Source organism: Arachis stenosperma, chromosome 1 (assembly GCF_014773155.1).
Source record: "Arachis stenosperma cultivar V10309 chromosome 1, arast.V10309.gnm1.PFL2, whole genome shotgun sequence".
In the NCBI taxonomy this organism is placed as follows: Eukaryota; Viridiplantae; Streptophyta; class Magnoliopsida; order Fabales; family Fabaceae; genus Arachis; species Arachis stenosperma.
In genome coordinates this window covers 2252251-2324339 of record NC_080377.1, presented here as the reverse complement: position 1 = coordinate 2324339, position 72089 = coordinate 2252251, and the positions used below count along the sequence as shown (strand labels likewise).

General features: G+C 32.2%; 6 protein-coding genes across 8 annotated transcripts; 3 read left to right on the top strand and 3 right to left on the bottom strand.

Moving 5' to 3' along the window:
• Positions 1-4957: 4957 nt before the first annotated feature.
• On the bottom strand, positions 4958-8600 carry LOC130940129 (probable tetraacyldisaccharide 4'-kinase, mitochondrial). Its single transcript, XM_057868181.1, has 8 exons — positions 8411-8600; positions 8214-8337; positions 6756-6989; positions 6402-6551; positions 6069-6278; positions 5704-5763; positions 5418-5498; positions 4958-5339 (listed from the first exon to the last, which is right to left on the bottom strand). Exons 1-8 carry the CDS (start codon positions 8581-8583, stop codon positions 5178-5180), a joined length of 1194 nt encoding a protein of 397 aa, XP_057724164.1. The 5' UTR covers positions 8584-8600; the 3' UTR covers positions 4958-5177.
• A 7653-nt stretch (positions 8601-16253) lies between these two features.
• Positions 16254-22337, top strand: LOC130962700 (uncharacterized). The gene is made up of 9 exons (XM_057888879.1): positions 16254-16895; positions 17267-17312; positions 17513-17591; positions 17688-17733; positions 17824-17922; positions 19528-19596; positions 19692-20025; positions 20167-20312; positions 20397-22337. The coding sequence occupies exons 1-9, from the start codon at positions 16479-16481 to the stop codon at positions 21780-21782; spliced, it is 2622 nt and encodes an 873-aa protein (XP_057744862.1). The 5' UTR covers positions 16254-16478; the 3' UTR covers positions 21783-22337.
• A 5754-nt stretch (positions 22338-28091) lies between these two features.
• LOC130965479 (transcription factor MYB97-like) lies at positions 28092-30619 on the top strand. Its single transcript, XM_057890241.1, has 3 exons — positions 28092-28466; positions 28590-29481; positions 30336-30619. The coding sequence occupies exons 1-3, from the start codon at positions 28092-28094 to the stop codon at positions 30617-30619; spliced, it is 1551 nt and encodes a 516-aa protein (XP_057746224.1).
• Positions 30620-37273: 6654 nt separating this feature from the next.
• On the top strand, positions 37274-39896 carry LOC130965475 (transcription factor MYB97-like). The gene is made up of 3 exons (XM_057890236.1): positions 37274-37654; positions 38069-38966; positions 39601-39896. The coding sequence occupies exons 1-3, from the start codon at positions 37274-37276 to the stop codon at positions 39894-39896; spliced, it is 1575 nt and encodes a 524-aa protein (XP_057746219.1).
• A 5107-nt stretch (positions 39897-45003) lies between these two features.
• On the bottom strand, positions 45004-48554 carry LOC130935689 (protein disulfide-isomerase 5-2). The gene is made up of 5 exons (XM_057865924.1): positions 48210-48554; positions 47380-47483; positions 46916-47286; positions 45966-46267; positions 45004-45573 (listed from the first exon to the last, which is right to left on the bottom strand). The coding sequence occupies exons 1-5, from the start codon at positions 48417-48419 to the stop codon at positions 45250-45252; spliced, it is 1311 nt and encodes a 436-aa protein (XP_057721907.1). The 5' UTR covers positions 48420-48554; the 3' UTR covers positions 45004-45249.
• An 8752-nt stretch (positions 48555-57306) lies between these two features.
• Positions 57307-59745, bottom strand: LOC130936558 (uncharacterized). Of its 3 annotated transcripts, none has more exons than XM_057867191.1 (3): positions 59542-59745; positions 58736-59299; positions 57307-57338 (listed from the first exon to the last, which is right to left on the bottom strand). In XM_057867191.1, the coding sequence occupies exons 2-3, from the start codon at positions 59283-59285 to the stop codon at positions 57322-57324; spliced, it is 567 nt and encodes a 188-aa protein (XP_057723174.1). In that variant the 5' UTR covers positions 59286-59299; positions 59542-59745; the 3' UTR covers positions 57307-57321. The 3 variants fall into 3 exon arrangements, with proteins under 3 accessions (XP_057723174.1, XP_057722982.1, XP_057723093.1); XM_057866999.1 differs by lacking the exon at positions 57307-57338 and adding an exon at positions 57373-58015; XM_057867110.1 differs by lacking the exon at positions 57307-57338 and having other exon boundaries at positions 58248-59299.
• Positions 59746-72089: the final 12344 nt, after the last annotated feature.

The following is a 72089-nucleotide window of genomic DNA, read 5'->3' as shown; positions in this document are numbered from 1 at the left end:
TTTATTAAAAAGATTTTTAACTGTAGCTTAAATTTTTCAGATTGAAAATCCAACACCAAAACAAAATCAAAATAATAAGACATATATCTTTAAGAATCCAAAAAATAAAATAACATCTATCACATTACATTACATAAACACGTCAAAATAACAAATACTACCAAATATAACACAGTAGCTAATATGGGTTTACATACTCGTAAAGGAGAATCATCTCTATTGAATTAAGAACCTCATGGTTATCAAAAGAAGGTACAACCCAAAGTCTTAGAACCCTAACTTGCAACCTCCTCCATGCCTCTTTAGGAGAATACATCTTAAAAATCATATCAAATAGAAGAGGCATTGCACTAAAAAATTAGAGAATCAACTATATGTAATAGCTTAAGCTATAAACAAAAACAAATAGAAATAAACATAACTTAAAAGAAGAGAGAAGATACTGGAATGTTTGCATTGAGTGTGATTTTTTAACTATTCTTTTGTAGAAAAAATCATGGCACAACAGTTACTTATTTTGAATTCAAATTGAATATAGAAATAGAGGAAAAAGAAAAACTAAATACCTATTTTAGTCTCTGAGATTTACGTAATTATTCAATTTGGTCCTCAAAATTTAAAATTATCTATATTAATTTTTCAGATTCAAGTTCAGACACCAATATGACCCCTCGACTCTTTCCAGCGATGACTAGACAAATAGAGTGCTGATATAGCACCCTCTCTAATGAATGATGAGTAAACAAGTCAAACCTCCATTTCTATATTCAATGGATAACAATGTTAGCTTGAAAGGTTGAAAGATTGAAAGGTTGTGCTGTCATGTTAGCATGAAAGGTTGAATTTACTTCAAGATTCTGATGCTCTTTGATAATTTAGTGAAACTAATGTAAGGAAGTATAATAATTGCTTTAAACGCCAAAGAATCAGATAAGATAATAAGATTCAATCTTTTAATTCTAAACTTACTTGCCTTTTATTTTATATTTTTTGTCCCATTTTCCTAGTTTAGATATTGATAAATATGTTTAAGTAGCTTTTATGTAAATTAGTACTATCTTTTAGATTTTGTTATAGTCACAGTTTCATGTATTCACCAATTTGTTCACATATTGCATACTAATTCATAATTCATTGGGGTCTAGAATCCTCTGATATGCCTCTGGAATTCTCATGTGTCATATATTTGATAAGGTAGCATGTTAGGTACCTGAACCTATTTCAGGGCTAAGAGAATTTTGTAAATATAGTTGTACTCTCTAGTTACTTCTAGTGTGATTGTGTGACCATTTTTTATATCTTTTATACCTTATATGTTAGGTAGTATTGGCTGCTGTTTCTTTGAATTAGTTTGTGTTAATTTTAGTATGTTTGACACCGAATTTTGAGTTATGTATTTTGTTTTATATGTAGAGTAAGATGACTGAAAACAATAATATTGAAGCAGTAGGGATGTTCGCTAGCACTCAACCATCTTTTTCATTATCAGGTGTTCGTAAAAATCGGTCAGTTGTTTGGGATCATTTTGATGTAGAGAATGCTATCGAGAAGAAGACTAAATGCAAATATTGTGGTAGTTTAATACAATATGGGAACGGAACCAGTTCAATGGGTGGTCATTTGAGAAGATGCAAGCAAAATTCTAATAATGATTCGAACAAAAGAAGAAAAATAACTACCACACCGACTATAGATGAGTGTGATGTTTTAAATTCACCAAGTGCTTCCAAATTTGACCAAGAGGAGGCTCGAAAGGCACTTGTGAAAATGTTTATTGGGAAAGAGCTACGATTTTGCTTCGTTGAGAGCCCGAAATTCCGAAGATTTGTGCATGCCCTACAAGCAAGATTCAAAGTTCCTTCACGGACTACATTAGCACGTGACATTGGAGCTCTTTATGCTGAAGAGAAGATGAAGTTGCAAGATTTTTTTCTCGGCAAATTGTGGTAGAGTATGTCTAACCACTGACACTTGGACTTCAATTCAAAATTTTACTTATATGAGTTTGACAGCACACTTTGTTGATTTGGATTGGAAATTACATAAAAAATATTTAATTTTTGTCAAGTGACAAGTCATTCAGGAGAGGTTATAGGAGCAACAATGGAATCTTGTTTAAATAATTAAAATTTGAATCGGGTATTTAGTGTGACAGTTGATAATGCATCGTCTAATGATGTTGCAATTAAATATCTGAAGTAGGGATTAAGTTCTTGGAATAACATTATTTTGAATGGTAAATTTATTCATATGAGGTGTTATGCACATATTATAAACTTAATTGTAAAAGAAGGGCTGGAAGAGATTGATAAATTAGTCTTGAGGATTCGTAATGCAGTAAAATATGTTAGATCTTTCCCATCTAGAGCTAGTAGGTTTCAAAAGTGTGTTGAACTAGAAAAAATCTAATATAAAGGCTTGCCTTGCATGGATGTTGAGACTAGGTGGAACTCTACCTATCAAATATTAGAGGTAGCTTTGAAGCATCGAAAGCATCTAAGTTGCTTGTTTTGAAAGATAATACCTATATAGGAGAGATGAATGGAGGAAAAGGGAGAGGTGTTCCTTCTAATTCAGATTGGGAGTATGCTGAGTCCATTGTACCATTTTTGTGAGTGTTCAGTGATGCTACTGTACATGTTTCTGGTATTTTATATGTTACCAGTGATATGTATATAAAGGAAGTATTTGCAATTGAACGATTTATTCGTCATTCTTGTGATTCTGTTGATTTTAGTACTATGTCAATGGCGAAAAGGATGAGAGTTAAGTATGAGAAATATTGGGGCAATCCTGATTCGATGAATATGTTGTTATTGATTGCTATCGTACTTAATCCAATGCAAAAGATTGAGTACGTCAATTATTTCTTGGATTACTTATTTGGAGAAGAAAAAGGGGCGAATTAAAGTCAAAGTTGTCCAGGTGCGTAAAGTTACTTTATCAGCAATACCAAAGTTTTGAGGAAGCAAGTGAAGCTGATACGCAAGATGTTCAAGCCAACAACATTATTACCGATATTCATGGCATGAACTTTTTTCTGCAAGTAACAAGTCGTATAACAAATACAAGATCTGAACTTAATAGATATTTACAAGAAGAATGCGAGCCATACTCCCATAAGTTCGATATCCTAAATTGGTGGAAGGTCAACTCAACCCGATTTCCAATTCTTGGAAATATGGCTTGTGAGGTATTGGCTATACCTGATTCTACTGTAGTTTCGGAGTCTGCATTTAGTACTGGAGGAAGAGTCCTCGATCCATATCGCAGTTCCTTAACACCTAGAATGGTAGAGGCCTTAGTCTGCACAGGAGATTGGCTTAAGGAAGATCTTTTCTCTGCTTTAGATGATGATGGTGAAGTTCTTCAACAAGTTGATCAAGGTATAGAATTTTTTTCATATTTCTTCTCATTTTATTTTATTTATGTTTTTGTCGTCTTGCTATTTTAGAATTTAGGTATTAGTTACCAATTAAAAGTTGTTGAATGTAGACTTGATAATTAATTTGATTCTCTTGGTATTTATTTTCCTCTAATGATGGTGCTTGTTCTCTGGCGACATCAATTGATAATCTTAATGATGACTAGGTATGCTTAGTATTCACATTTGGTTTAATACTTTCATTTAAAGATTTTTCTCAAAATGACAAAGGTATATTTTATTATTTGCAGATATATTTTTCTCAAAAGTTGTGGTTGTTTGATGATTTTGTTGGCAACTTGGCATCTTTTGATATTTTGTGGTTGTTGTTTTAGAGAGAATTTTTGGTGGTATCCTTGTGATGTTTTGAGAATGATTAAATGTTATATAGATTATCTATTGTCATTAGATTTATAAAGAATCAAATTCTAGTTGTAATGAACCTATACACTTTAAAATGACTTTAGTATTAATTTTAATGGTTTGAAAATTGAATTTTTCTAAAAACTGATTTTAAAAGTGAAATTTTTGTTAAAAAATTTGGTTTAAAAATTGAATTTTTAAAAACTAGTTTTAAAACTGGATTTTTGGTTGAAAAAACTGATTTTAAAACTGGATTTTCAAAAACTAGTTTTAATAAAAATTCGGTTTTAAAACTGGATCTAAAAAAACCGAATTTTAGATTTAAATAATAAAAAATCCAATTTAAACCGATTTATAAATAAAATCGAATTTAAATTTTAAAATCGGTTTAAAACCAATTTTTATTTTTTAAAACCGATTTTTTTCTTCAATCCAGCTCAGATTTGGTTTCATAAACAACAAAACTGGTTCTGAAATGGATCTAGTTTGGATTTTTAAAAATCCAAACCATCCCACCCCTAGTTCCCCATCAAAAACTCCAACAAGCACTTTTTCTTTTGCCTCTTGAATCTATTTCGAAAACACCATCATGCTTTGCTACCTTGTTAGTGACATTTCCTGTAGGCTGTAGCTTGTAGGAGTCACACGTCCATATTACACACATTTGAATTTTATACCTCATTTTTCGATTAATTTAAAATAATCACACCTAAAAATAAAATTATTACCATCCAAACTTAAAAAGCAAGTCCATTTTTTCTTTTTCTTTTTTTTTTTCTTTTTTGAAGTATTATAAAAACGCTTGCTTGCCTTTTTCAACTTATTTTCTAGATTTCAATCAAAGTATCAAACACACAATTAGAAACACGTGTTACATGCAATGGTACAAGATTCCTAATTTTACTATAATGTTATTTGAATATTTGTGAAAAACCATATGCCCATGTACTCTAATCTCTTATTAGATATTTAGTGGACCATGGTAGAATTGAGCAGGAAAAAAACTCTCAACTCTAAAGTGAAGAGAGTAGTTAAGTAATAAAAATATAAAATAAGAAATTAATCATCATTGAATTTGTAAGATCTATGTTCAATCTATCACATATGAACCGTATCATCTTAATGTTAGAGTGATTAATCAGTTAATTTTTCACTTTACCAATCCTTCACTTTAAAAAACCTTGGTTCGAATGGAGCCCATACCCCCCATCAAATGGTGGATGAAAATGTCAACATTTCAAAAAGTATCATGTAGAACTAACATTACTCATAATCAATGTAGTAATTTCGGGGACCAGTAACATGGCTGCAAAAGAGAGGGCCTATCAAATGATACTGGGATAGTTAACCATATGCATGCATGAAAAGCAGAGCTTACAACAACCTAGGACTAATTTTCTGCAGGAAATTTTAATCTCAAGTGGTCCTTTAGAAAATTCTTAAAGCTATCCTCTGTGCTTCCTTTATAGGACATAACCATCAATGCAGAACACAGAACAAAAGTTTTAAATGGATACAGCTGTTTGAGAATCTCCGGGTCCCTATCATAATCCTGCCAAGACAAAAGTTTAATTAAAAATAGGGGGTTATGAATATAGAAACAAACCTATACATAAAAATATGAGCATACCTTTTCAGTAATAACAACTATGGGCTTGGAACCAAACTTGCCCTCTAATTCTCTTAGCTTGGCTCTGATCAACTCAATATCCTAGATTAGTATGAGGAAAAAAAGAGTATCCTGGTAAATGTTTTTTTTTTAAATAAAATTAAGAAACAAGAGGAAATTTAAATGGTATGGCTTGGCAGCACAGGTGCAAAGAATGTATGACAGATTTAAATGGTGACTTGAAATAACAGTATTTAATCAGTCAGAAAAATATTTCTTTGAAATTCAGGAGATATATATAACGTACCTTGACATGGAATGCATGATGATCACTGAAATCTACTCGATCAACATAACGTGCACCCATCTGCATCAAGTTGTTTTCACTTTAGAGATAAAAAGAGCAAACAACAGGGACCTCGAAGCGAAAACCACTTAAAAGGTAAGTAAAAGTATAGCTAGAACCACTTAAAAGGTAATTAATTATTTTATTTATCTCTTGTTTAGTTATTTTACTTTTAGTAGAACCTTTTCATGATTAAGAATCATAGAATTTTATGATTCAAGCAAAATGAAAGACAAGTTTTAACAAGTGAAAATACAACTGGCCAGTTGATATGTTTATGTTTAGTTATGCTATTTAGAAGAGGAACGATTATTAAAGAGGAATACCTTCTGAATTTTCTTCACAAAAGATTCTGCGGAACCAATAGCCGAAACACATAATATAGTAGCTTTATGGAGACCTGTCAACGGTATATTGGCTTTGGTATTACCCACCTCAAATAAGTAAGTTGGATCCATTTTTGTTAAGAAAAGTGGAATCGACTCTTTGATTCCTCGGATTGTTGACTCAATATCCTTGAGAATATTCTCAGACACCTATGAACCACCCGAAGTACATTGTCAGTAAGCAAATCTATATGCCAACCAAATGACTAAATTCAAACTGATACAAAAACATTTGCAAATTATTTCCTTGAAGAAGGTATCGCTTTAGAATACCAGGTCTGCATGATGGATTACAACTGCATCTGCTCGTTTAAGTGCAGTCAAGGGTTCCCTCAAAGGTCCAAGTGGCAAAAGCTGAAGGTTGCCCCAAAGAGTCAATCCATTAACCATTACAATATCCAAATCACGCCACAAACTCCAGTGCTACCTTACATACAGAAGATAACATTTACAGCAACTTCTTGTCAAAAAAAATGAAGGTAATTAAGCAAGCCAAAAGCAGGGCTCAGTATTTCCAGTATCATACTTAACACTAAATCATAAACCATACCTCAATAAACAAAAAAAGGTTGCAAAGGAAATTACTTTTCTATATTGTTCTTTGGTGCGTGCAATAGTTGGCATTACCTGCATTGCATCATCAAGAACTACAGCACCAATATTTTCTGAATCAACAGAAATATTCAACTCATGACCCAGCTGCTGTTTCCTATACCATGAACTCTCTCTGGTATCAACATAGCCATATCTTTGGATAAATTGACTTGCAACCGCAGCTCGATTTGCGCCAACACCAAACTTAGTTGGTGTCCAAAGTAAATGCCTACGAAGCATGTTGACTTCATCACCACCTGCATAACCCTGCCAGAATAAGCAACATATGAAGCCAGATAGGCAAGTTAGAAATTAAACAGTATTGCTTCAGCTAGGATTTTGGCCTGAAGGGTCAAATGTATCTTCCATCAGTTATGATGCCAAAGGAGATAAGCCTTAAAATTTGATCATTAAATTATAATCCTATTTGCACAAAAAATAAAAAGTGTACTTTTTCCTTTGTAACACACACATCATGTATCAGACAAAATATGAATGCATAACACCATGAACTGCTGATATGTCAGGGACCGCTTAGTCCAATAATAGGGGCCACTTAGTCTAGTAACAAGAGCCGCTTAGACTAATTATTTGGATGGTTGGGAACTAGTTAGGAATTTTTGAATTGTGAAGGAGAGCTGTCTTTCGAGCAGATGGTCAGCGGTTGGCAAGATATTTACTCTCAAATTTATGTATAAAGAAAAGGAAGTGTATTGAAGTCAGTTCAGCTATTGGCCTTAGATAGTGTATAAAAGAAGTAGACCAAGTTGAAGAGAGCCTTCAAGATTGTTGTTGTTGTTGGTGGTGGTGGTGAGGTGTGGTGAGGGAGAGGTTGGGGACAAAATTCAGGTGGAGGTGACGGTGGGTGGGGTGGCAACGGGGTGAGGGAGGGGTGATGGTGATATTGAGGAGGAGATGATGATGTTGATGTTGATGTTGATGAAGCAGGTGAGGTGCTGGAGATGATGAGGGAGGGACCAGATGAGAGATAATATTAGGATGATTAAGAGGGGATTATCATAGGAGTAATTAGGAAAAAAGTTATTTTGACTAACTTTCACCACCAAAAATTTAAGGCTTTCTTTACTGATCTGCCACCATTTTGCAAATTTATCACCAAATTGACGCTGAATAAAATTAAAACTTATTTCATTTAAAATTGATTCAAAGAAAAGATACAGATATTTTTGATACTTTTCTAAATCATCACGAGAAAAAATATACTTTACCCTAATAATTAATCATATGCACATTGCTGCAGGGTATTGCTAGCCTACATCCTATACTTTTAATGTTCCATTACAGGATTTTTCTGGCAATACACCCGGGATGCAACCTGTAAGAATATGTGTAAATGCTAGTCTTCTACTGTGTCTCCACTCTCCAACAATGACGACTGAACCAATAATGATATAAGTATGGAAATTGCAAAATTCAGGTCCATTAATTAAACTAAAAAAGATGGAGAAGCAAGGAAGGAGAAGAGAGTACCCTTGAAAGAATGAGAGGTGAAATTCCAGAATGACACAACCAGCGAGCTATAAACTCAACCATGGGCGTCTTCCCATTTCCTCCCCAGCTCAAATTCCCAACGCTAACAACAGCAACTGGCAAACTAATCTTGCAATCAAAAACACAAAATTACAGCTCTGCCCTTTCGAAACAAAGTTAGGGAGAAGAAGGGTTACCGGTGGACTGGGAAGAAGCCGTGTCGGTAGAGAGAGTGGCGAAGTGAGAGAGCGAGTTTGTAGAGAGAGGAGGAAATGGAAAGGAGAGGGATGAGAGAGCGGTGAAGACGACAGAGCTTACGAGGATTGCGAGCGTAAGCTATCTCATTCGCTGCTCTCCTCACTTTTTCCATATCATTGCTCCCGCTTCTTTTCGACGGCGAAGGAAATGTATGGCCACGGCATTTTTTATTTAAATAAATTAAAAAATATTTTATTTACTAAAATAAATAATTTTAAAAATTATTACAGAAATACTAAAGATTACTGTAAGTTTACACATATTTTATTGGGAAAATTACTGTAAAGGACCATTAAGGAGATTTAATTATTAAAAAAGATCTTTAATACCAAAATTAGTAAGAAGGACCAAATTTTTTTATAATATTTAAGAAGAAGAATCAAATTTTTTTATAAGGAAATAAATATATCCTTAATTATTTTTTATAATCTTTAATATATGCTGTTTGATTCTCAACGTTATATAAATATGTATGAATATTCACTTGAGATTAATTAATTAATTAATTAAAAAAAATACTCTAAAAGAACGTTAGAAAGATTTAATTATTAAAATATTAATTTTTAACTATTTATTTATTTATTTTTTATAATTTTTATATTAACAATTTTTTTTCTAAAATTTTAATAATTTTTATTATTTATTTATTTTTTACTTTTATGATCTTTTGTCTTTTTTTTCTCTTTAGCTAAAGATCACAAAAATAAAAAAATAAATAAGTAATTAATAAAAAATAATCAAATAATAAATGTCTACCATTCAATTATTAGTAAGAGTATAAATGAATATTCAAATATCTTAATATTTTTTGAATTAATTTTGTCCGAAATTGTTTTATGTATACGCTATTGTTGTGCAGTGCACCTATATATAAACATGTTTAATATGTGCAAGATTCACCTGAAATACAAATTGCAGCACCATCCAATTTTTTTTCTCACTATAAAAGATCCATTCCCTAAGATTATATTGTCTAAATGGCTCTTAGATGGCTTGTTCACTCAACTTGTCATGTTTTAGGTACTACCTTATTGACAAAACTGTTGAAGAAGGATTGACCCAACAAGAGTATCCTACTACTTGTTCAAAATTTCATATGAAATCAAGGAGGAGTGGAAGGTGGATTTGCTTCTTCAGCAGTATGGGTTAAGCTTCAAGGGCACCTTTTATGACAAGAGAGTTTTTTATAAAAAAAATTTATCTCTTTATTATAAAAAGATTTGGTTCGTCTTCTTAAATAATATAAAAAGATTTGGTCCTTCTTACTAATTTTAGTATTAAAAGTCCTTTTTAATAATTAAATCTCTCTAACGATCCTTCAGAATAATTTTCCCTATTTTATTTACATTTTAAACGAGATAAGATAGTATGTGTGATACGTGTATATCTTGTTTATAGTATAAAAACGAGTATAAACAAGATACGTACAAGCTTATCTCATTTATACGTGTTAAATTATAACGTTTACAATGTAAACAAGATACAGTAAGACAAACTTTTAACAGTTATAAAAGAATGTGCAACCTTTGACATTTTCTACATACATTTCATATCTTCTTCTCCTCCGTTTTTTCTTCCTAAAAATAGGCAAAAATGTCTAGTAGTAGCGGATATGTGGTTGTCTATGTGTATCCCAATTGCCGTATGAGGAACAGTGACAATAGGGTGATATTTGAGTGTGATAATCCGTTGTTATTGTGCAGTCAGCAAGTAAGTTCGAGTTTGATATTGAGCAACCTTGGTGGTTTAGGGAAAAAAGAGATCGAAAGGGTGGGGTATTGTTGCTAGCACCATTGGGTAACGGAATTTTTCGGTTTCGCCTGTTTCGGCTACAAGGCGATGAGTATGTGCGACTCATGTTTGACATCCATAGGAGAATTATGGCGGAACAAGTGATGGAGCTTTCCGTAGAGGTTGGTGATGTTGGTGGCAGTAGATCTACCCACTCGACTTTTGTGAAGGATGACCTACCTCTTGCACCACCACCGATTCATGTTACTAGTCCAGTGAAAGGCATGGACGTCAGTGATGAAGACTCCGACGAAGATTACATTGCGGATAGCAACGATAGTGATTCGTCTGAAGATGATGATGAGTAGGAGTTTGTACCGAAGACGCCGGCTGAGCCAGCGATGCGCTATGTGTTGCCTCCCCCCTCCCCACCCCATTCTGGCGCTATCAGATGTACCAAGTCACTATCATGCATTGGATCTGCACGCGATGCATGATAAAACTCTTTTTTTGAATATCGAGGAAGACGATAATAACCTAGATGGTGAGGTGGAGTTTCGTGTCGGCCACAGATTCAAAAGCAGAGATGTAGTAATGCAGGGTGTGAAGAACTACAGCATCCGCAGAAGTGTTGACTATAGAGTAATCAAATCGGACCGATTGAAGTACCATGTGCATTGTCGCCAAGCTGCAACTGGATGTCCCTGGAGTCTCCGTGTAGCCCTCCGACAAAACCTCAGATACTGGTGAGGTCAAGTTTAATTGTGGCGTATTTACTCATTTATGATTGTTATATCTAGTGCAGTTTTCAACCATGAATGTTTTATTTCGTTACAAAGATCTGGAGGGTTGGTGGAGTGCATACGTGTTTAGCACCCACCATGTCCCAAGACCATCGACAATTGGACAGTAGCCTCATCTGCAAGGTCATCTTACCGTTGATACAGTCCAACCCATTTATCAGCATCCCTGTCTTGAAGGCTACAGTTCGACAAAGTTATCGCTTCAAACCCTCATATAGAAAGGTCTAGATGGCAAAGCAAAAGGCAATTGCGTAGATATATAGGGACTGGGAGGAGTCATACAACAAGGTGCCAAAGCTTCTACAAGCACTGCAGAGTTGTTGTTCCGGAATGATATGCGAGCTCAGGGTCGTACCTTACTATGATGGGCACCTTATGGTCCGCGACTGTAGCATATTCGACAAAGTATTTTGGGCGTTCATGTCCTGTGCTGAGTCTTTCAAGCATTGCAAGCCTTTTGTTTCTGTCGACGGCAGGCAGATAAGGTGGTGTGTTGCTTATTGCAATTGTAAAGTCCGAGAATACGGAGTCATGGTTTTTCTTCCTGACTAATCTGAGATGACATGTCACCCCCCACAGGACGGCCTGATGATTATTTCTGATAGATCTCAGGCAATCAAGGCTGCATTGAGAGCCAATGATAGTGGATGGCACCCTCCCAGGGAGTTCCATGCTTATTATGTAAGACACATGGCCGCAAACTTTATGTCTCGTTTCAAGTCCGACAAGGGCAAGCGATTCCTCATTAACGCTGCTTACAGTCCAAGCAAGGCTGGGTACGAGTGGTACATGGATGTCTTGAGAGGTTTGTCGCGAGAGATGGCGGACTAGGCTGGTAGATTCAACAAAAAATATGGCTATAACAGTGCGACGACGATTGCCGGTTTGGGAACATGACAACAAATCTGTCGGAGTGCATCAATGCAGTGCTGAAGGGTACACGGTACTTGCCGATTTCTGCCATCGTGCGCATCACGTACGAGAGGCTGCAGAAGTTGTTCGTCACGACGGGCAGGGAGGCACAGACATAGCTGGCGGCTGGAAATTGCTTCTCCCAGGGGCTGATGGCAGCTATTGAAAAGAACGGAGAGTGTATCCTAAAGATGTGTGTTACCCATTGTGACAGATGGGCTTCAGTGTTTGTCGTTGAGGAGTTAGAGCCGTTCGAGTATTGGTCACAAGATTCATTCCGTGTTCGGCTAACGGTGAATACGTGTGACTGTTGACTTTTCCAATTTCTCCACTTTCCATGTCTTAGGATGGCAACGGGTCCCCATGGGGGCAAGGGGCACCCGCCCCCCTCCAAAACCTGTCCCCGTCCCGTCCCCGTGACGGGTAATGGAGACCTCGTATCCGTCGAGTACCGGAGTCTCCGTGGATATCCACAGATTTTATAAAAAATAATAAAAATTGAAAAAATAAAAAATAGAAAAAATGAAGATAATTCCCAATTGTTATTACAAACATGTTTTTTATTGTCTCTAAATACTTAAACATCAATAAACAATAAACATCTCTACTAAATATATTTATAAAATATTAAAACAACCAAATATATTCAAAAACTAAAAAACATAATTCTCAAGCTTTCTTTCATCCTGTGATGGTAGTGATGGTAAATTTCAATTTATTTGAATCTTACATCGAACAAAAAATCACAAATAATAAGAATTATAAAATTTCAAAGAAATCACAAAAATTAGATGACATAAATCACAAAAATATAAATTGTAACGAAAAAAATCAAAATAAGGAATAATCAGAATCAGAAATAATATAATAGTTAACAAATTCTTCAAAATAAATTAAAATTAACAAGTTTTTCAAAGCATATTAAAATAAATCAGAACAAGTTCTTCAAAGCAAATTAATAAGTTCTTCAAAACAAATTAAAATTAACAAGTTTTTCAAACCAAATTAAGATAAATCAGAACAAGTTCTTCAAAGCAAAATAAAATTAACAAATTCTTTAAAGCAAATTAAAATAAATCTGTACAAGTTCTTTAAAGCAAATTAACAAGTTACAAATTAAAATTAATAAGTTCTTCAAAGCAAATTAAGATAAATCAGAACAAGTTCTTAAAAGCAAATTAACAAGTTCTTCAAAGGAAAATAAATTCACAAATTCTTCAAAGCAAATTAAAATAAATCAGTACAAATTCTGCAAAGCAAATTAAAATTATAGAGATAATACGATAGATGAACCCTAAAATCATAACTGAATGAATTTAAATGGTAGTTTACAAAACTTACCGGGAGGAAGAATAGCTGTGTTGACAGTGAAGATCGGCGACAAGGCGAATAGGCAAAGAGGCGAAGATGTGAAGATGAGAAGACGCGGAGAGGCGAAGACGCGAAGAGGTGAAGGTTGGCGAAGAGGCTATGAAGCGATGCTGCTGCCTCGGCTGGGTCAGGCGGCGACAGCATTGTTCTCCTCGGCTGGCCAGATGCGACGACGATGTTGCGATTGCAAACAGGATGACTGATGAGACTTAGGCGCCCGAGGAGAGGGTAGGAGCTTCGTGTTGGTGACGGTGATGGGATAGGAGATGGCAAACAACAGTGGTGATTGGTAGTGGTGAGAGGAGAGGAGAGGAGAGGGCGACCGAACTTCAGATTTCAGAGTGAGTGAATGCGAGTGACGACTAAGGTATATATATATATATATATATATATATATATATATATATATATATATATATATATATATATATATATGACAAGGATATTATTGCCTTTTTACATATACGGAGATTATAAAGATCCCCACGGGGCGGGAATATATATAATCAATGGGTCCCCGTCACTGCTGGTACAAAATTTCTCCCATATCCGCCCCTTAGCGGGTAAATCCCCGCGGTACCCACTTGCCGGGAGTTTTTGCCATCCCTACCTATGTCGATATGCACTGGCCACTTGTGCCACTGCAAGCATCGAGTGGGCTCCATATGTTCATCCAGTGTACATGCAGGGGGCTGTGTTCAAGGTATACGAGACAGAATTTTCACCGATATCCAACTAGGCGCTTTGGCCAGAGTGGTGTGGGACTCTGCTTCGTCCTAACCCACTCTATTTGGAGGATTATAATGAAAAAATCGAAATTTTAAGAACTACATTGAGTATTTATGCAAATTTCAAAGACTATTATGGAGATTTTCTCGAAGCACAGGAAAAGAGATTATCATTGGTTAGGGTTTGTAATAAAAAAAGGAGATATTTAAAATTTTAAAAAATAAATGAAGATAAAAAAGTCTAAAAAATTAATGTAAATCTATTTCCATCACTTAAAATCTGTGTCTCACTATTTTATTAATATATGAAATACACATATCTTATGTATGTTTGTGTGTAAATGTGTTATTCTCATTTTTTTTTCCAACAAACCAAACAATAGACACATTCTATCATATTTATATCTTGACTTGGCACACACATCAATCAAACAAGGTGTAAAAGTCTTCCAAGTCATATACAGGTGTTTTATCTTCTCACTACTATTTATTTTTTTAAAAGATAGGAGCGAGCTTAGAATGTTAGTGGAGCGTCTAAGAAGATGTCTCATGTCATTTTAAAAAAATAATTCATAAATATCACCCATCATTTTATATTGTTGTGGAGACTCATGTGATGTATGATAGAATGAATTTTTTTTTTGGAATGGTTTGGGATACTCTTCTGTTAGCATTTCTAAGGCTCAAGGCACAATGATAGAATTTGGTTTCTTTCCTCTGTTGATATTAATCCTTGCAAAGTCATTGAGATCATGAAACAATGCATTACTGTTGACATTTTGATGGGTAATAAGTCTTGGGTTTGCAGTGCAGTTTATGGAAATCCAAGATGTGGTTTGAAGAAGATTATTTGTAAGATAGATTCGTTTGATACTTATCTTGTCGTTTATGATTTCTTTAAGGAAAAGTATAGGTAGATAATGAAAATATTAAACAATATGAATAATAGATGTATCGGATGTTCATTTTATTAGGTGTACGAATAGTTATTCTAATATAAAGATTTAGGTAAATAATTTAGAAGTGTAGTGTATTTTTATTCTAATTTGATTTTCAAAATTTATGATTTATTGTGTCTTAACTGGGAAGTTCAATTTAACCTTTTTGTTGAGAGAGGCTTACACAATCGTTGACCTACTGTCAAAGAGGGGAGCTAGAAGGGAGGAAGATTAGTTGAATGGATATCACCTTGGCCAAAACTGAGTCTTTTTTCTCTTTTTTTTGTCTTTTATTTTCTTTTTTTTTAATGTTAAAAATAAATTAAAAAACTTATTTCAAACGTTAACAAATAAAAATATTCAAATTAAATATTAGTCATAAATTTAAAAAATTTTGAAAATTTTGAAAATTAAAATATAATTCCTATATATTAGCTAAATTCTAAAACAAATAAAAAATTAAGAAAAGAGTTATTAGATAATGAACAAAAATAAATTCTCTCAATTGTTATGTGTTTATTCATTTTCGTAAAACAATCAAGTAGATGGCAAATGCTATCATAATAGTTGTAATCTGAATTTAATTTTTAAAATCTTCTGTTATATATTAAGATTTTAGATAAGTGACCTCACTTTACAAAAATTTTTAATCAAATAAGGTTATAATTTAAGGTTAATTTTTTTTATATAGATTAATATGTGTGTAGTACTTTATTATTAAAAGTTTAGGTATTTTTTTCTTTATATGAAATTATTTTTTTAAAGTTGATATTAATCAAATTAAACCATTTGATTTGTTTAAAGAGAAAAAACGAACTATAAATCAAATGATTTGATTTTAAATTTTAAATCTTTTATTTTTAGTAACAAAATAATAGTATTTGATTTCAATGTAAATTTTTTTATTTTCAAAAACATAAATCAAACAATCCAAATTGTAATCTTTTGTTAAAAAATTAAACAATTTAAAAAAAATTAGAGGCGCCAATTCACATCAATATAAAACACGTCTTTTATCACATCCTTTTGTGATATACACTCCTGCGACCTAGAAAAATAAGGAGCGACAATTTAAATCTTATTGCAGTATTATATTTTATATATTTAATTATTTTTTGAATTCGTATAAAATATTAAAATATCGATTTTTTCTGTACTACTATCGGGAGAAAAATAAATGAAAATGACGGAAGTTGCGGGCAGAAGAAGGGACACGCAAGCCCTCCCGGGCAACGGGCAGCAGAAAGCGCCGTTTTATATACAGACTCCGATACAACAATAAAAAGGAAATCCTTCATCATTCACTTATTACTTATTAGTATTGCCCCCACTGATCCGAGCCTTAGGTTCGTGCCCTCGGCACCCAGGTTCGGACCCTAACAATACCGCACCCGAGCCTCTCTAAAGACGCCAAACCTGTGCCTCCGCGAAGAAAAAGCAAAGGAAATGGAAGACGACGAAGCAAAGCAAGAGAGAGAAAGCAGCACCTTCTAGAGAGAGAAACAAGAGAGAGAAATTGGTCTGATGGGTCAGATCGGGAGGAGGAAGAAGAAGGGAAGGCCATCGAAGGCGGATCTGGCACGGCGCTCCGGAGAGTCTCAAGCGGCGGAGAAATCCGATATCCGGCGAAGTCTCCGGCGCCGGAATGTGAGGTACAACATCATTGACTACGATGACGATTACCTTGACGAGGATGAGGACGAGAGGAGGCGCGAGAAGAAGAAGCTGAAGCTCGTTGACAAGCTCAACAGTGACGAAGAAGAAGAAGAAGAAGAAGAAGAAGCAGCTCGAGGGGAAGGTGAAGATGACGCAGAAGAAGAAGAGGACGCGCGTGCCGATTCGCGTGCTGAACACGCGCTTGAAGAAGATGAAGAAGGAGGTGACGTTGACGAAATTGAAGGAGGAGAAGAGAACGAGGACGCAGAAGACGAAGAAGAAATGGTGAGTGATGTGAGTCAAAGTTGAAATGGAAAACGAAATATGCAAAAAATTCCACAGTTGCACTGAGAACTCACTCAACTCAGCGTGTAGCTAGCTATAAATAATCAATTCTCTCTCTCTTTCTCTCTCTCTCTAGGTTTCTCTGTCTGTGTCGGGATTAAGGGGAGAGAGAGAGAAACTTACAAGTCAACTGTCAAAACTACCATCCACAACACCTGATTTCTCTCTCTCTCTCTCTCTCTCTCTCTCTCTCTCTAAATATATATAAGTTATGTCTGTCTCTGTCTTGTGAAAGCAGTGTATGTCTTTTGGTCCTTTGAATGGAGTTATTAATTGTGTTCGGTGTCTGTGTTTCTTTGTTATGATGACAGGTAAAAGGCAGAAAAGTGGATTTGAAAGGGCTCCACTGTGCTTCAGGTTTGTGTGATTTCAATTGGGTATTGTGGTTGTGGTTGTTGTTGGGGGTGCACTTGTTAATTCTCTCTTTTTCTTGTTTACAAGGGTGATTAGATTTGGGCACTGAAAAGGATACAATACACATGGTTCTGTTTCTGTCTAGTCCTTTGATTTTTTCCCCCTCCTCTTATTTTGCCTTGTTTTTCGGTCATTGGTGTTAGGAACTCCAACGAATCCTCCATCTGGGATTCCACTGCCGGATAAGAGGACTCTGGAATTGATCCTTGACAAGCTTCAAAAGTATGGGTTCTCAGTTCTCTCTCTCTCTCTCTCCCTCGTTTTGGTTTATCATATGACTGCGTAGTGATCCTTCATTTTGGGTCTGTATGATGGCAGGAAGGACACTTACGGTGTGTTCGCAGAACCAGTTGATCCAGAAGAGGTGTGTGAAATTTTCTTCCTTTGAATTGGTAATCTTGCTATTGGAAGACACCTGCTGAATTGGAAGCTCAAATTCTATTTTGACATGCAGCTTCCCGATTATCACGATGTAATTGAGCATCCCATGGACTTTGCCACGGTCAGGAAGAAGTTGGCAAATGGATCCTATCCCACTTTGGAGCAATTTGAGGTACGTTAAAAACAAAGTTTTCTTGATTGTTTATGAATTGTATTTGGAGGAGTTTTTGTCTTTTGTTTGAGGTTTTTATTATTTTGCAATTTGGGATGTGATCTTGAGCCTGCTTACAATTCCTGGAATTGGGAGTTGAGATTGAATTGTTTAAGGCACTGCTTTCTCTCTAGTTTTCTTTTTTTTATTTTTGTTACACTCTCCCCGTCTTTTCATTTGGTGGATTCTGTAAGATTGAGTTTGTCAGCAAATGTCAGTAAAAAAATATTAATTCTTTGAAATTAGAATGCAAACCCTTTAGAATGGCTTATTTGTCAATTTATTGAACTGGTAGTCAAGGTTTGTATGCATGTCAGAAAGATGAGCAGATTTTTATGTTCCAATATGTAATAAGTTTCTGCAGTATTAATTACCGGCAGCCATTGCAATATTATGTTATTATTGATGTTGAAGATGTTCAATGTGTTGTGCTATTTTATTTTCTTCTTTTTTGATGCATCATGCCATCTTCATCGGATGGAGAATCTTCTGCTAATACATGCTCAAGATGGCCTAAAGTTGGAAGTTGTGTGCATATCTAAGATGGGGAATATGTGATACATCACATGAGGTTTCTTGTATTATATAGTTGTGGTTTTTGCCTCAACATATGTGTGTTTCTGATTCGGGGATTATAAAATTACGAAGGATGTACTTTTTATGTTAACCTAGAAGGAGGAAAAAATCTTTTTATATTTGTTTGATTCTGTTCAGCAGTTAATTTGTTTGGCATCAAATTTTGATATCGTAACCTGGTGGTGAAATTGGAGATTTTTGTTTAGCGACTTTAACGCTAAAATATTGTATCCCCATAGTATGATAAGTGATGTCATTTTACCTATTTATTATACAGGCAAGGGTCATTTAATTTGTATGGCTAAACTCACCTAGTAAGAAAAGGCTTTATTGTCTTTGTTTTGCATATGGGGATGGAAAATATATACACTGGAATTCTAAAGAAAATCCCGCAGTTTTTAGCTTATGGTTTTTGTGTCTGGCTTCCATCTTTTCATGGATGCCACTCTATTTTTTATTTTTATTTTCGTACAACAGTTTCAGCATGATATGATAGCCTAGATCTTAGTTTCAAAAGCTTTATTTACTAGGACAGCAGAGGCATCTTCTTTACGGCAATGGTATACCAACCATATTATGCACTTCTTGGCCTCAAATATTTAGTTAGCTTTACAAAAATCTCCATTTAAAATTTGCCAGATAAAACGGTTTATGTTCCATGGACTATAATTTGATTGATGTTATTATCCAATGATCTCTAGTCACATGATGTTTACTACACACAGTCATGGGTGCACATTTATGATCGTAGTTTGTTTTTAACTTTGACTAACATGGATTTTCGTTGCTATAGAATTTGTAGAATTTTCATAATCAATTATAATTGTTATGCAATATCCATTATATTCAAGAAACGTGATAATGAACTTACTTTTCTACTAAGAGATCCCTCTGTTGCTTGAGTCTTATTTCCTGATTGAGTAAAAAATTGCAAGACAACAAAAAAATAGTGTAACTTCACTGATCTGCGAATGAAATTGTTGGATGCAGAGTGATGTATTTTTAATCTGCTCAAATGCAATGCAATACAATGCACCAGAGACTATTTACCACAAACAGGTAATGGCTCAATACATACCCTGTTTTTCCTACCAACATGTGGCATCGCTTATCATTTTTGTGTATTTACTTTTGGACCTGTATCTGTTTTGCAGGCACGATCAATACAGGAACAAGGGCGGAAAAAGTTCGAGAAGTTAAGGATAGACTTTGAACGCTCCCAGGCTGAACTGAAACTAGAACAGAAAACAAGGTCTATTTCTTTGGTTAAGAAACAAGGAAAGAAGCCACTGGGTCGAGCCTCACAGGAACCCATTGGCTCTGATTTTTCCTCAGGGGCAACTCTTGCTACCATTAATGATGTACAGCCAACTTCTTTTCCAATGCAAGGCGGTAGCTGTGAGAGACCTGGAATAATTGATGGCATTCTGGAGGCAAATGCTTTCATGATTGATGCAACTCAAGAGAAAGCTGAAGATATTTTGCCAGGTATCTCAAACAAGGGATTGCATTCTTGACTGTCTGTCCTTATACGATAGGGCTTCATTCTTCACTTCTATGCATCGTCGGAAAAGTAATAATCACAACGTCATCTTCTTTTGCTTCATTCCATTCCTCTACTTTTTTCAGGGCGAGGTCTTCTCTCCAAGATGGGAAGGAGGTCATTAGCTCTTGATGAAGATCGCCGTGCATCTTATAATATGGCAAATCAACCAAATACACGATCAGATTCAATATTTATGACTTTTGAGAGTGAACCTAAGCATCTGGTTACTGTAAGTATCCATAGTTCTGATTTCAAATTTTTTAATTAATTTCAACTCATCTTTTTCATATCATTCTTCTCTTTTTGGATTTAGGTTGGACTTCATGCGGAGTATTCCTATGCTAGGAGTTTGGCTCGATTTAGTGCAAGTCTAGGACCTGTTGCTTGGAAAGTTGCTTCCCATAAGATTCAGCAGGCGCTGCCAGCTGGATGTAAATTTGGTCGTGGTTGGGTTGGAGAGTATGAACCTCTTCCAACCCCAGTATTAATGTTTGGCAATCGTATGCAAAAGGATGATAGTTTGGTTACGAGGTTGCATTGTAGTAGTGCATCTATAAAGGGTGACAAAAATTGTAGAAATGTGGAACCCACCATTGAGCATCATGGTGATCGGAAAGTTTTTCAGGGGAAGCAGTTTCCAATTTGTCCTCCCAATGGGCTTGCATCAGAGGGAAAACCCTCATTGTTTGGTTCTGGTGGAATAAGACCCAATGCTCCTGTTGACCTCAATAATCAGCAGAAGAATGTTCCATCCAAGAATTTTGGTAAGTCTGAGAATCAGTTTTTGAAACAAGTGGAGTTGAACTCTGCACCTTCAATGAATGAAAATAATTCCACTTCAGTTGCAAAGTTTCCAAGTAACGCTTCTCCAACTTTGTCTAAGCCCAGAGAAATGGTATCAAGGAACATGAATACCATTCCATCTGTATCATTCAAGCAGCCAGATACTAATGGAGTGGTTAGTGGAGAATTGCCAAATGGAAAAGTAATGAATCCTAATTCGAATAGACAGGTGACTTATCCATCATCTGAGAGTACATCAAACCAAGCAGGGAGAGCACCTCCTCTTGTCCATGGCAAGGAGCAGAGTGTCAGTGACCCAGTTCAGTTAATGAGAATGTTTGCCGAAAGGACTAAAAAACAGCAGGTTTCTAATCATTCCCCAGGTAATACTCCGCCAGTGACACCATCAGATCGATCTGTACAGAGAGATGACTCGGCCAATGCTTCAGCAGCAGCAGCAGCCGCTCGGGCATGGATGTCTGTAGGGGCAGGAGGGTTTAAACAAGTACCAGACAATTCGAGCTCACCCAAAAGTCAGATATCTGCATATTCATTGTACAATCCGACAAGAGAGCTGCATCAGCATATGTCCCAAATTCGGGGGAACTTTCCTCCTGGAGCAGCACCTTTCCAGTCTGACAAGAACAATTTTCCATTCCAGGCATTTGTACCGCAAGCTGCTATTTCACCGTTTCCAAACAGACCTATGGTTATCCCTCAGTTAGCATCAGCTGATCTATCTAGATTTCAAATTCAGTCCCATTGGCGAGGTCCAAGCCCTCCTAGCCAACCAAGACAAAAACAGGAAACACTTCCTCCTGACTTGAATATTGGCTTCCAATCTCCGGGATCACCTGCGAAGCAGTCTTCAGGGGTCATTGACTCGCAGCAACCAGACCTAGCTTTGCAGCTATGATGTGGCATTGCTGTCTTTGGTGTTTTGGCAGGAATTTGACTGATCTGAACTCAGTCCCATCATCGGATAGTGAATTTTCATCCCCAGAAGCTTGCATAAATGTGAGCCAAAGTCTACCTTGGTTATGCTTTGGTGCATGGTAATGCTGATTCAAAAATGTGCTTGCAAGTTTGGAAGGCTCGTGGTGTATTAATTAACTTAAAGGAGTTACTCTCTTAATGACCGACTTTCTGTGTTGAAGCCACAGAAGAAAATCTGCTGGTAATTGATTACTGAAGCAGCCAAAAGAATCCCATTGTTGCCTTTGTACATTGTTTACACATGAGATCCAGTTGCGTAGATATTAGTTCATTTAATGATTGCTTATGTATAATGTATCTGAATTGGTGTTAGGTCAAGTTCTTAGCTTCTCTATTATTTTGTACAATTAAATTTACATGTTATTTAGGCGAAACAGCTTGCTTCATTTTCCTTATCTAACTTGATAGGGTCGCTTCTTTGAACAAATTCTGGTTAAATGCGCGTCCATTCCGTATGAATTAAATGTTTTATTGACATGTCGTCTCTGTTTCTTTTTCCAAAACTTTTCATCTTCTGTGAAGTTAACAATTTTTTACTCCATATATAAGTTTGCACTTTACAAAGACAAATTAAACTGTTCTTTTATTCCTACTCGGACGAAAATACGAAATTAGTCATGGGATCCACTTGTTAGTTGTTGTGACAGTGTTCAGCCGGAAGATAAGAATTTATTTGGAATCTATGTTTTGTTTTGTCTTGTTTTTTTCCCCTTTTAGTTCAAAACAACATGGCTCCACTCACCAAGAAGGTAAGGAGCAAGTATCGACAACAAAATACAACTTGAAAAAAGACAATCCAGCATGTGACGAATTTCAAAACTCATACATCCGTAAGTATAATACATCCCATCCCATAAACTTGATATGGACACTATAATGTTAAGCATTGATATTGTATTGTAGAGCCTATATAAACTTGATTCTCAATTTCTCTTCCAAGATGAATGTTTAGAAACTTAGAATGTGGTATTCATGTTGGCACTAAAAGTTTTAGTATCATTATCCTTACACATACCTGGATCTGAGGACTGAACTATGGTGCACCATGCACCCAAACAACTTTGTCTCCACTCCCCACTGTCTTTGCTTACTATTAATAGGGTGGAATTGACAGAAGGGTCGCGTTGTCTCACGAGAGCAAGTCCGAAATGGTCCCTTTGTTTTTCTGAGAGTTTGAATTGCAAGTCCGAAATGGTCCCTTTTTTTGCTAAGAGTTCGCATTGTCTTTTGTGAAAATGGACAGGGCTCGAGTTGACAAATTATCTAGCAATTAATTTCTTCGTCGCGAGTTATCCATTAAGAAGCAAACAAATGACAGAATTTAATGTAAAATTTAAATTCCCAACCACTTGATTAATGAAACAAGTGATTATTAGCTGCCGAAACACACCCACATGGTTGTCTAAATATTAATCATTGCGAATTTTTTTATTATCAAGCCCTTTCTTGACTTTTCTTTTTGATTTAGCCTTTTTCCCCCTCTTGCGATCCTTCATGCTCCTCCGTTCGGCCAGATAGCAAACATCGCCATTACAAATCTGTATCAACTCTTTGGGCGCTGAGGATTTCACGTAGCAACAGAATATGTTTGTCCATGACAATGCTGTGAGGGCTTCTTTCATGCTTCAAGATTGGACAAGGATCTTGATTTTTTCCCCACCTTTATTGTTTCTTCTTAATCACATTCCCCGCTCAAGATGGTTTTATTGGTGAAGCCCAACGTAACCGATTATCGGAACAACAATACATGATGAATTCTGTTTAGAAAAATATGTTGTTGTTTTGCTGAAATGTGTGTGAATTGTGAGGTACGGAATGCTTATGCTATAATAACTAAATACTCGGTAATTCGTTACGCTTTGGTAAATGATGAAGCATGAATTCATAAAAGTGTAAAACGGTTAGGCAGGTGTGAGCGTTTTAAGTTGACAGGTGTTAGCCTGTTAAGACAACAAAGATCTCCAAGTTATTCCCAATTTTTCTACTAGCAATCTAGCATGGTTCTCACAAACAAAAATTTTAGGTGCACACGTGGATAAATATATGTAGTTTAATTTATTTTTAAGTATATTTTAATGTGTATTTTATATTGGTGATTAATTTTAATATATATTTAATATAGTTACATTATTAATTATAAAAAAATATTCCTAATAAATTTTGTATGTAAGATAATTTATTTTTTAACCATTTTTTGATAAATTGATATATGTCTTTTTAGAATATTAGATGGTTTAATTTTTAACAAAATATGTATATTAGTTTCTAATCTTTTAAAATTTGGATAGGGAAAGCAACAATTTGTATTCATAAATTTTATGATTGCTAATAATAATACACATCAAACAAAAAAAATTAACATTATATCTATAAAAAATAGATTTGGTGCGACAAAAATACTCAAACCCTAATTTAACCTTGATCAACACCCTTTTCTCCGCTACCTAGTGGTCATCGCCTCAGTCCTTAAGAAATTCAAGGATGCCGACCTCATTTTCAGGAGCCTCGCCCACAACTTTGCTGCCAAAAGCCCCGTTCTTTAATTGCTGGAGCCTCCTGAGGGCATTGTGAGGACAAAGCTTCTGCAATACTAGAAAGAAGGGTTGTGGTAGCTCTTTAACAGAGAAGAAAGCAAGGAGTTTCTGTTGTTTTGGGAGGAGATAGAAGGAAAACAGTTCTTCAACATGATTAAAAGAGCACTTGAGTAAAGCCAGAGCCTTTGAGGGGAGGGATCCTGGCCAATGAAATGGAGCTCAGAGAGACTCTCACTTTGCTCTCTCTTTAGGGATGACAATAGAGCGGCTAGGGGTTGGTTTTCACCCTACCTGATTCCGCTCCACCTTACAATAGTCCACATAGAATCCGTTTCATTTTTATTCGCGAGTAGTATAAAGTTAAACCTTAATCTGTCTCGTTCCTATAATTATTAAAATCTAATAAATAAAATTTCATAATTTATATAACCATTATCATATATATAATATAAATTAAAATAAATTTGAAGGTTAAGTACGATTTTGGTTCCTAACATAGAGGGCGAAAATTTATTTCGTTTTCGACCTTTTTTTTTGCTACAAAATAGTCCCAAATATTTCAGTAATTTTTATTTTTATTACCATTTTATCCCAAATTAAAAAAAAAAGAAAGAAAGGGAACGACCGGGGGGGAGAAAGGGGGCGCGGGAGGGGGGGAGGGGGTGTGAGAAAGGTGGCCGTCGCGCCGCCGCCTGTGATGGAGAGTGGAAAATTTTCACACCGCTGCCACTGTTTCCTCGGTTCTCGTTGCAATTTGTGGCGTCGCCACCACTGCCGCAACCCTTTTCACGCGATCTGCCACCACCACCAACGCATCTCTCCTCTCCACACGATTCGCAGTTCACTGCCGCAGTCCCTCCTCTCCTCTCTGCTTCTGGTTTTGCTTTTGTTGTTGCTTTGATTTCATTATCCATTGTTGTTGTTGGTGTTGTTCTTTTAATTGTTGTTGTTTCATTGTTGTTGTTGTTTCACTGCTTCTGCTTTCTGCTTCTGCATTCTGTATTTTGGGGAAGATGGGAGGAAGGCATTTTTGTCCGAAGGACGATTTTTAAACAAATTAAAATCTTAGGGACCATTTTGTAGCAAAAAAAGGGCAGGACAAAATAAATTTTCAGCCTAGCGTTAGGGATCAAAATCGTACTTAACCCTAAATTTAAATATAATACAATGTTATTAATCGTTTTACTAATTATTCTACATATATTATATATTAAAATATATATATATTATATATATATATTGAGACGGATATTACATAATTTCGATTCTATCCCGTTTCGTTTAAGATTCCATTCCGTTAAAAATCCGCCTGGTGCAGGGTAGATGATTATTTGCCCAAACGAGTATAGACAAGGTGGATACTTACAAGTTCGGATAGTGTCGTTATTCCTATTTCTCTTATTGCTCTTGATAAAGTTAAGAAACCTGAGGATGGTGATGGGAGAGCAATGCAATGCTGGTTGTGGGTCCTGTCTTTGTATTTTTGACATGAATTTTGTAATTGGAGGATCAGAGAGGGAGTTGAGGATGAAGATAAATTACGGGAGTAATTTAAGAATTTTATTAAAAAATTAATAAAAAAAATTAAGATTAGATATTTTTGTCGAGTTAATATTTAATTTGGTTTTTGAACTTGTACGTGAGTCTCAATTTAGTTTCTGAAATTTTGATTACCTTTGTTTAGTCCCCAAATTTTATAAACGTGTCTCACATTAGTCCCTGAGACGATTTTTAGTTAACAAATATTAATGTAGCGTTGAAATGGACAATCAAATACCACATTGAAACCTGTAAAATGATATAGTTTTAGTTTTGGCAGTTAAAAAATGATGTCGCATAAATTGTTTTGTCAGGTAAAGTTTCAATAAACACCACTTATGATATTATTTTTAGGTTATTTGAGTGTTAAAACCAAAACAACATCATTTTATAGAGTTTAGCGTGTCATCCGCCTGTCCATGACAGCGTTCTATTAATGTCTATACATTGAAAATTATTTCAAGGACTAACATGAGTCATAGTCGTAAAGGTTAGGAACTAAATAAAGACAATTGAAACTTTAGGGACTAAATTAAAATTCGTATGCAAATTCAGAAATTGAATTGAGTATTATCTCACTTTTATCACATAAAATTCATTTTTTATGAGCATAATTTTAAATTTTTTTGTTTAATAAATACTTTTATCAGCATAAATAAGATTCATGAGTATAAATAATTATTTTTTCATTGAATACTATTCTCGTTCAGACTTAAATTATATAGAGAATATACAAAGAAAAAGAATAAATAATAATTCAAGAAGATTCACCTTAAAATTTTATCGTTAAACATAACCACATTCTATATTTTCTGTATACAATTTACTATATATGTGAGAATTCACCTAAAAAGTGTTGAAAACTAATTTGACATTTTTATATAATCACATCACTCAAATATTGTTATTCCTTTAAAGTCATATGTTAAAATTAATAAAATTATTAGACTTTTTTACACAAATAAGATAAGTGATAATATATATTTTTTATTCTTAAAATTTAAAAATTAATTTAATTTTACTTTTAATATTTAAAATAAATTTTAATTCTATTATTGTAATTTTTTAACATCATGAACATCATCATCCTCCTCCTCTCATCCCATCATCTTTCATCTTGGTCACTTCTCCTCTCTCTTCCTACTCAAGCTATATTTCAATTATATTATACTACTCATTAATTTTTACATAAGAAACAATCACTTTTGTTTTAGTTTCAAAATTGTTTTGCCAATTATTGTTATTGTTTGTACAAAATATAAATATATTAAAATTAATTACCAAAATAAAATATTTTGTTAAATTCGTAATATCAATAAGAAATCTATGATATTTACCAAATACGAATAATCTCCATTAATACTCATTTTGGCGATATTTTTTGACATCCCTAATTTTAATCTTTATAATAGAACTATATTTAATACAAAACATTTTATATGGAGAATGCAAAACTATATTTAATTTGACACAATAACTAATTTAAGGATACAACTGACAATTTAAAGAAGTTCTGCAATAAAAACGAAGAGAATGACAAAGTGACAAATAATTTTTTTTTTGGTACAAAAGTGAAAAAAATAATTTGAGACCAAGGAGAAAAAAAAAGGAAAATGGGGGCAAAAAGAAAAGAAAAAGTTAATCACATGTCTTTAACTAGATATGCAAACACAACCATTTTTGCCACCATGCATGCTCCACACAATTACTCAAACATATTTAATCTATATATGTTGCTTCTCCACACTTCCTTTGTAATTAGAATTTGTTTTTTCTTTTATACTATTTTTAGTATCCAGCCTCGGTTTCACACAACCATTTGTTTCTATTAGAAGTAAAGCATCCTGTTAAAAAACAACTGAGCAGTCACAAATTACAAGATTTTTTCACTGTGAATATGTAAGATATGGTTGTACAATTTTCCATCATTGGCTATGAAGGATTGAATTTTTCCTTTCAACTTCTTCACAATTTTATAGCTAATGTTCTTCTTTGCACCACCCAAAACCCATCATATCCATCACCACCACAACTGGCAGGTTTTCTCATTGAATTAATATTGCTAAGCATAGAGAAGAGAACATACATCTAAGTAATTGCTTTATTCGCATATTTGAAACAAGATCGAGGTAATTGGGTAAGAGCTGATGGAAAACATGAATAAGGATGCAGAGAATGATGCAAACAGTTTCACTGCAATGGGGAAATGTGTGGGAGATGGTGGCAATAATAGTGGTGGCGAAGATGGTGGTGGGGCGACAGCGACAGGCGAGGTGGCTTTGAAAAAGGGTCCTTGGACGACAATAGAAGATGCAATTCTAGTTGATTACGTGAGGAAGCACGGTGAAGGAAATTGGAATGCAGTGCAAAGGAACACAGGGTTGGCTCGATGTGGAAAAAGTTGCAGGCTGAGATGGACAAACCATTTGAGACCAAATCTGAAGAAAGGTGCTTTCTCACCTGAAGAAGAAAAGCTCATCATTGAATTCCATTCTCAGTTTGGCAACAAATGGGCTCGAATGGCTGCTTTGGTATATTTGCATCATTATTATCTTTACGATTTTACTCTTATCAGTTATTATTATAAAATATATGTTAAAATATAAATACACACCCACCTATATCTTCTTAATTTTCTTTTATTGCTGGTACAGTTGCCTGGAAGAACTGACAACGAAATAAAAAATTACTGGAACACAAGGGTGAAGAGAAGGCAAAGGCAAGGTCTTCCTCTATACTCAGATGACCCTAATCGTTCCATTACTACAAGTACACCCACCACCAATGTAACCTATGTCGGTGAAAACTTCACCAACAACGCTCCCATAACCATGTTCGAGTTTATCAAACAGAGTTATCCTCATTCTCCATCTCCACGACACCATTCTCCTTTAACTTTTCCGCTACAACACAGGGCATCATCCTATCCTCATATGCTTTCCCCTCTATCCTCTCCAGCTCACTCCCCATTGTCCTCACCTGCAACATCTTTACCTCTCTCCTTCACCTTCCAGAGACCTGCACCATTGTTGTACAACCCTCTTAGCTTCAAGCGTTACCGCTCAACCCCAAGTTGTAACCCTAATACCTCCCCTATGATGAATAATCCAACCCACTTATCTGACATTGATAATGGGTTCCAATTCCCAATGCAGCTCAATTCGTCTTCTTTCTCCCACTTCTTTCAAAATCCGACGTTGTTGGATCTTGAAAGACGTGGGTCCTCGTTGACGTCTTCTCCTTCTAATGCTCAAAGCAAGATGCAACTTCTTTCGAATCAGATCCCATTGTCGTTGCAAACGCAACAAATGGAGCCATTGGAAGTTAACTACGATATTGAGTACAATAATGACCCTAATTCTTTGAGTGCAAGTAATAGGTTGTTTGGGGATTTTCTATCAGAAACTCAACCCTCGACTTCTGGCCATCAGATTTTAAAGAAACAAAATTATCTGGGCTTAGATGAACGAGACAATAATGTGTTTGATTGCTGCCAAAGCTTTGATGACTCTCCTCTTAGCTCCCTTTATGCCTCTTCTACTCCAGGTATGTTTTTTTAAAAATAAAAACCTTTTAAATCTTGTTGACGACATTTATTATCATGAGTAAATACTTCACCCGCCTCCTTACAATTATCTCGAAAGAATAACGGGACTCGAAAAAAAAAACACTTAATCTGGCCTCTGATATTTTTTTGGGACTGATTAGCTTCTGTGAAAAAAATAACATTGATTTTTTTGGACACAGGAGCTAATCAGTCCCATAAAAGTAAAGCTCAGGAGTCGGGTTAGTATTTTTTTGTCAAAAGTCTTCTTGTCTTTTGAAATAATTGTTAGAGGCTGTTTTAGGTTTTCTCTTTATTTAAGGAATTTGAGGTATTAATAATGTCGACATATTTTTTATGATAAATAAGATAATCCAATTTGCATGGTTTGTGAAATTTTTTTCAACTTTTGCTTGTTGAGGTCATTTTTAGAGGTAATTAAATTAAGGTAGAAATTAAAGTACAGTCAATTTTACGTAAAGTAAATAATTGAGAGTCGTTACATAAAAATTTAGTCAAATCATTCAAATTATTTAAGAGTTCTCAGCTATCAACTTAACTTGTAAAGTTGACTGTATCTAAGTTTTTATCTTTCTGGAAGTTAGAACTAATAATGTAGGACTACTATTAGCTAAGTTGGAATAAGAATGAATAATAACCTTCATGTTACAATGAATAAAATATTTTTATTTCCTATGAATTGTTACATATCTATGATAATTTAAATGGAAAATAGTCACTTTAATATTACTACATACGTATTCATTATTAGAGAGTAACTCATTCAAATTGTAATGCATATGATTGAAAAGGTTGATAATACGATAACTGATTCTAGTTTCATCATTTTTTGCAGTACTAAAACAGAAGGAAGAAGCAACTAACCTAAACCAATCCATGAATGAGGATTTATCAACATTTCTCACTGTAGTGCCTTCAATCATGCAAGACCAACAAAATTGGCAATATAATTATGCAACAGAAGTTTCCGATAATGTCCAATCTTCTCATGTCATCATAGATGACAATTTTGGATTTGATATCAAGCCCAAGCCTTCATTGTTTCCTCTTAGTATTGCTACAAACCATAATGATAATAGAGGATGTTACACATGGGATAATTTATCTAGCCAATGTTAACTTTTATTCAAATTAAAAAATAGTGACAATTTATGTACCTTACATTTTAGAAGCTATTTATTTTCTTGTTGAGCTCTCTTGATTGATGTATATGATATTTTTTATATTGTTCAAAACATTACTTTCGTTTTAGGTATAATATGTTAGTGTTCAATGAGTTAAAATTGTCTTGAAAAGATACATCGATTTTTGTTTTTGTCTCAAAAATATAAATTAACCAAATTTGTCTTCAAAAAGTAACGAAATTGGTTGCATTAGTCTTTTTATCATCTCCTTCGCTGAGCCTGTTGACGTGGCTTGTTAATTACTAGCGTAGCACACAATCAAAACAATGTAGTTTTGATTTAAAGCTTTTCAAGCCCTAAAATGACACCGTTTCGTGTCCAAAAGGATACTCAAACATCGTAAAGCCTCAAAGCCTCACCTCCTCTCATAACAACCATATCTCTATTTCGCTCCAAAACGTCTCATCTCCCTTAAGATCTGCCTTCAAAGCCTTTCACCCAAATTTTGAACCACCATATCAACATTCATCAGTGTTGGACGACGACTAAAACGAAACAATTGACACTACTGAATACAGAATTGATCATCTTTTAGAAAAACATTGATAGTGGAGGAAGCCATTATAACTGTGAAAGATAAAGATGAAAATTTTTTCATCATTTTTTAGCTATTCTACGATGTGTTCTCAGTGTAGTGCTTTGAGTCTGTGTGTTCCTCTAATCTAGTTTAGAGTTTGGAATGACCAAGAGTTTGTATGACTGTTGATGTCTCATTTTAGAGTGTGAGAATGTCTTACTTTTTTCTTATTCTGTGAAAAATTTTAGTTAGGAGTGCTTGATTTTGATGACGGTGTTTAAATTTTTTGCATGTTCATTTTGATTTTAGGGTAGGATTTGTTATGATTAATTTGTACAAAATGGATTTAGCCTCTGGTGACTCATAGATAAGATCTAGTGCACTCTATTTATTAATGATATTTTTATTTTTGATACTGTAGAAGGAGACTCCTTTCATGACATTTTTGTTTTACCATGGTAGGTTATTTAAAAAGTGTGAGAATGGATAAATGATATATAAACCTGATAATTCAAAAGTGTTGATGAGTGATGAGGGAGACACATTGGATATGTTCTTTGTAAAGGGTTACTATAAGGAGCTACGATATATTGAAGCTAAAGACTGTTGGTGAAAAGTTCCTAGAATTTTCCTTACATCTAGGTAGGAGGAACTAGTATCTGATCCACCTATACCTTGAGAATTGCATTTCACAGCCATGTGTAGTGGACAACACGAAAGAGAATGTAGTCACTATGGAAGTACAAAGTAATATGAAGAATTTTTTCCAAATTAAGAAACACCATTCTCAACTCATTAAGTTACCCACTAAATTGCACCCTCAGCCTAGAAAACCAACCTCTCAGTCCACTAAAGTAGCCTCACAACCTAGTAAGTCCACCTCTTAGCCCACTAAGTCAGCATATCAACCATTAAGACAATCTCTCACCCCACTAAACCATCATATCAGTCTACTGAGACTCTTTTGCTACCTACAAAATCCTATTTTCAGCCCACCAAGGTCACACTTTAGGTCAACAAAGTTTTAACTCAATCCAAAAGATCATATCAACCTTCCAAGAACTCACAAGATAATAAGAATAAGGAAAATGACAGTGGCTGCACTCTCACAAGATCTGGAAGATGCGTAAAACAAACTCCCAATCAGCAAAAGAGAACAGGGACTCTCATGACTCATATGAGAGTGATGAAGATGAACTATACAAATCTTCTAAAATTTTAGGCGATAATCTTTATAGCAGTGATAATGATAGTGGACAAAGTGGTGTAAGAAAGAACAAAAAATTTGTAGTCAGGGAAAAACATAGACCTCCTGAGTCTAGACTACGGGATAAAAAAATAGACACAAATGACTCTAACTATGAAGGTTTTGAAGATGAGCAAAGCTCTGAATCTGGTAGGTTTATCTGCTTAGGGTTATTTATGTTTTAATTGATTTAGCAAGCGTTTATGAAAATTTATGTTTTAATTTTTTTGGTAGATGTAAAAGAGGATGATGACGACCTTAATGGTGTGTTAGATGTTGAATCATGGCATTCAGATAATTTTGGTAAGGAGTTGGATTCTGATGAGAAATCACCAACTGTGTATCTTTAATTTAATGATAAGGCCAAGTTTGAAAACCTCAAAATTGAGGTTATTATGATATTTAAGTTAAAGGCTGATTTTATACAAGCTACTAGGGACTATACAATCTAGTGAAGTAGAAATATTTTATTTATAAAGATTGATAAAGTTAGGGTCAGAGTTATTTGTAAGACAGAGGATTGTCTTTGGGTAGTATATTATGCATGTAACACGCAAGATGGGTCTTGGCCAATTAAAACTCTAGTTGATAGTCACATTTGTCCAAAAAAAAATAGAGTTTCCACCCAAATTTGGACACTAAATAAACTAGTACCTAAGTTTAAGAAGCATCCAACTATGAAGCATCATGAGATTTATGATTAGTTTGTAAAAAAGTGTAATATATGCATCTGAATAGTACATGTATTACCAAGACTTTGAAAGCTACTAAAAAAATTGTGGAGGATGATGAGATAGCTCAGTATGGATTGGTGTGGGATTATGCTCATGAATTACTGACTAGCAATCTGAGATCCATAGTTAAGGTTGGTGTCATTCCCATGCCCGAGAGTCTCCTTCAGTTTTAGAGATTCTATGTTTGTCTTAATGCTTAAAAGAAGGAATTTAAGGCAGGTTGTTGACCTTTAATTAGGTTAAATGGTGCATTTTTTAAAACATTATATATGTGACAAATTCTGACAGTATGTGGATAAGATGCTAACAATCACATCTTTGTGATTGTTTATGCAATTGTTAATGTGGAAAATAAGGATAACTAGCACTAATTTCTAGAAGTCCTTCACAATAAACTTAGAGACTACAAAAAGAATAGATGGTGCTTTATTTTAGATCTGCAGAAGGTAACAATCTTTTTTATTCACATTATGTGTTCTGAGGACTATATTGATTTAATGAATATTATTCAAGGACTTTTTTAATTTAATAAATTTTATTGAAAGACTATTTTGATTAACAATTTTTTTGGACTTTGTATTTAGTGTAGAGATTAATTCCTGCCATGTAAAAAGTAATGCCAAGGATTCACCACCAATTTTGTGGGTGGCATTTATGGCACAATTTTTCTAAGCAATGGTATAGCAGTGAGTTAAAAGACTTGGAGTGAAAATGTGCTCAATCAAGGACAAGGAATGAGATTGATAGAAATATGAACATAGTTAAGTTGATTAATGAGAAGGCCTGTGAGTATTTTGACAAATGGCCGAAGGATGCATGGATGAAAGCGTATTTCAGTGAACCTCTAAAGGTGGACAACATATGCAGAAACTCATGTGAGTCATTCAATGCAAAAATCAAGTATGAAAGGAGCAATCGCATTCTGACATTAGCTAAAGAAGTTAGAAGAATCATCATAAAGTGTATGATTGACAACAAGTAGAAGCTGATCAACTATCAAAGTTTCTCCCTTCTATTCCACAAAGTAGACTAGAATCAATGACAAAATTGTCTAGCCATTTAGCTTCTCAGTGGTCTGATAATGAGAAAGAGGAATTGTATGAAGTGCATGACTAGCCAACGAATATGGTGATTAACCTGAGAAAACACACATGTATCTGTAGGTTCTGGTAACTCACAAGTAACCGCTTCAACTCTTATTTAATGATCAATTCAATCATGTAACCCATTTTAATTAATCATTTAATTGATTTTGACAGGTATGCATGTATGCATGCAATATCAACCATATAAGATAAAAATGACAAGAGGGCTAAAGATTACTGCCATGATTAGTTGAAGATGGATATGTATAGGAGAACTTATCCTTTCAATGTTAATCTGGTAAAGGGACATGATCTATGAAAAAAAATATCATCTTCAACTCCAGTCTAACCCTCAATTAACCTAAACCTAGAAGATCTACAAAAAAAAGGAGAAGGGATAAAAATGAACAACCAATTGGGTCAAAAGCAGAATAAAGAGAAAGTATAACTTAGTGCATGAAATGTGGTGAGGTTGGGCACAACAAAAGGACTTGTGCAAAGAAGAAAGATACAAATGTTGAGGAACCAACCACAAATGCAATTGCAACTTGCACTTGTTGTCCCTGGTGTCCTTGAAGTAAATGCTGTCCTTGTTGCAACTAATATTGCTCCAGAAGTAGTAGCAATAGCAGTAGCATCATTGCCTACACTTCCACCTCCCATCCAGCCTCCTATAGAGATTGACATTAGAGAATTTGAAAATATTTCACCAACTCAAGACACAAGTTGTATCTTTAAAAATCATCAACATTTTCATAACTCTAACTTCAGCTTTTAAACTGCCTAATCTCCATACCATATTTACTCTCCATTTATCATAGGCATTCTCAACCTCTAAATCAGTTCCTACATCTGTCTTTGCGCCACCTTCAGCCACTCTTTAGTAGTCTTTATCACCAACCCACTTAAAGTAATTGTAATGACATTTTTTTTTACAATTTTGAAAAAAAAAATTAAAAACACCCAAAAACAGAGAATAAGATGAGAAAGTATTAATTTTTTTTTTGAAATTGCTCACCCATTGTCTTGGAACAATCTATCTGAGTTCTCTACTATCCCAAATTTTTTAATCACATTTTTCAACCCACAAAAATATGTTTCATCCTGAGTCTTCTTCCTCATTATTCGTATGGAAGAGCTAGAACCATGATTATCATGTGACAGACACGATAACCTACTACCACGACCTATATTTTCTATCTCCATCATCGCTGCAACCCAATAATTTCAAGTTCTACTCAAGTATAGTGCCATCCAATGCAAGTGTTGAGGAAGTCTTATTTATGATTGAATTTGGAATTAGGGTTCATTCACTTAGGGACGGATTTAAATTGATTTAACATTCTTATCTTGTCAGCAACAAGATGATGCTACTAAACATGTGCCAAGTTGATAGTTAACAGACCACGTCAACAAGCATTAGCCACCTCAACGAAGAAAATGATAGAAGGACTAGTGCGACCAAATTTATTATCTTTTGAGGTCGACTTTGATTAATTTATTTTTTTAGAAACGAAAATAGAGATCAATATATTTTTCAAAGATAATTTTGATTATTAACTCTTTTTATTAATAATAAAAATATTTTATATTATTAATATATTAAAATTAAATTTTTATTTAATTATTAACAATTTTGGTAAGTTATAATAGTTTATGTGAGATATGTTAACTAGAGTTATTTAATTATTTAAAATTAATTTTATACGAAGTGAGCATCTTATTTTTTTCCTCCTTCCTCCTTACTCCAACTTATTTTAACAGGTGGGGTGGGAGAGGGTTTTCCCATTAATACGATATATAAGTACTTTCATATTATTCTCTAACAATTTCTTTTATCAAATTTGATTCCTAACAAAAAAAATCTTTGATCCGGTAGAATATTAAATAAATTAATCCTTAACAAAATAAATATACAAATTTGTTTTTTTCTTTTAAAATTTAGACAATTTAATCCCTCAATTTATTCTTTTATTGTATGAGAAACAAATTTGCATAATATTTTAAAAGAAAAAGAACTACATTGTCAAATTTTTGTTATTAAGAACTAATTTATGGCATGTAAAAATTATTAGAGACCAATTTAGGATATATTACTCATAAAGTTATCTTCAAAAATAAAATGTTCTATCTGTTGCAAATAATTCACATGTTATTTTAATTTGTGCAAGTAAATGCACTTATATTAAGAATTTAAAATTAAAAATATTTTAAAAGATAAATTTACAAAACTGCCCCTATTTAAAAACATTTTATATCAATAACAAAAAATATATTTAATTTTTACTAAAATCATAAATAATTTAATGATACATTTGACAATTCAATAATGAACAATATATACAAAAAAAAAAAAGAATATCTAACTAACAAATAATTTGAGGGAAAAAAAACCATTTATTGCTTGCGGTTCAAAACAAGCATGTAGATTGTAGATAGAGTTACTCCTATGTTCTCATGTAGTCAAAACAAGCATGCCACTTAGAATTTTACTTTTTTGAGTATCCAAACTTGGATGCCAACAATCATTTGTTTCTATTGGCATTAAAACATGCTGTTAAAAAACAATGGAACAGGTACAATTTACAAGGCTCTTTCACTCTGCATAACACGTAAGATTTAGTTGTACAATTTTTCACCATTGGTTATGAGCGTTACACGGAAGCGCAATCCTAGCATACCCTTCTAAATTTGTCTTTCCACTTTTTCACAAATCCCTTAAACAATTCACTTCATGCCTTTGGCTTTTGTTTGCACCTCCCAAAACCCTTCATATCATTGTAGACTAGTAGAATCCCTTCATCTCCGGTCGTCGTCGTCGTCACCACCACCACTACCACCTCTCTCTCTCGTATAGAGAATTTAAGAGTTTAGAATTATGCTAAGGACAACGAAGAGAAGATACAACTAAGTGATTACTATATTTAGATATGCACAAGAGGTAGGAGTTGGACTAGTGTGGCTATATTTGGATGAAAAAGGAAATAAACAAAATTTTCTTGGCATGATGGAAAATATTAATAAAGATGCAGAGAACGATGCAAACAGTTTCACTGCAATGAGGGGAAGCATGGAAGCAGGTGACGGCTGCTGTGGCGATAGCGGTGGTGCGACAGCGGCGGGAGAAGAGGTGGCTTTGAAAAAAGGTCCTTGGACAGCCGCAGAGGATGCAATTTTAGTTGATTACGTGACGAAACACGGTGAAGGGAACTGGAACGCCGTACAAAGAAACACAAAGTTGGCTCGATGTGGAAAGAGTTGTCGGCTAAGATGGGCTAACCATTTGAGACCAAATTTGAAGAAAGGTGCTTTCTCCCCTGAAGAAGAAAAGCTCATCATTGAACTCCATGCTCAGTTTGGAAACAAATGGGCTCGAATGGCTGCATTGGTATAACTCCGTCATCCCTTCTTCTTCATATACAGTTATTTTTGTATAAAAACGTTACCAACAGTATATCTGTCAATTTTTGCCAACTCTTATTTATAATTGTGTTTTATGGAAGTGTGTTCATGGATGTGTCTAATAAAAATGTCTTTTTTATAACTGTGTTTAATAGAAGTGTCTTTATAGATATATTTTTTGGATGTATCTCTTTATATATGTATTTAAAATATATTAATTATTAGACACATCTATGAATACACTTCCATAAAACACAAATATAAATAAGAGTTGGCAGAAGTTGGCAGATAATATGTTGGTAACCTATATTTTTCTTAAAATTTATAATTGAGAATCGTTAGATAATAGTTTTATCAGAATTATTAAATTATTTAATAATTTTTAAATATGTTGCTGTAGTTGCCCGGAAGAACTGACAATGAAATAAAGAATTATTGGAACACAAGGGTGAAGCGGAGGCAAAGGCAAGGGCTTCCTCTGTACTCAGATGACCCTGATCGTCCGACTATATCAAGCACACCCACCACCCCTATAACTCATCTAGGAACAAACTTCATCAACAATTCTCCCACAAGCAAGTTTGAGTTTCTCCACCACCAAAGTTATCTTCATTCTCCATCTCCGCATCATCACCACCACCTCAACCATTCTCCTTTAACATCACCACTTCACAGAGCTCCGTCTTATTCCCCTTTATCCTCTTCATCACTTCACACACCACTCTCCACTCCCATTTCATCTTCACCTCTCTCCTTCACCTTCCATAGACCTGCACCCTTGTTGTGCAACCCTCTTCGCTTTAAGCGTTACCGTTCAACTTCAACTGTGAATCCAACCACACCAACCACGCCAACCCACTTATCTGATCTTGATAATGGGTTTAGGTTCCCAGTTCATCTCAACTCTTCTTCTTCTTCTTCTTTCTCCCATTTCTTTCAGAACCCATCCTTGTTGGATCCTGAAAGAAACATGGTATGTTCGACTTCTCCTTCTAATTTCCTAAGCAAAGTAGAGCTCCCTTCAAACCAATTTTCATTGTCATCGCACCCGCACCAAATAGAGCCATCAGAGTTTAAACTTGATGATGTTGAGTATAATAATGACCCTAACTGTTTAAATACAAGTAATGGGTTGGTTGGGGATATTCTATCTGAAGCTCAAACCATGGCTTCTAGTCATCAGAATTTTAAAAAGCGAAGCTACTTCGGCTTGAATGAAGGGCAAGATGAGGCTTTTGAGGGTTGCCAAAGCTTTGATGACTCGGTTCTTAGTTCTCTTTATTGGTCTTCTAGTTCAGGTTGATAAAAAAGACTTTGAAATCTTTGTTGTTTTTGTTTGATTTATACTACATCAACTAAGCTAAAAATTCAAGTGTAATTGACTTTATGGGAAGTTGATAGTTGAGAGTTTTTAGATAATAATTTAATCCAATCTATTAAATTATTTAACGACTTTCAACTATCAACTACACTTGAGTTTTCATTTTCAATCAATTACTTCTTTGTGTATTGTTTTGAATAGTTGGATCTTCTTGGTTGCTTTTAGCAACCTAATAAGTTTATTTTATGTCACATAATTAAATCTGATTCTTTCATCTCAATATATTTTTCAAAATTATTTAAGAGTTTCCTTAGGTTTAGGAAGAAGAGTCTAAACTAAAATAAATTTGCATGGGTTGAAAATATTAGTATACAGTTTTTTTTCTTGTTATATTGATGCTTATGTACTAAATTTTTAATGTCTTTTGACATAGTTTAATATGTCTCTCATAACAAATTTTGACATACTTCTTATATTGATGCTTATGTACTAAATTAATATTAAACTTTTAACATAGTTTAATATTAATTTTTAATATTTTTTAACAAATTAAACACTAAACTTTAGATATCGGAGCAATCATGTTGATTCTATTTTCATAATTTTTGCAGGACTAAAACCAAAGGAAGAAGCAACAAACTTAGAGAAATCCATGAATGAGGACTTGTCAACATTGCTCCCTGTAATGCCTTCAACCTTACAATGCCAACAGAATTGGCAGCATAATAATACAACAGAAGTCTCAAATAATGTCCAATCTTCTTGTCTTATGACAGACGACAATTTTGGACTTGATATAAAGCCTGTAGCTTCATTATTTCCTCTCAACAATGCAACTAACCATGATAATAATAATAATAATAACACAGGATGTTACTCATGGGACAATTTATCTGGCCTATGTTGACCTTGACTAAAATTATAAATAATGGTCACAATTTATGTATCATAATGACTTTAGAAGCTATTTATTTTGTTGTTGAAATCTCGTGATTGATGTAGATGATACTTATTATTGTTCAGATTTTTCAGTTGTAACATGTTTAGCGTGTTTTCCTAACTATTTTATAATTTGAAAAAGCTTCGGGAGACAATACAAATCCAACCCAAAGTATTCATTGATTCTAAATATAGCATAATTCGGATATTGTATAAACACTAATTACTATTAGAGAAATTCTCCATATACAAGCATTTTTTTATACAAGTCTTTACAAGTTATTATATTAACGCGCTTGAACGTTACTGCACGTTCTTCTTCCTCTTCCTCTTCTTCTTTTTTTCTTTCGTTTCTTACTTTCTCTTTCTCCTTCTTCAACCGTTACTGCACAATTTCACTGCATCGTCTTCTTCTTCTTGCTGCACATTCTTCTTCCTCTTCCTCCTCTTCTTCTTCTTCTTTTCTTTCGTTTTTTGCCTTCTCTTTCTCCTTTTTCATTTACGTGCTTTTCTCTTTGTTTTCTTTTTTCGTTATTCTTGATTTCCATTATTTTTTGATATCAAGCTCTGAAATCATTTTTGAAGAAGAAGAAGCAGTAGAATATGAGGAGGAGAAAGAGAAAGAGTTCTGAATTATGCATAAAGTGTCCTTTGGGTGTATTTTCTATAATCGTTTGGGTGTATTTTCTGTAATCGTTTGGGTGTATTTCTGAAGTTTCATTATTTTCAAAACGATTTCAAAGCTTGATTTCAGAAACCATGAAAATCGAAAAAAAAGAAGTAAGAATACCAGTAATAAACGAGTAAAACAACTAATGAAAAGGCAAAGAGAATAACGAAGAAATATCGTTTGGGTGTATTTTCTATAATCGTTTGGGTGTATTTCTGAAGTTCTATTATTTTCAAAACGATTTCAAAGTTTGATTTCAGAAACCATGAAAATCGAAAAAAAAGAAGCAAGAATACCAGTAATAAATGCAAGTAAAACAACTAATGAAAAGGCAAAAAGAATAACGAAGAAATATCGTTTGGGTGTATTTTCTATAATCGTTTGGGTGTATTTTCTATAATCGTTTGGGTGTATTTCTGAAGTTTCATTATCTTCAAAACGATTTCAAAGCTTGATTTCAGAAACCATGAAAATCGAAAAAAAACGAAGCAAGAATACCAGTAATAAACGCAAATAAAACAACTAATGAAAAGGCAAAGAGAATAACGAAGAAATACATGGAGGAGGAGGAAGAAGAAGAAGAAGGAGAAGAAGAGGAAGAGGAAGAGGAAGAGGAAGATGAGTTGTTCATAATCCACAGTGAGTAAAGAAGAAGAAGAAGAAGAAGAGGAAGAGGAAGAGGAAAAGGAAGATGAAGATGAGTTGTTCATAATTCACGGTGAGTGAAGAAGAAGAAGAAGAAGAAGAGGAAGAGAAAGAGGAAGAGGAAGAGGAAGAGGAAGAGGAGTCGTTCATAATTCACGGTGAGTGTAGCGCTTTGGAAATTAAATAACGCATTAAAAGACTCTAATGTGTAGCAACTTGTAAAACTTGTAAGTCAAAAAGACTTGTATGTGTAGCAAGCCTCTTACTATTATGTATCAATTTATTACTCATTGATTGCAATAAATTACAATAAATTCAATATATATTAATTTGTTGGAAAGCAATAAGGTTAGCAATGGGTAGGGTATGGTAGAATTTGGACTTTACCCTAATTTTATCTGTGGGTTAAAAAATTTTTTAAATTCTATCTTACCCTACCTGCAGGTTGAGAATTTTTCAACCCTAACCCTATCATCACTCTAAAGTTCTAAACCCTACCTTACCCGATTTTACCCGCGAAAATATAAAAAAAAATTAAGCAAATAAAAAAAATTAAGTTCAAATTAAAATTAAAAATAATAAAATCTTAAAAAAATTTAACATAAAATTACAAATAATACTATCATCAACTAGTTTAGTGGTTACTTCAAATTTTTATAAGAGAAAGATTGTGGATTCAATACACACTTACTTCACTACATATATAACTTTTACATATATGTTATATAATATATTAGGGGCGCAGATAGGGTAGGGTAAGGTAGGTATACCCGTACTCTACCCTACCTGCAGGCGAACTCCCACCGCACCCTACCCTATTTACAGGGGGTCGGATAAACAACCCTACCCAAACGAGTTGGTCCGAATTAAATACCTGCAGGTAAAATATAAATTGCCAACCCTAGAAAGCAACTAATTATACATTTTTAATAATTTAACATTTAATTCACCACTAATTTGTTGCAAAGCAACTAATTTTTTATATTTTAACATAATAAATAAATAAATAATAATTTTATATTATTGTACTCAAATATAACTAATAAATAAAAAATATATTTATATGAAATATCTAAATATTAAATTAATTTATTTTTTAAAAACTCTGTTTAAAAGATATATTTTTTTAAAAAGTCACCCGTTCAATGCATATTTTTTTAATATTTATATACAATTTGAATGAGAAAAATAAGTGATCTGTTAGCTTATAAATTTAATCTTTATTGTGCATTATGAGTCATAACTTGACTTTATTTGCCTTCATTCTAAATTTGCAACAGACGATCTTAATAACCATTATTCTGACTTAATGACAAACGGTCATAACATTAATTTTATTCATCAACTTTATGCCTATAAAGGCACCAATTTCTATATTTTAAAGAAGACCTAGTGATAAGTTCTATTTTATTTTTAACATTCTATAATTATAGAATTCTTATACCTCTTGACCACTTACTGACTTGAGTATCGGAGTGTCTTTTATAAGAACGAAGCTAGATAAAATATTAGAGGAGTCGAAAATATTTAGACAATAAAATAAAATTAAAATAAAATTTTAAAATAGACTAAACTGAAATTTATATATAATTTACATGTAAAAAATTAAAATTAGGGAGTTATTACCCCCTTTCTACAATGTAGCTCCGTCCCTATTTACAGGTATCATTTTTTAAAAACAAAAAGATAAGTTTAATTTTTTTAAATGAGATATACCTCAAAAATTCATTCATATGTGAACAATAAATATTTACAATTTGCTTGTTTTTAGATCGAATGATTTTTGTTAGAGTGTACCTAATTCTAGTGTTTAATGTATAATCCTTACTTACACAATTTCAGTTTAACATTAATTCGTGCATATTAATAGAAATTAACTAGAAATGTTAGGCAGCTAAGCATTCTTTAAATCAAGTCTAATCAATTAAAATATACACTTATGTTTGTGAGTATTCTTTTTCTACTTTATCTTTTTGGTACACAACCCGTTTATTTTTTTTTTCATTGACTATTTTTTTTATTCTTTTTTGTTCTGCGGCTTCTCTTCTTTCTTCCTCTTCCTCTTCTTATATATCATCGTCGTACAATTTTTTTCTTTGTTCTATTTTTTTATTTTTGTCTTTCTCAAAAAAGAACAATAACAAAAAAAAACAATAATTCAACAATATTCAAACTTTTATTATGAACAAAATATCTACTATTAATTCAGAGATTCAATGGAATAAAAAATAGATATATAAACTAAAAGAAAAGAACATATATATATATATATATATTATTATAGATATTGTGTCACTGTTAAGAATTTTTTTTTTAAATTTCGGGACTTTTTTATTTCTTATAATTTTTAATTGGTTAAAAAAGTTTTGGTGTTGCAATTAAAAAATTTTAGTGTTATTTTTCTGTTTTATGTTTTTTTTCAAACGTTTTCTCCTCTCCATTCTCCTCTTTTTTTTTTTTATTTTACTCTCTCATAATTCTTTTTGTTTCATCTTTATAAGAAGAATCAAAACTAAAAAATGAGAATAAAAAATTCAAACATAGAAAAAAAATAAAAGAAATCTATAATAATACTAGGAGAAAAAAAATAATAGTAATAAAAAAACAGTATATAAGAAGGAAAAAGAGAAAGAGAAGAAGAATAAGGAATACAAAAAAGAAAAAGTGCGCGATTTACGTATATTATGTGAGTGATTTTTGTAAAGTTTGGACCAACTTTATTAGACTTAGTTATAAAAAATTCTTGTACATATAACAATACTAAAAATTTACATTCATAATACATTTTATTCAATTTGTAATTTTTTTTGGTGACTATTCAATTTGTAATTCTTATTTACTTTTAGAAACATTTTATTAACATAATTTATTGCAAAAATCTTACCATTCAATTTTTTTTATTAACCAGAAATGCTGCAATTGATATTGCATAATTTAAATTACATAATTTGACATAAACACAACAATGTTTAAATTCTCCAACTCCATAATTTTTAAGAATACACTAAAATTATATGCATCATAAATAACATCTGAAATTCCACAATTATAACATTCAAAAACCTTCAATACTTACATCCAAAACTAACATTTTGGTGACCTCAACATGATTGGCAATTAACAAATTCAAGTAATTAAACACGAATGCTATGTTTAACAGAATAAAATAGAACAATAAATATGATACAAAAGATAAAAATACAAAATTAATATTTTATATTTTATTTGTCAATAAAATATAACTCAAATAACATAATTTTTTTATATTCATCTAAAAGTCACAGGTTTGAGTCTCACTTTTAATTTTATAAAAAAATATTTTATATTTTATTTGATAATCAACTAAAAATAAAACAATAAATTATAAAAATCTAATTTATTCTAATTTCTTTCATACAAAAACAATTAATAAGAAAAATGTAAAACTGTAATTATGAAAAATGAATAAACATAATAAAAAAAATAAATTCTTCTCTCTTGTTGATACTTTAGTATTTTTTCTGTTAAAAAAAAACACAATATATATTAATTTAGATTAAACATAATTTTGTATCTTTTATGTTTTTTCTTAGTATCTCATACTTAGTCAGGCGTGCAAAGCTTAGTAGTTCAAATCACTTCAATATCAAGCCAGTTAATAGTTATCGTGTACTAACAACTCTGATCCCTTGTGAGTTGTGAAGGTAACATAAAAAGTACAAATCTTGCTATTTAGGCACCGGTTAGCAAAGGGAAGTAGGGAACTTTGAAACTTCATATTTTTTGGAAATGATACCATTGGAATTTTTAAAATGGAAAAAATAACCATTGTCATCTTAAGAAATAAATAGAGCTTGTGTGTGAATCTGAGTGAAAGTTTGGACACTACAACTTATCAAACTACACAATCTCAAATATTTACACATCCTCCCAATAGAAATGTAAATTAAATTCTAAAGCCAGCTATTTTTCTAGAATCTCCCTTGGTCAAGTTTCATTGATAATTATATCATTTGTTTGTGTTGGTTTAATCCTCCTTGTCTCCAGCTTTATACTCATTGTTTTCAACTTCTGAAACAGAGCTCCTTGCTTGAGTAGCAGCCTGTACTTGATTTGAAACTCTTTGGTATTCATCACCTCCTTTAACAAAAAATGTCTGAAGAATCATCATTACTGCAACAATACCAACAAGAATGTACACCAATCTGACGTCAAAAGATCGCTGGAGATATCGCATAAATGAAGGGCCACTCATCTCTTTCTTTATGGTTTTTCCTTCTCGATATCCTTCTACAAATTTAGAGATCTGTGTTGCTTGATCCTCTTCTTCGATGCTTTCAAAACCAACAACCTGAAAATTGTTAAGAGAAATGTTATTGGCTTCAGCAGCAAGAAATTGAGGTATTTAATATGCTTGCATATCCTCACTAGCAAGATACCCCATAGTCTGAAAGATCCGAATTGGAAAAATCCCATATCCAGTTATATATTGAAAGAATTTGTATATTCATATCAAACATATTTAAGTATTTAATAGTCAATGAGTACTCCACACAAAGCCACTGGCGTATATGGTATGAACATCAACATATGAAACTTGCTTCTTCTAACTCAACTCCATCTCTCAAATACGCAAGCATAAACGCACGTGTCCGAGTTGATATGAATACAGAATGCATATATGTAAACACAAATGATAGGATAACCTAAAATAAATTGTTTCAGATAAAAGGTCAGACTTACTGAAAGGTACTCATCGCTGTTATCCCAAACGACCAGTTTTGGCAGTTTAGTGCCAATATCGAATTTTTCAGCAAATTCTTCCATCTGTCTAATTCCAACATAACCAAATATTAAGTCACGATTTGCAGATGCAGCAGCCTTCAATAACTTAACCAGCTCCTTTGATCTTTCTTCGTCTTCATCATCAACAATTGCCAAAACTGTCTTCCTACCATCAGCTTGAATCAACTTAAGTGTGTCACGGGATACAGGCACAGCCAAGGGAATCAGATTTTGTTTTACAAAATCTTCCAAAAATTCATCTGCAAGTGAAAACCAAAACCATAAATTGTTAATTCCCATAATTATGTAATAAAATTAAAAACATATGAAGACATTAAGAATGTTGAACCAACATAACACCACATGAGAAAAGAAAAGAATAAAATATTAAGTATAATTCAAGAAATACAGACAAGCTGAACAATAGGGTAATTGATTAGCAATCACTAATCAAGACTAAAGCTGATATTTCATTTATACACAAAAAAAAAGAAAAAAAAATAGTAGAACTGTAGTATTTGTGGCCTCAAAGCTACATTAGTTCCTATCCTGAAACAAAAAAGACCTTTTAGAAGACCTTGCTATGTGTTAATAATCACTTAGTCTCAGATTTTGTCTCCAGTCAAGTTCCATAGCTAATTTTGTCATTTGCTTATTTGATTCAATAGTTAACTGGGTCTAAGCCATAGAAACATCCTAAAGAAACCGAGAGTTGAACTACATAGGGGAACCATAAAAATTGCGCTATCCGATAACAACTGCAAGGATGAAGACACAGGGCTACAAGTTCCACAATTACAATCTAGCCAAATGCACCAAACATTTAACTAGAGCTCAGTTCTATAACCTGCCTCGCTATCTTCTAATTCCGGAAAAAAAAAAAATGGATGGTGAAACGATACACTAACCTTCAAAGGGGCCATAGAATGTGCTCCGCTCATTGTATTTTAGATTAAGGGAAACCAATGCAGGAACCTTATCAAAGTCATACAACACCATGAGATCCTCTGAAAAATCTTTTGCCACAGAGAACCATGCATTTTTCTTATACTTTATGCCTAACTTCTCCATCATTGAGCTGTCCAACCCAAAACCTATAAATATGGGGAAAAATTCGCCAGCTTCTTCAACAAATGATTTGACAGCAGAATCTGAATCAAGAACAGCAACATCAGAAGCAGCAAATTTCTTCAAATAACGAACAAGTAATTCGGCTTTCCTTGGTCCACGGTACTCTACAGGGACGCCATGATTAAACAGCATAATGGTTGGATATGCACTGCACAGCAAAATAGAAGTTTCATCTAAGCTCATTCACAGTAATCACTTATATCAGAATGAAAAAACAAGGTACAGTGGCACAGAAACATACTCAACATCATATTTTTTCGCAAGGCCAGTATGCTTGTCCGCATCTACCTTCGCTATGACTATGGGATCCTTTAAGGTTGCAAGTACAGGTGCAGCAGCATCTAACTGCAAGGCAGATAATCACAAATTCTAAGGTCTTCAGGAACCAAAAGTTAAAGAATCACAGTGAGTACAGTTATTACAAGTGCAATTCTATTCTATCCCGATACCCTTTGATAAATTTTGAGTATAGATAATATGAATTTAACTTTGATGCATTGTAATTTTGTAAAGTAGTTTTACATATCCATCCAACTACATAATGTCACCTAAACAAAAATAAATACTTTTTACAGTGACAACGGTGAATGGTCATCCAAAAAATAGATGTATTTAGACGACTGTATTTACCCTTCCTGTATCAAATTAAACTCTAGATAATACTGAAGTTTAAAAAGTTAAAACCATTACAATGATAAGATAGTTTATACGAATTTAATTTTGATGCACTTCTAGTATTTATCCTTGAATCCAATCACAGAATGTCACATCAACAAAAATAACTACTTTGAATAGTAGTTCAAAAGAACTTATGTGATCGAATGACTGTCTAAATCAATTTACGTTCTAAAAATTAAACTCAATTAACATTTTACAATTGTTATTATACAAAAGTGTTCATGCTCACTACAAGCTACTTTCCATATGAGTAACCCTTCATTAACATGCATACAGCAACTTGAAATATGCACCAATCAAATAAACAATAAAGCAATAAAACTAAAACTGAGGTAGATTTCTTTCTAAGGGGAATACAAATAAAAATCGAAGAAAGAGGGGAAAAGGGGGTACCTCAGGGGAAAGGCGCTTGCAGTGACCGCACCAGGGAGCGTAGAAATCAACCAAGATGTGATCGAAGGAAGAGATGGCGGAATCGAAGTTGGATTCATCAAGAACCAGCACAGTCCCGTCCATCGCGAACTTCTCCCCTTTGCAAAACTGGATCCACACCAGAACGGTGAAAGTAACCACAAGAATCCTCTTCATCTTCGTCGTCATCATCGCTCTGTGTTGGATTCCAACACCAAAGTGTGTATAATAGTTGTGACTTGCGACTTTTCCTCCTCGGAACTACTTAACCTTGATTGAGTTGATTCCTCTCTCTCTCTGGTTCCCGTGTTTTGAACTTGAACAAAACTTCATAAATTTATTTAAATAAAATTAACCATTAATGCATGTATATCTTAGTTACCAACACAAATATTATATAAAAAAAAAAATTTAAACTACTTTTGTTTATATAACATTACTCATGTAAATATGAAAAGTAAAAAATTATACTGTATTATTGACAAGTTCTAATCATGTTAAAGTCAATATGCCAATCCCAAATATGAAGGGTAAAACTTCTTATATATATTTTATACGGTGAATATTTACACGCATTTATGTTAATGTAAAATTAATAGTAAAAAATTGTTAGATAACACATAATTTAACAGATTTAATTAAATTATTATCTAACGATTCTCAACTACTAATTTTATATAAAAATAATTTTATAGAATTCCCACCATTTTATATATATTATACCAAAGGCTAAATGGTTTTTAATAAGATCTTTTATAATATAAGTACCAATTTTATTTATAGTTTAATTATTCTACAGATATCTATAATTTTATTGAATTTTTAATTAGGTCCTTATACTTTTTTTCTTTTCAATTGGATTCTAAACGTCAATTTTTTTTTTCAATTTAGTCCCTATTAACGTTAAAGGTAAAAAAAAATATTTATAAATTGTGAAATTACCTGTATACCTCTGTCTTCCACCTATAAACACTTCATATTTCTGATTTCTCTCATGTTTCTTTTTTCTCCATTTTTTGCTCTTTTCAAATTTTCTCTTCCACAAACCTATGAATCAAAGTCATGAAACCTCTTTTATTCTCTCTTCGGAAAGCTGTGTTTCGAGGAGCTTCAATCTGAAGGAGAAAAGACACCTATATTTCTGTGGAGAGGCAGTAACTATGGCCCTTTATTGACCATTTTTGACCATGGTAAGAAGTATGTTGCTTGTTAGAAGATTCCAAAATGTATTTTTTTTGTGGATTGGTGATGATGACGATTTGAAGAATGGGTGACCAAAGAAAAAGGAAAGGAAGGTTCACTATTTTTGTGGTGATACTCTAATTCTTTGAATTTCTAGAACAATAAAGAATCTTAATAGAAGATTTATTTTTTACCCTAACAGAAGATACAAATTTTTTGAATAAATTGATGAAGGTGGTGGAATAAGAAGTGTATCTGCTGCTGTTACTGCAAGATTATGGTAAGTTTGAGGCTGAAATTAGGAAATTAGATGCACAAAAATAGAAGATAGAGAGACTAAACGTGAAAATAGAGATTGATTGTTGAAGTTGGACAAATAGATGCTTGTGTAAATAGATTATGTGATGACTTTAATGTTGTCCAAGAACAAGTTGGGAGATTTGAAAAAAATATGAAGAATAAGTGCAAAATGCAATATATACCATTTATGTTTTTCATAGTTATAGTAATTGAAATGTAGTTTGTAAGGGTTTAAAGTTAATTGTGTTGTAAAATTTTAATGTGAGAAATTCTACAACTTCAATTCAATTACTGTTAATTATGTTTAGTTTCATTATATTTTGCATTAATATATTGTGTAATGTTTAGTTTGATTATATTTTATCTGTATGATAATAAAACACAATTAAAGAAAACTTTAGAGTTCAATATTTAAAGTTGCACCATATGTCCACAAGTTACAAAAAATAACTGGTCATATAACCTGCCACATATCTAGAAGTTTATTAAAAAAGTATTTTTGTTTTATATCATATGTCCACAATATATCACAAAATAAGTGGTCATATAGTATGCCACATACCTAATCCAAAATAAAAGTTCAAGAAGTGTAACAATTAAAAGTAGTCCAAACTTATAACAAAATATCAAAATAGTGGTCCTACATACATAATAAATATTGGCCACAGAGACACAGCACTAACAATAAATCCTACACAATTCATCACAACATATACTATTTAATAGCAACCCTAACAACCCTAACTCTAAATATAATCATGCTTCAGTCTTCAGTTAGATCTATTTGTAAACTTGGTTGCCCTGTTGGATTCCTCACTCCTAACTTGAGTCATCCATTCCTCCTCACACCAAATACTTTATCTTTGGTAAAGTTTGAGAAGATGTTCTAGGTAGTTGCTGAAAATCTGTAGCTGTGACATGTAAAAGAGGCTGGGAGGTTGGAGCATAAGAATCTGAAGTAGCAACTATGAGAGGTGGTTGAGTAGAGGCAGCAACAGCTGTGGTGGGTTTAGGTTGTGAAGATGCAGTAGTAGGTGTGGTGGGAAGTGGTTGTGAAGATGCAGCGGCATTCCTTCCTCTACTCCTTCCTTTGCCTCTTCCGCCACCCCTGCCTATTCCTACTTGTCTTCTTCTTTAAGATCTACAGTTATTTACACCGGATCTAGTGTCAGCAGCAGCTTCATTGGCAGCGGCAGCAGCAGCAACAACTTCATTCGCAGTAGCATTTCCATTTAGGCCAGTCACATAATCTCCGTTGGCTGCAGCAGCAGCATCAGACTCTGACACTAGGTATAACAGCATGTATTCTCAAAAAATGAATCACATACACTAATTTAAATGCCATCTATGACAACCTATTCCAATCAATACATGAAACACAAAATATTTCAACTAAAAAATAGTAAAACAGCAACATATATGTTCCAAAATACATTACATTCACTAGTTTAAATGCCTTATATAACAACATACTCCAATCAACACATGAAACACAAAATATTTCAACCAAAAGACAGTAAAACACATAATGGCAACTTAAAAATACTAACTTTCTATTGGTCGGACATAAATATCCACTTCCTTCTACTAACATGTCCAATATCATCCGATAGCAGGTTAATAAACTAATCCCAATTGTCTCTAGTCAGCCTCTACAGTAGCAACAACAATTGAAAAATAATTATCGTTCGGATCTCTTCCAACAGCCACCAAAAGTTGTTGGCCATGATCACCCTTCAGGTGGCAGCCATCTACCCCTATGATAGGACTTCAACCAGCCAAGAACCCTTGCTTAACAGAATCAAGACACATGTACATCCTCATAAAACTTGGCTAGTGAGTAATTGAAGGCCTGTCAACCACAATCTGAGTACTAGACTCGGGATTTGTCCTCATAATCTCTGCACAGTAATCTCTCAGCTTGCCATATTGTAGAATAGCGCTACCATGTACTTTTTCCCTCACTTTTCTCCTCACCCAATAAGTCTTTGTAACTAGAATATTAGCCATGTATTGTCTTGAATGGTCTAAATTACTATTGCAATCTTCATCTTCTCTCTCCTGCTAATGTTGGTAATAATCTTGTGTGACACCTAACTACTTGATGCAAGCCTACCACTATAATTTCATCCATAAGTGTTCTTTCCATTCAGGTTCTTCAGCCGAAAGCAATCGGAACCACCAACCTTAGATGCAAATGCCATCCACCTACACTTTTCTTTCTTCCTTTTGCAACCCACTCTACATCTAACCTTATCATTCTTCATATACCTAATATCCCTTCCATTCAACAAAGTATGTTCTCTAATAGCATTCTTAAACTGAGCGAGTGACTTGAACTCCAACCCCACCTTAAACTCAAAGTCCCTGCTCATATCAGCCTCATTATATATAGGGTATCTTCTCTTCTTAATCATATCGTCGGAATCTCCCTCAAAGCTATCAATATCTTCAGTTTCGTAACCCTCAGAAATTTCTCCAACTTCAACATCCTCCCCAACAACAGCATCATGAACACCAGCATCTTGACCATTGTCATCTTGATTTAACGGGCCACGGAACCTACCAAAAGCATTTGAAGTTCCTCCATCATTTCCATCTTCAACATCAAAACCAAAATGATTCTTGTGATCTCCATCATCAGTACTATCATCAAATCTATCCTCCTCACTAGATGGCTCTGATTCACCTTCAACTTCTACTTCTATTAAACCACTATCACTGTACTTAGCTTCAGTTGGCTCATAATCTTTATAATTGGAAGAATATAACTAAGTTATTAACAAAATTAAAGTCACTTTACATACCAGCCTGGCCGTAGTATTCATGAAGGTCGCTGAGCTGCCAGTATACTTAGACGACTTGACCAAGCCCTTTTAGCTCTGTTGGTGAGACACCGATGCTGGAACCCCTCATTGGTCTCCCAATGGTCAAATAGAGCCTTCATTATGTCTGGTCGGAGCCAAGTCGTTCGGTGGTCCTGCCCCTGACGAACATCATTCAGCATCTGCTGGAGCCGCCGACCCATTCTATGGTCGAATATCTTCCTGATGGTAAGGTCATGCTCAGTGTCCCATCTAAAGTGTAGTTGCAACAAAGAAACTTTAAAATTAGTAAAGCAAGATAGAAGATATAAACTATCTAAAAAGGTTTGAAACTAAAATAAAAAGTAATTACCACCCATTTCTGAAATCATCGCTCCCTGTCTCAGCGGGGATCTTCAGGTAGCTAGGCCAGGGATGGTCATTCATCAGCTTGATGACATTGATCATCTCCTGAGTACATGTGCTGTTGTCCGGCGCAAACCCAACAACTCACAAACAAGAATCAACCTAAATCCACTAAACAGGAATCATAATCATTGAAACTTAAAATAATAACCAGACAATCAAATCAACCTAAATTCACTAAACAGAAATTAATTTTCAAGAACTTTCAGCAATAAAGTTAATCATAATCATTGAAACTTAAAACACTAACCAGCTAACAAAATTAATCGAAATCCACTAGATTGGAATCAATTTTCAGAAACTTTCAGCAACAAAGTTAATCATAATCATTGAAACTTAAAACAATAACCACGCAACCATTTCAACCTAAATCTAGGAATTAATTTTCAAGAACTTTCAACAATAAAGTTAATCATAATCATTAAAACTTAAAACAATAACCTGGCAATCATTTCAACCTAAATGCACTAAATAGAAATCAATTTTCAAGAACTTTTAGCAATAAAGTTAATCATAATCATTGAAACTTAAAATAATAACCAGGCAACTAAATCAATCTAAATTCACTAAACATAAATCAATTTTCAAGAACTTTTAACAATAAAGTTAATCATAATCATTGAAATTTAAAAACACTAACCAGCCAACCAAATCAACCTAAATCCATTAAACAGGAATCAATTTTCAGCAATTTTCAGTAACAACCATAATCATTGAAACAAGAAACACTAACCAGGCAACAAATCAACCTAAATCCACAATATAGGGATCAATTTTCAAGAACTTTCAACAATAAAGTTAATCATAATCGTTGAAACTTAAAAATACTAACCAGCCAACCATATCAAACTAAATCCACTAAACAAGAATCAATTTTCAAGAACTTTTAGCAATAAAGTTAATCATAATTATTGAAACTTAAATACACTAACCAGACAGCCAAATCAACCTAAATCCACTAAATAGGAATCAATTTTTCAGGAACTTCTATTAACAACCATAATCATTGAAACAGGAAACACTAACCAGGCTACCAAATCAAGCTAAATCCATTAGACAGGAATCCATTTTCAAGAACTTTAATTTCAGCAATAAAGTTAATCATAATCGTTGAAACTTAAAAATACTAACCAGCCAACCAAATTAACCTAAATCTACTAAACAGGAATCAATTTTTAGGAACATTCAACAACAACCATAATCATTGAAATATAAAACACTAACCAGGCAACCAAATTAACATAAATCCATTAGACAGGAATCAATTTTCAAGAACTTTTAGCAACAAAGTTAATCATAATAATTGAAACTTAAAAATACTAACCAGTATTCAAAACTAAATCCGCTAAACTAGAATCAATTTTCAAGCACTTTCAGCGATAACTATAAACAGGAAATACATGAGACTCAACATGATACTTACCTTGTGCAGCCATTAGGCCAAATCTTCAACCGTACGATAGGAGGTAGTGGATGCGCATCAGTTGCTGCCTCAATTCCGTGGCTGGACTCCTAGGTCGCAGCATCCATCAGTGGAGGCGGCGTCGACGTGGATGCGGGCTGCTAAGAGGTAGGAGGCAGTGTCGTCACCGTAGACGAAGGCACATAGTTGGGGTTAGGGACCATAATGAATGGCTAGTCCACTAAATCAGCAACATGTGGCATCATCGGGGTGGTCGAAGTAGAGAGAGGATCCAAAAGTCACGGGAGTACTGGAAGAAACCCCCCCTACCCCGACCACGGCTAAGACCACGACCAGCAGCCTAATTCGCAGCACATCTACCTATTGACATGTCTGCAAATATCAAATTATCAAACAATCTCAGCAATAATTTCTCAGCAAAACAATAATCAACACAGTAATTAACGCAATTAGACAATTTCAAACACTTCAATAATTCAAAACCTAATGTATTGAATCTAACATAACTTAATCAACCTAAATCCACTAAGATTAAAAAACTAAACTGAACTAACTTTGAAACTGATTCAAAATTGAAATTGAAATTCTAATCAAACCTAAACTAAATTAAACTAAAATTAAACAATTATCAAACAATCTCAGCAATAATTTCTTAGCAAAACAGTCATCAACACAATAATTAACATAATTAGACAATCCAAATATTTCAACAATTCAAAACCTAATGTATTGAATCTAACATAACTTAGTTAAATCCACTAAGATTAGAAAAAACTAAACTGAACTAACTTTGAAATTGTTTCAAAATTAAAATTAAAATTTTAATCAAACCTAAACTAAATTAAACTAAAATTAAATAATTAGCAGACAATCTCAGCAACATTTCTCAGCAAAATAGTTATCAACACAGAAAATAACAAAATTAGAGAATTAAAAATACTTCAATAATTCAAAACCTAATGTATTGAATCTAACTTAAATTAATCAACCTAAATCTACTAAGATTAGAAAACTAAACTGAACTAACTTTGAAACTGATTTAAAATTAAAATTGAAATTCTACTCAAACCTAAAGGGAGGGAAAGAAAGAAAGAAAAGAAGGGGACATCAGCGTAAAGGGTTGATGGCGGTGGTCTCGGCGACGGCGGTATATGATGGTAACAGCAGCTGGAACAAGAGAGAGAGAAAGAGAGAGAGAGAGAGAGAGAGAGAGAGAGAGAGGTTACTGCCGATAAATCTGACGGTACTCAACATTTTTTTAGTGTTCTGTTAATCTTGTGATGCAATTCACCTTTCCTCTAAATTGTACTTGAAATGCCTTGAACTTCTCGTTAGTATACACATGCTGAAATTGTGCTTCTATTGATAATTTTGTTGCATATGGTATGACAGTACAAAAATCTGCAGCATCGAATTCTCTCTCTCTTTGTTCTCTACCTTATATGCAATTATCATATTGTTTGATGAATTGGATCTCTGAGCTATTATGCATAATAAACTTGTTAAAAAAAGCATGCATGCTCTCGCTCCTTTGTTTGTTTCTCATCCCGACCCAGAAGTGGTGATCAAGATAAACCAGGATCCATAAATGACGATTTTCAAAAAGTTATAAAAAATGATAAAACACGTGAATCAGAACAAAATGCACCGAAAAGTGTAAGGGTTCGCAATGTTATCTGAGCAGCAAAACACATAAATATCCAAACACTAAAAATAATAGCACTAGTTAATTCTAATAAAGACACCCTTACCTGAAAGCTACTTATTGTCTCCAATACCATACTTCATAAGAAAACCGTTCTACTTTCTATCAAATACATCTTTTGTAAAAGAATTCCAAACAACATGACTCATCTCTTGTTTAATTTCTTCATATCTCTTGTAGCCATTTAATTTTTGTAGAATCTTTTTCATAATATGTCAAATACACTACCTGTGAATGGTTGTGGGCATACAAGTCTCAATAGTCCTTTGCATTGATACACTTGATTAGTAAGAATGCCTTTTGGAGCATTTTCTCCTATGCAACGAAGCCAACATTCAAACAACTATTTGAATGATTGAATATTCTCATTTTTTATTAAGCACGTCCTAGAAGTGTAGAATGACCATAGTGATTGACACCAACAAAAGAACCAAAAATCAAATTATACCTGAATTAACAACACAGAAACAGAATAAGATATGCACTGAAAGAAGAGTCTCGTATGCACCCAAAGTTGTTTCACAAAATACTTAAACCAAACAACAAATTACTTATTTGTATTGTAAGTGGTATCGAATGAAATAACATCTCCAAAATACTCACAAGCAACCTGCTTCTTGCGTAAACCCAAAAAGTAATTTTGATTGAGTGATCAATCTCAAGTTCAAGGTAAAAAAATTTGTGATTCTTCTCTTTCATTCTTAATAAGTATTTTCCAAATTCTTTGTCATTGTCTAGTTCGGGAACATTATGGACTTCCTTCGTAATGTAATTTCTCACATCTTATTCAATAAAATTTAATTCACGATGACCCCTTGCTGTTGCGACAAATGATTGATATGTTTTGCTTAGCCTGATTCCACCTTCGTAGCTATTCTCAATTGTACAACGTACAAACATGCTTAACTGTCTGTGTTGTTTAAGAGTCTCTGCTTGATTTGGACAGTATGGATGTGAATGATGCAAAACAACTTTTGAAATAACCCAAACACCAACGTCCTTCAATATATGCATATAAATTCTTGGAGGATAATTTAATCAAGTTGAGGGATTTATTTTTTGAGTTGGAGATATATTCGATTTCTATTTTTCCTCTCTATTACATGTAATCAATTGGTTCTTAATTTATTTTTCTTCTTATTTGTGTTCCGAATTTTCGTAGAAAAACCTGTAAATTTAGAATAATCTTTATAGAATGTTTCAACTTCTTCAAGTGTGTTAAAAGTCATCCCTATCTTTGGTACAAATTGCTCATCAGCATAACAGAAAAACTGAAAAAACACCAAAAACTATTCCTGATTAAACAAACATGTCTTTCCAAATGTATCGAAACTAGGAACAAAACCAAACTCAATGGAAAAAAAAATTCAAAAATCATACATTATAGTCAAATTCAAACTTTCAACCATGAACACCAATTTTCACAAATAAAAATAAAATTATTCAACTACAGGAGCATCAAATACTAACTAACTATATTTATGAGGTTTGAATCAAACTTCATCCACTTGATTCATTTCAACACAATAATCCAATTCGCTCTAGTTCAACTGACAGTCTGAACTTGCATTATTCATTGTCTTCGAAAACGAAATATCTATTTAAACTTGATTTTATCACAACTTGATTAAAAAAATGATCCAAATCTTTAAATCAAATCAAAGAGCATTGATCATAAACAAAAAAAAATGAAGAGAACACATAGAATGACTTAATTGATTAAATGACTTGAATATAGAACTAGATTGTATTATGAATATACTTGATTCAATTTCAATGCTACTAATTATTAATTAACTTGGGACATCCATCAATTCTATACAATATCCCAAGATCCAATAAACGTCACATAGCAGTTATCAAATTGAATTCACTTGGAGCTGCCACCCCGGATTTTGATTCTTTGCTTTCCCATAATAAATGCCCAAAGGAATCATTTGATACCCTCCTAAAGAAAGAAGGTGCGTGATTTGTACAATATTTTCACATTTTTAAGGTTTTTTTTTTTTCATACATGAAAGTTGCTTTGTATTAACTATTGGGACCTAGAATCTCCTTATAAACCAAATTACAAACTACAGCAAGTATCTCTTCCAACCATATTAAGTTTTTTCAAGTTTAAATTATCGAAAATTAAAAAAATAGTACTATTCTGCAAACCATAAAACCACCCAAAAAAATGAACACAATCTCCATAGATAAATCAACCACGGACAACAAAACCACCACATACATCATAAAACATCCAAACAGCACCCAAAAAAATTTCAGATCAATCACATTAATCCCCAATAAATTTTTATTTTTTAAAAACTTTCAAAAATTGTTTTCATTAGACAAATTGGTCCTCATTCATTTTGAAAAAAAATATCTTAAAATTTATTAAAAATTTATTTGTCCAATACATATTAAAAATTTGATTGAAAACGATAAAAGACCAATATGTTAACGAGGGTAATTTTCAAAAATTTTTAAAAGATAAAAATTTTTTTAAGACCAAAGTATTCAATCTAAAATTTTTTAAAGACTAATTCGACTATTTATTTTGAATTGTGGTTTCTTTTTTTCTAAAAATAAAAAATAAAAATAAAAAATAAAAAACTTCAAAGTGATTCAAGAAAACCTGTTTTTGTGAGAACAGCATTCCTAACTTTACTGAGGTCCCTACCTTTGAGGGTCCTCCCAACACCTTCAAATACTGAAAATGATGAAATCTGAGTCCTTGCAAGCCTCCTTGCAATGATTTCATGTGGTGGTAGCTTTGGATCATACTCATCATCATCATCATCATCATCATCATCATCATCATCATCATCATCAATTTCCTCTTCATCATTGTTTTCTTCTTCATCATCAAAAGAAACACAAAATTTATTATTATTATTATTATTATTATTATTTTGCTTCTTGTTGGTCCTATAAATCGTTGACCAATCAGGAACGTTGACCGGGGCTGATTGCTGATGAAGAACGTTGACCTCACGTGAAGAACTCGCACAGCTGCTGCTGGTGTTGCTGTGGTCCCTCGGAATCATTCTTGCTGCAGATGGCAGTTTTCTTGGAACAGAAAGAGGAGGAGAAGAAGGTGTATCCATGCACCTCTTCAGTGCTGAACCACTATAATAATCTCCTCTCTCTTTCATAACTGACCAAACCTCTTCTTCTTCAAATTCTCCATCTCTTAAGGATCTCCATATCCCACTGTATTTATCATCCATTAATTAGTTACTACCTGCATACACAAATTCACAAGAAAATTCTTTCACTCAGAATTAATTAGAATTTTAGGTCTTTAAGAAAAAAAAAATAACAGGAGAGGATTTTAGGATGTGAAAAATGGTAACTGAAATAATTAGTGAAAAAAAAAATTGGAATGAAGATGATAAAATCACATATAATAACTATATATTATAATTGTGATACAAGAATTTCTATGTTGATGAGAATCCAGTAGATTCCAAAAGTTTTGCTTACCTCTCAATATGTTTGAAGGAGTGAAGCATATTATTATGATATGAATAATATTTATTGAGAGCAAGAAACACAGGAACAGGAGCTTAAAGAGTTAAAGGGCACAGCAACAAAGCAACCAAATTAAAGAGCAAGAATAAGACACACCTAACTTGTGTCCCTAGATATATCATGAATATAGCTAAATGATGAAAAGGAATATATATTTTTTTTTTGTATAATCTTTTAATGTTATTCATATGAATTTAATTTTAATACCCTGCATGTGTAAAATAATTTTGTATATATATTTAATTATATAATATTATGTCAATAAAAATAATTACCTTTTTTTATTGATTATGTAAATAATCATAAAAAGACAGATATAATTAAATAATAATATAAAATATTTTACATTATCAATGTATTAAAATTAAATTCTATTTATATTATGCCTAACTTTTAGTTGATCATTCCTACAAATAATTAGTTCATTTAAAAGGAGATGCAAAAAATTGGAATAAAATTTGAGAACTAGATCTCTTATTTTATTCTTCTAAAAACATTCGGCCATTTGGGTACATCATTAAAAAACCACTTGGCATGATAAACAAAATTTTAAGGATAAAAAAATTTGTTTTCTAAACATGTTTATAAAATAATCTTGCTGAAATTCTATTTCTAAAGTTTTTTTGAAAGCATATGTGTCGGTAATATTAGGAAGACAAAAATCAACCAACTTAAATAGTTTAAACTAATTTTATTGCAAGATGCATTAAATAAAACTAAAAATAATAAGTTTTTGTCTTTTTAGTTAATAGGGTTTAATTTTTCTATTTGGTTTATATAGTTTTACGAAATTTTTAATTAAGTTCTTATATATTTTTTTTTAATTGTGTCCTTGTACCGATTTTTTTTTTAATTAGGTTCTTCTTAACAGTAATTGGTTTAATTATATAGGGACCCAATTAAAAAAAATTAGTGCAAGGACCCAAATAAAAAAAAAAAGTATAGGGACCCAATTAAAAATAAAATTTGGTGCAAAGACTCAATTAAAATAAAAAAAATATAGGAACCTAATTGAAAATTTCGCAAAATTATAAGAATCAACAGAATAATTAAACTATATTTTTGTTTACCAAATATTTCCGTTACTTTATTTTGTATAATATAAATCTTTTGTGATTATTTTTTGAATTTACTCACTTTTTGCCAAAACAACGCCTAATTGTACCTAGGATTTAGGAAGATTAACTTTTAAAAAGGAAATTAAAGGTAGAGGGGAAGATGCAAATCTCTTTTATAACTATCTTCATTTGACAATGCATCTAATGGAATCAGGAATCTTTGATGCCCAACAGAGGAAAAAGAAACAAAGGATGTTGAATTTCATGTGACACAGTCATTGATAGTGGATGCTTAGTTGTTTTTTTCTTCCCTCCATTTCAATTAAATAAAAAGTTATGCATCTTCGTCTTTTCCAAATTGTGGCATTTCAGGGCACAGAGTTTTCCTTTTCTATCATCCCCATTTATAGCTATCACAAGCCCACTTGCAATTACTATTTTCAATTTTCCGCCATTTGATTTGATGATTTCAGTATAGGTAGTGTTTGTTATGATATCTAAGAATTGATGTCTAATTATCAAAAAAGATTAAATAATCAATATTTAATTTAAAAATATAAAAAGTTTAATTATTCTGTTGATCTTTATAATTTTATAAAATTTTTAATTAGATCTCTATATTTTTTTTCTTTTTAATTGGGTCATGTATCAGTTTTTTTTTTTAATTGAGTTCTTATACTTTTTTTTTATTTGAGTCCCTGCACAATTTTTTAGTTGGATCTCTATACAATTAAGACTAAGAGGGACCTAATTGAAAAAAAAAATTGGTGCAGGGATCTAATTAAAAGAAAAAAAAAATATAGGGATCTAATTAAAAATTTTGCGAAACTATAGAGACTAACAGAGTAATTAAACCAATATAAAAATTAATAAAATTTATTAAGATTTATTATAAAAAATAAATTATGCAAAAGTTAGAGAATAAATAAAAAGTATCATAGAAGTGGCTTTGAATATTTTCTTTAAATGAGAATCTGTCTGTTAAAATTATGAGTTGTATTATGGCTTGTACTATGCAGAACATCATTTACTCTCTCCATTCTAAATTATTAATTGTTTAATTTAAAAGTTTCATAAACATTGAAAAATTATTAATATTTCTCTATATTAATGGACGGCTAATAGATAAAGATTGGTTATTGTCAAGGAAAGAGACAAAAAGTGTCAAAGTTTTCATTATAAAAATACAAAGATGCACTTAATTTTAACACACAAAATAAATAAATATTAAACTATTTTATATTTTAAGAGTATATATTTATAATATAATAATATCAAAAATTTAAACTTTTAATAAATTTAATGTATAAAAATATAACAACAATTAATAACTTTAATAAAATATTTATTTTTATGATATTTTTAAAATATAATATTAAAACACGTATTAATAAATTCCATGAATGAATAAATAAAATCATATGTCCACAAGTAGCTTTTTTTTTTTTTTCTACTCTCGTTTGATTTCTTTATATTATGTGGTACTTCAGCGTGTATCTCAAATGAATGGTACATATTTATTATTTGTTTATTAAAATATAAATTTTTTATATATATAACGATATATAAATACACACAAAATATATATACTTTTGGTATCCTTTTTTAATAGTGATAGATCTAGAAAAGTTTAATGATAAAGACAAAAATATATAAAAATAAAATTTAAATATAAATATATTTATAATTTAAAATTAAAACTAGAATTATATAAAAAAAATACATATATATAAATTAAGTTTAAATTTCTAATAAATTAATTAACCGATAAAAGATATATTAATATAAAATAATAAAAAAATAATTTATAATGATTCTCTGTTTAAACATAATTAAATATTTTTATTTTATATATGTTCAAAAATAATTATTTAACTATTTATTATTTCCTTTTCATTTGCGAAATTTCACTTTTTATAATATTCATGGTATAAATAATTTTTTTAAATAAAAATAATTACCATAGACAAGATCATTTTAATAAACAAATATAATATATTAATATATAGATAATATGCATTTTAATCTTAATAAACTTTTAAAAATATTACTAATTAATAATTTAGTTATATTTAGAAACTAAGTTTCAATTCGATTATTAACTACTTAGCTAGTATTAAAAGTTAACTATCACTATTTATTATTTTTTATTGAATTTATTTATTTATTTATTTTTTGTTTCTATGCCAGAAATTAAATTTAATAAGATACTTATAATTTTTTTTTATCATAAAACTCAATATTTATATATAATTTTATTTCTTTTCCAAGATGTGTTGTGGGGCAAGTGCTTCCTCTGCTAGCTAGCGTGTTCAAATTCAAATCGATTTAAATTAAATCGTTCATTTAATTCAATCTAAACTAAAAATCGATTAAAATCGCATTAATTCGAATTTGATTGGATTCTATTTTTTTGTAAATCGTTGGATCGGATTGAATTTCAGATCTATTTTTCATAACCGATCCAATCCAATCCAAACCGCACAATGTGCTATACTATTATTATTTTATTATTATATTTACAATTATACTTATAACATGTTCAATTTGTTATACATTTTTATATTATTCATGTATTTTTATTATTTAATAAATATTTTATGTTTAAAATACTATTTATTTATTTATTTTACTTAATCTATAATTTTATTTCTATTGTTATGTTACCGTTGGCATTTTAAAATATTATTGAGACTTGTTATGTCATTTTTAATTATTTAAAATTTGATGTTGCGACTTGTTATATGTATTTAATTTTTTTAATTTACAAAACCGCAAATCCAATCCAATCCAAACCACTTGAAATTGAATCGGATCGAATCGAATTTTTTTTAAGTCATCCAATCCAAGCCGCACCGCAAACACCCTTATACTCTACCCTCTTCAATCCTTGTCTATCCTTAAAATTGAGATACTAATTAAGACACAGTCTATAGACACAAATTTTTTATAATTATACTCCTGATTATTTTTCAAATTTTTAATTTTATCCTAATTTTAGTGCATCCTTTTACCATTTTTTCATCTTCATTCCTTTATCACTGTTATCTTCTTCCATCACCTTTTTTCTGCCAATGGCACAATCGCCCTCCTTTTTTCCGTCCTCTTCTTCTCTCATTCTTCGTTCTGCCATTTTTTTCCTTTGCTTTTTGTCTAATTTTTATTTTAAAATAAAAAAATTTGAGATTAAATTTTGTTTCAATTTTTTCTATATTTTTTAATAGTTATTTAAATTTACTACAAAAGTTTGAATTAAATCCACAAATTATTTGATAAATACAAAAATTTTTTATTATTTATAAAAATTATAATATTTTTAGTTATATTTAATTCATCATATTTTTAAATTATTCAAAAATTTATTTATCATTCTTATTTTTAAAGATTATTTTTATTGACAATATAAACTTTCGAATACTATTTTTGTCTTGTGATTTAGCCATCTAATTTATAATGAATGGCTTTTTAATAAATAAAAGTACAAAAGGCACTAATTCTTTGAATCCTTGGGAATTAACCATACCCGAAAGCCAATAGCCAAATATTAATACGAGGTTTATCGTTTGAGGAATGTATTAATAGTCAAATTAGGTTTTTATTTTTAACAGATTTTATCAATTAAATTAATTTTTCAAAGATTATAAATTAATTATGTTTATTTTTCTATTACTCTATTAATAATTTCATTAACAATTATTGATGATGTCAAATATTAATTAATAACATACATAAGACATATTTTATTTAATTATTGAGTGATGTTTAAATATATTTATGAAAATCTATTAATTTTAGTTTCTAAGTTATATTGAGATTAAAATTTATAAAATTAAAAAGTGACTAAATTAATAAATTTTTATAAATTTATTTTATCAGTATCAATTAGATATATCAAATGTCATCTAAGTTATTAATTAATATTTCACATTATTAATCGTTAGTAGAAATTATTAATAGGGTGAGAAAAAAACAAATGTAATTAATTTCAAATCTTTAATGACTAATTTAATTGATAAATTTTTTAAAAAAGATTTAAAGAATAATTAATTTTTTAGAGATACTAATTTAACGGTTAACCTTTTAATGAATGGAAGATTAGACAAGAATCCTATCATATACATATTGTCTCAAGTCTCAACGATAAGATACTTAAACATTTCAAACGGTTATTATTTGTGTTGGGTCTCTTATTAGAGAAAATATTCATTATTCTAAATTAGAAAGATAGAGTATATCATTACTCAAACTTAAAATTATAGAAAGCATTTCAAGTGCACCGGGAGTATCGGTGCACCAGTTGTTTTAACCGTTGATTTAAATTATAAAAAATATATATAATATATATTAATTAAAATCAACGGTTAAAATAACTGGTGCACTGGTACTTCCGGGTGCACTTGAAATATTTCCAAAATTATAATATAAACTTAACCGAAGGAATGCTTCTTGAATGATGCCTGAGCACAACAACGTGACTGCAAGTACCAGAATGCACATGAGTCGGATTGAATTCGAGTTAATTAAACCTAGATTTGACATTAATATTTTATCGGTTATAATTTAAAAATTTAAACTCGATTTTAAATTAGTTTAAAATAAATCATTAGACTGATTCAATATATAATCAATGTATGTAATTATATAAATTTTATATAACAAATAATAAAATTTTATTTTTAAAAAATAAGTTTGATAAATATTATATAATGTTTAACTAAAATAAATTATTTTAAAAAAATGACAACGTATAATACACAAAATATAATTAAAATAAAAATATAATATTTAATTATTAATTTACTGTAAAATATATGTTTTTAGGATTTAGTTAATATGGACATATAATAAGATTTTTTAATAAATAAAATAAATATATTAATTACTGAAATATATATTTTTTAGCATTTTTATTAAAAAATATCACATCACTTATCTCGTTTATAGTGTAAATAAAATAAGTTAACACGTATTTCATTTACATTGTAAACAAGATAAATCTTGAAAAGACGTGGTCGTATTACGTTTATACACGTGTTGTGTAACGGTCTTATCTCGTTTACGGTGTAAACGAAATATGTGTTAATTTATTTCATTTACACGGTAAACAAGATAAGTGAAGTGGAGGTTTATATATGTATGTCGTCCACATGGGTCATTTTTACCCTTTGACTTTCTTTTTTTGGCCTTTTTTTTCTCACTTTTAACCCCTTTTAATTTAGTCATATTTCTGAGTTACTCGAAGAATATGGCACATGTTGATAACCATGACGAAGATATTAACAGACTCAACGCAACTTGGCACATTGCAGGAGCAAATGACTTTGGTATCGTTTTCTCTTTTATGGTTATGTTAAAGTATAGATGTTACTCCTAAAGTAGGATAATTTTACGTAAGTAATATGCAGTATATGTTAGAATTGATTTAAATGTTAGGATATGATGTTAGGTACACGTTAAATTGGATGTTATTGATTTAGTTATTAATTAAGGTTACTAAGTGAGGCTAGAATTTGTTTAAATGGACGGATACAATGTTAGGTTTAAATGCTATGGGATTAACTATTTGTAATAAATCTAATGACATCGCATAAATTATCTTATGAGACATTATTTATATTTAGTAAAATGTATCTGAATAAATTTATTTAAATTAATTAAAATAGATATTTATTAGTCATTAGTTATTTTACGAGACATTTTCATGTGCATTATACTACATAGATGTTAAAGCTAATTATTTTGTGACATTTTGATTATTCAAGTAAATTAATTGATGTAAATAAATTCATAAATTAAGTGTTTGTACTTGTTTGATTGAGTAGTTTAGTTATAAGCCAAATTAATTTCTGATTCAGTATTTCTTAATGTTTACCAGAGGCCTCGCCTACTTCTTCCGAGGAGGGTGAGTCACACACTCCTACCGCCGAATGTCATTGTCCCGTACCTAAGGGAGGCAAGGTTCGGTGATGCATTGTTGCTCAGGGATTTGTGTTCGATAACTCCTTGATCACGGTATTCTCAAGCGTTGGCAGCCAGAGGCCCACACCTTCCACATACCGTGGGGTGAGTGTACCATCATCCGACAGGACGTCGCATACCACCTTGGGCGGCGCACCAATAGAGAGCCCGTGGGCTATCCGTAACATACTCCTCGTCCGACTTCTCAACGTCGACCTCCATGTCTTCCACTGGACTGGCAACATGAATTGGTGGTGATGCGAGAGGTGGGTCATCCTGGACGAAGTCTAATGACCCAAATCCATTGCCACCAACGTCGCCAACCTCTGCAGAAAGCTCCATCACTTGTTCTGCCATAATTTTCTCATAGATGTCAAATATCAGCCGCACATACTGGTCTCCATGGAGTCAAAACAGATGGAGCCGAAAAATTTCATTTTCCATCTGTGCTAGCAACTTATATCCCACCCTTCCGATTTCTTTTCTCCCACTCCCACCGACGCTAACCAATAACAGACTCTTCAATTCCACCAACGAGTTTACTGGTCGAGTACGCAACAGAATGAGATTCTCACACTCAAATGTTATCCCATTATCACTATTTCTCATACGACAATTGAGATATACACTTATAACCAAGAAACCATCATTACTAGACATTTTGACTTATTTTCGGAAGAAACAGATAACAAAAAAGTAGTAAAATATTTGTGGAGAATACCAAAAATTACACATTTTTTTATAGCCACTGAAAATTTATCTTAACGTATCTCGTAAGTGATGTGATGTTTTTTGATAAAAACGCTGAAAAATACATATTTTAATAATTAATTAATTTATTTTATTTATTTAAAAAAATCTCACATAATAAACTTATCATTCTTGAAAAAGTTTAATTTTTTTCATTTAACGAAGACAAAACAAATGGATTAGAAACTTGAATTTTTTTTATATTTTTAATAAAAATCTTTTACTAATGACAAACTTATCTTGGACTCTTAGAGTACATATTAGTAAAATCTAAATTTTTATTATAAAATTCAAATCTATTAAATCATAATTGAAACTCAATTAAAAAGTCACGTTTAATAAATTTTAAATTCGAAAAAATATACTTTAAATCTCTATTGAGTTTTGAGCTAAATCAGATCTTGAAGACCCGTACGTCCACCAAATTATGAAGCCGTCAGCCGTCATTCAATGCATTTGGGATACTTGTGTTACCAAATCCTGAGAAGAAAAAACCAATCTTGTCAGTGAGAATTGTCAGGGTCTTAACCAAATCAATCTTCTTAATTAAGATTCAAAAATTTTAACCGTGAGGAATTGCATCATATGATAGTGCATTAAAGTGGCGGCTGTAAAAGTGAAGAGAGTGGATCCCACAAAGTAGTGTTGCGAGTTGCGACAATTATTTGTGACGTTAATGCAGTATCAGCACAATTAAATAGTCATCATAGGCAAATATCATTTGTTAATCGTGCAACTAAAGTTTGCCACTTTTTCTTTTGTGATCTTCAACTTTAATCAACAAAAAGGTTAGTGCCACCTTTGACTCATGTTTCTATTTTTTTTCTCCTTTTTTTCCTTGCAAGTTGTATTGTAGGTCTTTTTCTTTCTTATTTTTAGGATATGTTTGAGAGATCAAAATTGAGGATTAGATTTTCTTTTGGTGTCCAAAATTTTCATTTTCAAAACTACCCTTTCATATGTTTATTTTTTGGACAAAATAAAATAGTAAATACAGTTCTTTTGCTATACATACAAATCTTTTTAGCAACTAAATCCAACTAAGTTAGTCCAAATCCAACAAAAACTAACTTTAGATTAAAGTGTGTATAAATACACGCTCTCCCAATTGTTGAATAGCGCGAACGTCATTATGAAAAACGGTTTTTATTTCTCCTTTGATCAAAACCGCACGTTCAAAATTCAAACCAGGCTTAAAATCTCTCAAAATCGTCGCGAAAAGTCAAGGAAATTTCAAAGCTAAATTCGAAATCTTCACAAAAAAACACAGAAAAAGAACACAAAAGATTATTGAAGGTACTATTTAAGTATTGAATTTCTACACTGCTTAGGTATTGAATTGTCTGTGTATTATATATTTAAAACAAACAAATCCCATCAAATAATTGAAGAAACTAATTTCAAAACAACCAGCAACATGGTAAAATCGAACAAAACAAGAAAATATAAAAACTAAACCTTATTTCAATAAAAAAAGAACATTACGTAGATTACACCGAAATTGTGTCAAAAAACAACGAAATGGATTTATAAAAACACCGAAAATCTATCTTATTATCTTCAATCTCTGAATTGATAATTCATAATATGTCCATGATAATGACTGAAATTTGGCTGCACCACTGAACCACCATAAAAAAAAGATTCAACTGCGAAAAATAAATCATATATTCGCAAAATTATTAATATGCACAAACTCAATTTCCCATGTTTAAAGAATATCACTTTTACCTCACTTAGAGATTTTTTTTTCTTTTTTTTAAGCATTTGCAATCTGTTTTTCCATGTTCGATCTCAATCTATTTTTCGGATGTCCTCTTGTTCTCACTTGTAAAGGGTTTTGAAGCTCGTTAATATCTTCCAACGAAGTATCATCGTGAGATAACTAACAATTTTTTTTTGTTTTTGGCTTTGTATTCTTACATCTCAATCATAGAATTATTATCATAAGCGCGGTGCAAATTCACAATCAACTCCTCATATTCTGATGCAAATTCACATGTATTTTGTGATCGAAACACTAAATCGTCAAATCTCCTACTTCTTAGCTCTGATAGAGGCTTGTTGTGGCTGCTTTTGATATGTGTATGCCTCCTCTTTACGTTCTTACTCTATCGTTCCAATATATATCTTGGCGACACTATATTTACTCGCTCAAACCTTAACGTGCTCAAAGCTTAATGCACTCAAAGAGTGATGGCACAATATCCCTCTTAACTCGAATAATAAGCATTGATATTTAACTTCAAATGATAAAGCGTCGTATGTAACTGCAAACTTGTTGAATATTGAGTTAGAAACTTATTCTACAACTTCATATACCGTATAACTTAGAGTGAACTGCGTTGATCTTGTGATGAAATTCACCTTTCCGCTAAATTATGCTTGGACTTCTCTGAACTTCTCATGGGTATACACATGTTGAAATTGAGTTTCTATTGAGGATTTTGTTGCACACGATATCACAATGCTGACATAAATAACCCTAAAAAATATTACGACAAATAAGTTTCTGAAAGATTTGAAAATACGACAGAAATAATTAGATATTAAATATATATTCTAAAAAAGACTTTAGAAATCATATTTTGATACAATTTTTTGCGAGTATCATTATAAAAATAATATATTTCTATCCTTAAAATTTGATAATTTTATTATATCAAATGAATTTAAAAAAAATGATTGTAAATGACCAAATTTTTTTAAAAAAATAAAAAACTCTAGAGATAAGATTTTGCTCCGAATTTTGTTGTGTAACTTTTAAATATTTATTCAAATATTGCCACAAAAATTTTAAACAAATAAATAAGTCATTTGCAAAATACAAAAATTTTTTGTCACTTATAAAAAATATAATATTTATTAGTTATTTTTGTCGCATTTTCAAATCATTCAAAGGATATTTTGTCGATAATATCTTTCAGAAACCTTTTTATGAGCATCAAAATTTTTTGGATTATGAATTGATAGTTAACTCAAAATAAAACATGCATGGATATTGATATTGGTATATATATACTTAAAGTAACAATATCATTAGCAAGATAATCCAACCTAGACCCAACCAACATCAAGAGGTTCAATCTTGACTAGCCTTGACAAGATAATTCGTTTTCCTCTTGGATCGAATTAGATCAAGTTTGTTCTATCAGAATCTATTGGCCAGCGACAAACCCTTAAATGGAGCTCAAATTCGCAACGGATTAGTCCTTAATCTGTCGGGTTGGGGATACCGTGACAACTAACAAAAAAAAAAAAGAATCTAACTAGCCTCCTTGACATAAAAATCTCGCTCTTCATCAGATGGACTTGCAAGAACTTGGTCCCAATCTTACAATCATCAAATAATTAACCGTACAAATGCTAGAAATAAGATTTTAGTAACCTAACCTCTAAACAAACTAACTCTATCAACTCTTTATAAAATACCTTTCAAGTAGAAATTATTTCATAATTCATTTTCATTAACTTAATAGCTAACTTAAACATTAAAGTCTCTTTTAATTATCTCTTCTTCGTCAATGATTGAAGTAGAGACATCAATTCCCATACTTTTATGAAATTCAAAATGGCTCTTTATTCACTCATTGTGTCTACTACATTATTAATCTTAACATGAGATGCAAACTTTTCGGCTTGAATTCTAATAAACACTCATTTCAGTTTTGCCGACTATACTTGATCTAATGAACCATTTTATTTTCTACCTATAGCAACGTGTTGAGTATGAAATCCTTGTGTTCATTTTCTGACATATAAATATTCTTGAAGATATGCTTTAATTTATATTATGGTCCTGAAGGAATAATGTCACTCCAACATAGAATGAATACATATAAGAAAATTTTGGAATTAAAGTATGTGACAAAGTAGCTGAAATAAACCATCCCCATGTTATGCCAAAGTTTCACATCCTCGATTATTAGGATAGAAAACCGCACCACATGAATCAAGGAGGATGTAGATTTGTTTCAAGCTGAACCCTTATCATATTAATTGAGTCAATTTTGGAAGGATTGGTAGTAAAAGTAATCTACATGCAGAGAATCTGTTTCCATAAACTTTTAAAAAAAATAAAAAAATTATATATTGATATATAATTTGACTTATTTCCATAGATTTTGATTGCGTTTAGTTTAATGTGTAGACCAAACTTATCACTTGACCGGTTCATCAGTTTTTTTTACTGTATCGACTAATTCGATTCGATTTTGATAACTACGATTGAAATAAATCCTACCTGTTTAACGTATGAAAAACCAATGCAAACTAACCTCATCACCAAAATACTAATATTTGTTTTAGTCCCCTTTTTTCTTTTGTATTGTTTATATTTTTGGAATAAAGTGAAAACTCAGGTGCAGTCAACTTCACGTGAAGTTGATAGTTAAAAGTCTTTAGATGATTTAATTGATTTGACTAAATTTTTATTTAACGGCTCTCATCTATTAACTTTATGTGAAGTCGACTGTATCTGAGTTTTAGAAAAAAGTGAAAACTTAGGTGCAGTCAATTTTACGTAAAGTGAATAGTTGAGAGCCGTTAGATGATTTGATTGATTTGACTAAATTTTCATCTAACGGCTCTCAGTTATCAACTTTACGTGAAGTGGATAACTGAGAACCGTTAGTTAGATTGATACAAACACAAATAGTGGATATTTCCTACGGTGTGCACGTCTCACATGATTACATGAACAATAAGAACAAAACATTGGCCTAGATTCTAAGT

What these genes read in the sequence shown, in the direction of transcription:
- LOC130940129 (XM_057868181.1), bottom strand. Translation starts at nt 8,583, where the DNA reads ATGGAAAAAGTGAGGAGAGCAGCGAATGAGATAGCTTACGCTCGCAAT. An exon ending in TTCTTGATGATGCAATGCAG is followed by an intron (nt 6,552 to 6,755) that starts GTAATGCCAACT and finishes TATGTAAGGTAG; the next exon opens with CACTGGAGTTTGTGGCGTGA. An exon ending in TTGTGAAGAAAATTCAGAAG is followed by an intron (nt 5,764 to 6,068) that starts GTATTCCTCTTT and finishes AACTTGATGCAG; the next exon opens with ATGGGTGCACGTTATGTTGA.
- LOC130962700 (XM_057888879.1), top strand. Translation starts at nt 16,479, where the DNA reads ATGGGTCAGATCGGGAGGAGGAAGAAGAAGGGAAGGCCATCGAAGGCG. An exon ending in AACCAGTTGATCCAGAAGAG is followed by an intron (nt 17,734 to 17,823) that starts GTGTGTGAAATT and finishes TTTGACATGCAG; the next exon opens with CTTCCCGATTATCACGATGT. An exon ending in CCACTTTGGAGCAATTTGAG is followed by an intron (nt 17,923 to 19,527) that starts GTACGTTAAAAA and finishes TGTTGGATGCAG; the next exon opens with AGTGATGTATTTTTAATCTG.
- LOC130965479 (XM_057890241.1), top strand. Translation starts at nt 28,092, where the DNA reads ATGAATAAGGATGCAGAGAATGATGCAAACAGTTTCACTGCAATGGGG. An exon ending in GGGCTCGAATGGCTGCTTTG is followed by an intron (nt 28,467 to 28,589) that starts GTATATTTGCAT and finishes TTGCTGGTACAG; the next exon opens with TTGCCTGGAAGAACTGACAA. An exon ending in TTATGCCTCTTCTACTCCAG is followed by an intron (nt 29,482 to 30,335) that starts GTATGTTTTTTT and finishes CATTTTTTGCAG; the next exon opens with TACTAAAACAGAAGGAAGAA.
- LOC130936558 (XM_057866999.1), bottom strand. Translation starts at nt 59,285, where the DNA reads ATGGATGATAAATACAGTGGGATATGGAGATCCTTAAGAGATGGAGAA. An exon ending in TGTTGGGAGGACCCTCAAAG is followed by an intron (nt 58,016 to 58,735) that starts GTAGGGACCTCA and finishes TTCTTTCTTTAG; the next exon opens with GAGGGTATCAAATGATTCCT.
- LOC130965475 (XM_057890236.1), top strand. Translation starts at nt 37,274, where the DNA reads ATGGAAAATATTAATAAAGATGCAGAGAACGATGCAAACAGTTTCACT. An exon ending in GGGCTCGAATGGCTGCATTG is followed by an intron (nt 37,655 to 38,068) that starts GTATAACTCCGT and finishes ATGTTGCTGTAG; the next exon opens with TTGCCCGGAAGAACTGACAA. An exon ending in TTATTGGTCTTCTAGTTCAG is followed by an intron (nt 38,967 to 39,600) that starts GTTGATAAAAAA and finishes TAATTTTTGCAG; the next exon opens with GACTAAAACCAAAGGAAGAA.
- LOC130935689 (XM_057865924.1), bottom strand. Translation starts at nt 48,419, where the DNA reads ATGATGACGACGAAGATGAAGAGGATTCTTGTGGTTACTTTCACCGTT. An exon ending in GCAAGCGCCTTTCCCCTGAG is followed by an intron (nt 47,484 to 48,209) that starts GTACCCCCTTTT and finishes TCTGCCTTGCAG; the next exon opens with TTAGATGCTGCTGCACCTGT. An exon ending in GCGAAAAAATATGATGTTGA is followed by an intron (nt 47,287 to 47,379) that starts GTATGTTTCTGT and finishes TTTGCTGTGCAG; the next exon opens with TGCATATCCAACCATTATGC.